Source organism: Miscanthus floridulus, chromosome 2 (genome assembly GCF_019320115.1).
Source record: "Miscanthus floridulus cultivar M001 chromosome 2, ASM1932011v1, whole genome shotgun sequence".
In the NCBI taxonomy this organism is placed as follows: domain Eukaryota; kingdom Viridiplantae; phylum Streptophyta; class Magnoliopsida; order Poales; family Poaceae; genus Miscanthus; species Miscanthus floridulus.
In genome coordinates, this window is record NC_089581.1 from 133,033,874 (window position 1) to 133,105,962 (window position 72,089).

The 72,089-nt window shown below is 45.4% G+C and overlaps 3 protein-coding genes and 1 pseudogene across 3 annotated transcripts; all 4 read right to left on the reverse strand.

Moving 5' to 3' along the window:
- Positions 1-6,913: 6,913 nt before the first annotated feature.
- Positions 6,914-8,687, reverse strand: LOC136537087 (uncharacterized). The gene is made up of 4 exons (XM_066529173.1): positions 8,573-8,687; positions 8,403-8,471; positions 7,216-8,318; positions 6,914-7,129 (listed from the first exon to the last, which is right to left on the reverse strand). Exons 1-4 carry the CDS (start codon positions 8,685-8,687, stop codon positions 6,914-6,916), a joined length of 1,503 nt encoding a protein of 500 aa, XP_066385270.1.
- A 2,913-nt stretch (positions 8,688-11,600) lies between these two features.
- LOC136539729 (SPX domain-containing protein 5-like) lies at positions 11,601-12,776 on the reverse strand. The gene has a single exon (XM_066531703.1). It carries the CDS (start codon positions 12,657-12,659, stop codon positions 11,829-11,831), a length of 831 nt encoding a protein of 276 aa, XP_066387800.1. The 5' UTR covers positions 12,660-12,776; the 3' UTR covers positions 11,601-11,828.
- Positions 12,777-20,594: 7,818 nt separating this feature from the next.
- On the reverse strand, positions 20,595-25,248 carry LOC136539730 (probable nucleoredoxin 1-1; annotated as a pseudogene).
- Positions 25,249-26,323: 1,075 nt separating this feature from the next.
- LOC136530384 (probable nucleoredoxin 1-1) lies at positions 26,324-30,178 on the reverse strand. The gene is given in 5 exon segments (XM_066523128.1): positions 26,324-26,611; positions 26,613-27,224; positions 27,680-28,168; positions 28,259-28,744; positions 29,799-30,178. Coding segments are annotated over 5 exon segments (1,737 nt in total). The 5' UTR covers positions 29,895-30,178; the 3' UTR covers positions 26,324-26,557.
- Between the last annotated feature and the right edge of the window lie 41,911 nt (positions 30,179-72,089).

Sequence of the window (72,089 nt, forward strand, 5' to 3'; positions counted from 1 at the left end):
ACAAAAGAAATATGCAAGCATCATCACCATCCTTCACAACATGGAGAACTTGAGCACCATGACCTTGGGCATTGTAATTGGCAAGCTAGTGGCATTTGAAATGTCACGTAAGATGGGTCAAGAAGAAGACACTTCATCGAGCAAAGGCAAAGCTCTCGCATGTAGCGAGAAAAAGAAAATGAAGGGCAAGCAAGTTGAGACAAGCTCAAGCTCAAGCTCCTCAAGTGAAGATGAAGAAGAAGATGACGATGATGATGATGATGATGAAGATCCAAGTGATGATGATCAATCTTCCTCCTTCACCTCTGACCTTGATGAAGAATCAATCAAACTTATCAACAAGGTGGAGAAGATGATCCAAAGGCTAAATGTCAAGGGTGTGCCCATCCAAATCCAAGATTTCATTTTCACAAATCAAAGAAATGAGCAAAGAAAGAGAGGATGCTATGGATGCGGCGAGTTGGGGCACTTTGTGGAAGTTTGTCTAAACAAGCCCACACCCAAGACAAAGAAGAAGGCATGCAAGAATCAAGCTCTCACATCAATAAGGTCATGGGATGATTCTTCAAGTGAAGAAGAACCCCATCACAAGAGGCGAGGCCGCAAGCACTCATCATCAAGCTCTTCTCGTGTGTGCCTTATGGCACGAGGTAACAAAAGCTCTTCCTCTAGTGAGAGTGATAGTGATGATGATATGCCTTCTTATCATGAACTTGTGCAAGAAAATCTTAATTATGCTAAAGCTTGCACTAGTCAACAAAAGAAGCTCAAAAGTTTAAAAGAAAAGCTAGATAGTTCACGAAAAGCATACAAAATCTTGCTTGAATAATATGAGAACTTTGCTAATCTCAATGTTGAACTATCTACTAAAATTGAGAAACTTGAGGCTAGTGCAACAACAAATGCATTCACAATCAATGATGAGCAACTTGTAAAGAAAAATGAAAAATTAAAAGAAAAGTTAGCTAGCTCACAAGAAGCATATAATAGTTTGCTTGCTAAAATGGAAACCATGTGCAAACATTGTGATGAGCTAACTAATAAAGTTGCTAATCTTGAAGCCGTTAACACAACCCCCACCAAGGCATCTAAAAAAAAGTTCTATCTTTAACATGTCCAAAAAGGATGCCTCTACTTCTTGTAATAATTTATGTTTAGACTCACCTTTGTGCAACCAAGTTTGTATTGAGAAAGTTGTTGTAGATACATGCACACAAGAGGTTGCAAAGGAGAATGAGCAACTCAAGCAAGAAGTAGCTCGCCTCACCAAGGACTTGACTCAAGTTAAAGGCAAGGTGAAGCAAACCCAACTTCATCAAGATAACACCATCAAGGGAGTGAAGAAGCTTGATGAAGGACAAACCATGGTTTGTTACGTGTGCCACAAGGAAGGTCACAAGTCCTATGAGTGCAAGGTGAAGAATGGGGGAGGAGCAAAGAAGAAGGAGAAAAAGCAAACAAGCAAGCTCTCCAACACCTACACCAACAAGGTGGACAAGAAGAAAAATGACAAGGTGGTAGCCATCAAGGTGAACAAGCAAGCCAACAATGGGGTCAAACGCTTTTGGGTGCCAAAGGAAATTATTTCCAACATGAAGAGCACCAAGAAGGTTTAGATCCCGAAAGGAAAGTGAGAAGTCCGATGGACTTCGGGGAATTTGGAGACTTGGCAAAGTGTGGGTGCATTTCATGGGGTGCATCATGATGGACAAAATCATTGCCAAGTGGGTTAGTGAATACTATGGACCCAAATTCCCCTTCCCATGTTAGGTAATTAGATGTTATTACTTTTTAATTGGTACATCTTTCAATTGGTATTTCTTACAAATTGATATCTTAAGCATCTAGTTACTCTTCATGCCTAGGTTTGCATTTGCATGCTTATATCTTTTGTCATGCATACACTAGGTATATCTTATGGTAGGCTTGCTCGGTCTCTTTTTAAACCCTTGGAGCAAACCTACATGGTTCAAAATTGTTTAGGAGCACAGCACATAGCTTGTCTTACTATTGTTCATCTAATATGTGACAAAGTCCAAATCGTAGATAATCTCTCCCGAATATCTATTTTGAAATTGATTCTCACATTCATGAGATGTCATCTTTCAAGTGGTATTTTTTATTCTAAAATCAATGTGCATGATTTCTACAAAGTATTCTACACTTGTGTGCACAAATTTAGGGGGAGGATTACTCTACAAGTTGGATGCCTTGAGACTAACACCTTTTCAAGCTTATCATGTGTGTAGTAGTCTCATTGCAAGGAAAATGGAGTCCCTGGAGCTAAGCATCATACTTCAAATATCCACCACCTATTGCAAGTGGTAGAAATCAATTTGGTTTCCACATGTGGTATTTCTAAACCAATATCATCATGTTGATTTCATTTTGACATTTATATGCTTTCTCCATGCATTATATAGATTAAATTCCCTTGTGCAATAATGTGCCAATTATGCATATACTTTGCTTTCTATCATATGTATGCATATATTTAGGGGGAGCTTAATCTATATAATGTGAGAGTCAAATTTTGTGACCTATTCCATTCTACATTCAAAGGATCACAAAGTTTGACCCTTCCTTGTGCCACTAATGTCTTCCTTTTCGGTGTTTGATTCCAAAGGGGGAGAATTTAGAGGACCAAAGACAAGCATTAATATAAGGTGTAATGGTCCAAAAAAGAGAGGATAGTGGATTATGGATTGCCTATGTAATGGGAATATTTGTAGGAAGCAAGGCTTAAATCCATAATGCCACATGGGGACATTTGCAAGGGCAAGATAAGTTTTAAGTAGTATCATTTAGTTTTACAAAGAAGCATCTTTCAGCATCACATAACCTTGCCCCTTGCATTGCATCCTAGCAAGTAGGTAGTTTTCTAATTTCAAAATTTTTATTATTTGCTTGCTTTGGTCGTGTTGTCATCAATCACCAAAAAGGGGGAGATTGTAAGAAAAATGGACCCTAGGCCCATTTACTTTGGATTTTGGTGTTTGATGACCACACAACCATATTGGACTAATGAATTTGCAAGTGTTTGTTTTGTAGTCCAATAGGGTGTAAGACGTGACTTGGACGAAGGCGATGTGATGATCCGATGATCAACACCTTAAGCAAGATCTTAGGAGCACAAGAAAAGACCCAAGATATCAAGCAAAGTCCAAGCATGAAGATAGGAACCAAGCTGTACGCAAGATCGCGAAGAAACGAGCTCGCAGAGGCGACCGGACGCTGGAAGCACGACCGGACGCTGGACCAGTGGCTCGGCAGATAGGCGATCGGACGCTGGACCAGACGCTGGCGGCAACCGACCGGACGTAGGGCATCAGCGTCCGATCGAGTACAGAGAGGTTCCAGAACGGCAAAACTGCGACCGGACGCGTCCGGTGGTAGGTGACTGGACGCTGGCAGCGTCCGATCAGTGGTTCGCGGTTCAACGGTCGGGACGACCGGACGCGTCCGGTCAGGACGACTTCAGCGTCCGGTCAGTAGCAGAAAAGCGGGATTTCGTCCCCCAACGGCTACTTTCTTCATGGGGCTTATAAATAGACCCCCCAACCGGTCATTTGAAAAGTGTGGAGCTGAGGAAACATACCAAGGGTGTTGATACACCATTTTAGTGATCTCCACTTGCATAGAGCTTAGTGATTCATTAGGTGATTAGCATAGGTGCTTTACGAAGTGTTTAGGTTGATTAGACCACCGCTCATGCGCTTGCTCTAGGTTTAGGCCTAGTGTTTAGTGAGGTTTGCATACCTCTTACCACTTGGTGCTTGCGAGCACCATTGTTGTACATCGGAGGGGCTTGAAGTCTTGCGAGATCACACCAACCGCGTTTGTGGTGTGGCCGCCACCGTGTACCAGAGGGAACAAGGCCCGCGGCGTTTCGGCCGAAAGCTTGATAGTGAAGACGGCGGGGAGCATCCGGGAGAGGCTTGCCGGAAGGCACGTCGGAGACCCACTTGCGCGTGGGGAAGGCCCGAGGCTATCCACAGAGTTACCCGACCGGGAGCTTGGCCCTTGCGAGGGATTTCTTGCGAGGGGCTCCAACGAGGACTAGGGGAAAGTTTGCGCGCTTCTCGATACCTCAGTAAAAATACCGGAGTCGTCGATGGGAGTTTGCATATCTCTACCTTGCTCTTTAGCTTCCGCATTTACATTGATTACTTTACTACGTTAGCGGAAGAGATAGCAACACACTAGCAAAACCATAGCTGCACATCTAGATAGTTTATCAATTGCATAGGTTTTGCTAGGGTTAGAAAAAGAGGCTTTAGTTTTGAAGTAGAATTTTTAAGTTGCCTAATTCAACCCCCTCTTTGGCGTCACGGTCCTCTTCAGGTCCAATGTTCTTCCTCTCTTGGATTCGCTATTATTCTTCTAGAGTCTTCTTGTATCTGAATTATCTAAATTTAACAATTCTCGAACAATTTTTATGTTTTTTTTTTGTATTGTGGATTGTTAAAATAAGCAAAAACAATATTTATACATAAAACACCCATAAAAGGGTATTTCAACGGGATATTGGCTCTTTCTCTTGTTCTTGATGGTATTATATTGGAACGACAAAGACACAAGCTTGAGCAAGCAAGCAACTTTTAACAATTTGGGGACATGAGATTCTAACAATCTTGCAATCCATCAAAATACCTATTGGATATTTGGGAAAATTGATTATCTTTACCATGAAACTACCCCACACCCAAGCCAAACCTACGTTCTAGTGATAAGGGCAAGCAAGACTAGAAATCATCTAATTGGGGATGGTAGCGGGTGGAGTAAATACCTGCCCTCACCAAATTGTTAATGGGTAACACCCGTACCCACACCTGCGGGCATTTGTAATTAACTTGGATTACCTTCAAAATAGATCGAATCCCTTGCACTTCAAGCACCAACCAATGAATCAATGTATATGCACCCACATCTATGGGTAGAATTTTATAGCCGTATCAACACTGCAGGTGGAATTTTATACGCACACCAACACCGTATGTTAGATATAATAACTACCATGGGTAGAATTGCCATCCCTACATCTAGTCCGTTCACGCCGTGGGTGACGGCACACACTCTCTCTCTCTCTCTCTCTCTAATCAATGTCATGTTTTGTTTCTCTTCCATTTCTAAATAAAATGTATTGGGGGAGCTGCATCGATCTCTCCCTCTATTTGGGGATCACCAATTAATGGGATGGGAAAGGAAAGCTGCTGGAGCTAATTTTTCGAGCCAACTCCACCAATATGGCAGTTGGATTGGGGATAAGGGAGCTGCTGGAGCTGCTCTAAAAGCTAAGCTATCTGCCCCGCAATTGTCAGGTGGCAGGTTAGTGCAGTGGAGCGAGATCAATTGGCCGCATATGCTCTACGTAATTCGCTGCTTTACAAAAAAGGAACACAGGATAAGATGGGCTGATCACTCGTAGTTATAACTAATCAATCAGGAGACGCCACTGTCTTTCTTACATTATCCATCTGTGCCAACAAGAAAAATAAGGGTTGTCGCCTCGGCATAAACATAAGCATATGCTCTTGCAGTGCCTGCTGTCTTTGTTGGCGAATAGCTTGACCATGCTTTTGCTTTTAACATAACACCTTGCTTGTTCATCTGGTGAAGCTAATAATGAGAGGAGATCTCTAAAGCGCTTCTGGTTTGGTGAGAACGTGCTTACTAGTTGCAGATAGACTACATATATACTCCCTCCGTACTCGGTTTAGATGTCGTTCTGGGCGACGCTGCTGATTTCACAAAGGTTGTCGTTGAGCCCGTAAACAGCTTTGAATGGACACGTTTGCCCCTGGCTCTTCGTTGCGCACGCTCAGCCCACCTCCGCTCGACATGGAATTAATCGCAGCGCCTCGTATGCGCATGCTCGCCGCCCGCTACGCTCTTCGCTCGAGGCACACTAATCACGCAACGCTCCCATCCTCTCCCCAAGCACCGTACCACTCGCCTCCAATCCACAGGAACCGCAGCACGCTCACGTCCCTTCCTTGCCGCCCATGGAGTCCGTCGAGGGCCTGGCAGCCGTGGAGGCGCTGGAGTCCGTCGAGGGCCTGACTTCCATGGAGGCGCTGGAGTCTGTCGAGGCGCTCGACTCCGACGTCGCGCCGCTGAACTCCGACGTCGCGGCGCTGGACTCCGATGTCGCGCCGCTCGACTCCGACGTCGCACCGCTGGACTCCATCGTCGCGCCGCTCGACTCCGACGTCGCGCCGCTGGACTCCATCGTCGCGGCGCTGGACTCCGACGTCGCACCGCTGGACTCCATCGTCGCGCCGCTCGACTCCGACGTCGCGCCGCTGGACTCCATCGTCGCGGCGCTCGACTCCGACGTCGCGCCGCTGGACTCCATCGTCGCGCCGCTGGACTCCATCGTCGCGGCGCTCAACTCCGACGTCGCGCCGCTCGACTCCGACGTCGCGCCGCTGGTCTCCACTGTCGCGCCGCTGGACTACGTGGATGGCCTGGACTCTGTCGTCGAGTCTCTGTGTCCTCGCTGCGGCACGGTCCACGCTGGCGGCGTCTTCGGAGAAGCTTGCTTCCAAGCTCGCCGGGAGGCTCGCAGGTGTGCCCGTTGTGGCCTTTTACATGAAGACTATGATTTTCCAGCAAGGTTGTTCCATGCCATGGAAAAGTTTGATTGTGAGATCTACATCCCTGATGTGGACAAACTTCAAATGAATGGTAACACCATCATTCTGCCTGAGGAAGTTGGAAAGAAGTTGGAGGAGATCCTCGATGCAAAGAGGTTGGAAGATGCAAAGACTTAGCAAGATGCAAAATAACAGTAAGGTACATGTTCAATCCAGTCGACCTACTGTAACTTGCTAAACTAAATAATAACAGTAAGGTACAAGTGCTTCGGCTAGCATGCTGCAAAGACTAACATATGCTTGCATCTCTTCTTCTAATTTGCTGCAGGAAGGCTAGCAAGTGCTTCGGCTAGCAAGGAACCTTCACAAGAAATTTGCAATGGCAGCCGATCTTCTCTCTCTAGTCTTTCTTTCTGCATGTGAGGAATCTTGATTTTGTTGCAACCTTTAATCTTCATTGTTTCCTTCAAAACACTCTGTAGTGTTACGAAAATCCTATTTGCTTTCCGTGGAGAGTACTGTAAGAATGCCTACAAATATGTGTTGAAGAAATCAATCAATTAGTTGCTTAAGAAACAATGAATTATTTTGTTGTATGAAACAATTGATCAATTACCTGTTGGACTGCTGGAACAAGATCGTTTATTGTTTTTGCATCCATCTTGTATTGAATAGCTTGAATAGCTCGAAAAAGCCCCAAGTCTAGAATGTTGAAATCCGGAGAATTGGGTGGTTGACAAATGAGACGAATGTCAAATCCTTCTTGCTTAGCGGCCTCACAAAAAATAGGATCATCCACTTTTAAATGGGAGGGTGCATTATCTTGTTGTATGAAAATTGGCTTGTTCACATCTTCTCTTGGCCATTTGGCTCGAATGGCAGGCAACACTTGGTTTATCATGAAATCTCTAATCACCTCTCTTGTGATTGAAGTAATTGGCTTGATTACTTGTTCTCCACGAAGACGATTTTCACTTCTTCTAATGGCTTGTCCATAAGTGATAAGTGGAAAACAACCTATTTTTCCATCAAAAACACACTCTCCATTCCTAAACCTTGGCCGAGCACAAACACACAAGAACATGAGCCTAGGGATGTAATTCTTGTTTTTACAAGTGTGATGGGGGTCATCTTCCTCGGGTAGCAAGTAATATTTCTCGGATTTTTGAGAGAGGTAGAACCATTTTTCATCAATGAACACAAAGTCAAAAAAATCCTTAAATCTTGGATCATTAACCAAACCTTGCTCAATCATGTCAACACACCACTTCAACCTAGTCTTCTTGTTAGCATCTGTGAGATATGGTTTGATGCTACTAGAGTGACGCCTAAGCAAACCCCTTTTCAAATATCTTTGTATCCTAGCTTTGCTAACACCAAGTTTACTAGACACATCTTCTATGGTCATTCTTTGCTTGAGAGGAATGTTGCGCAATTGTTCCAAATCAAGAGGGACTAACTTGCGGCCACATCTACCCTTCTTTTTACTTGCAACCACTACCGGAATGTTATGAGCAAGTTGGTGTTTACCTCGCTGCCATAAGCGCTGAACTGACCGAATGTGCACTCCAAATTGCGCAGCGACAATTCTTGTATCATTCCTACCTAGTGTCCCATTCTTGCTTCTAGTCAACAATGCTTGATAAATTTGTTTTCTGACGTCTTCTGGCACTTCTTTTTTTCCTCGATGGTTTGCTTCAACTGGAGGAGCATGTTCTACTACAAGGAAAAATAAATATTGTTCTTGTTAGCCACGGTTTTGTACATAATCAAAAAATGAAAGTATAAAGTGAGAAAAATTACCAGAGAGGTTTTGTAAATAATCAAAATCAATTGCACCAAATTCATCTAGTGGCAAGTTCAAATCAAATCCTGTAGAAAAAGAAAAGAACAAATTGAAAAAGGAAACTAATTTGGCACGTTGAGATATCATAAAAAGGAAATAGCGAAATGAGTAACAAAAGAAACATTACCGTTGTTGTTGGGATCCTCCAGTGTTGGCACGTTGAGATCGAATGGGAGGTTGCCGTCGTCATCTTCTTCTAAACGCACGTTGAGATCAAAGGCAGGGAATTGATCACCAGCCATTGTGCCGTAGTAGATGTAGAAGGAGAAAACGCTAAGCCATTGTGCGGTAGATGTACTAGTAGGCAAGCAAGGCAAGGGGATAGAAGCAAGAAGCAAGCAACGCAGCCATTAAATAGATGAACCAGTTGAACCGTCGGACCTGCTCATCGTGCTAGCGCAGTGGAAAAACGAGCGCCAGAACGAAAAAAACGAGCGCCAGAATGCAAAAAATGAGCGCCAGAACGCAAAAAACAAGCGAATGCAACGAGATTACGAGAATGCACAGCGCCGTGCAGCTTCCGCGCGCGTCAAGCCAAATTCACGAGCGCGGCGGCCAAATTCGCGAGCACGGGCGGCAGGCCAAGCGGCAAGCGCGAGCGCCACGCACGAACAGTGCCATGCAAAATTACCCATGCAAATGTCCACAAGCAAAAAAATAGTGCCCGGCTAGGTATCGAACCCGGGACCTCACGACTGGTAGCTTATTCCTCGCTGCTCTAGCCGTTAGAGCCTTGGTTGTTTACTCGATACAGATGCACCCGCAACTCTATTTATTAGGGGCAGACATGGAAAAACACCCCCTAATTAATCACTCCTTGGTATGCACAATCCTGTCCAAAACGACATCTAATACGAGTATGGAGGGAGTATTGTTTAAGGTGACTTGTGTGACCATGCATGGGACAAGCACAAAGATCTGCAAGATATTATTCTCAGTTCAAGTAGGATTTCAGATGTTAAATATGTTTTCGATCGAGGATCTAGCATCCGGATTACATATGTATTGCTAGAATTATAATCCTCAATTTTTGTCTTATTTCTAATGTGGGCTGCTTACTCTCCAAGAGTATGTACATAGTCCACCCTCAAATGTTTAGCAATATAAATAATGCATTACACTAAGAACTGTATTTAATTACTCTCTATGTGGTATCTCACGACTTGAGATTTTTATCTTAGGATACAAACCCTACTCATAGTCTATCCCCCGCATGCCCGGCCTTCATCAGGAGATCAATCTCTCCATCCGTCCATCATCTTCGATCACATGGGTTCATGCCGCAAAGCATGCATGTTGATCCACCACCCAATTCAAGACAGTGTTTTTATTGTTAGTTGATGGGTTTTTTTTGTTTTACTCTTTCTATGTCATTATTAGTTGCTTCAGGAGCGACTGATCAGTGAGAGGAGGCTGCAGAGAGGCATCATAGATCAGGAACTGGAAGGCGGCGATGGAGATGTTGCCGGGTTCGTTCGTTCCTCTCCTGTTGACGACCGACAACAGGCACTGTCTGCATTTGGTTACACCACCAAGCAAGCAGTCCTTTTCTTGGAGTAGTGCAGCATTCAAACCCACATGCTCTACCTCTACCTGCCTTTTTCCACAGCGTGATCGTGATCCTATCATAAGGTCCCGAGCTAGCTCTGCATTCATCGGTTCAGTTTCGGCATTTCGCGAGGAATATCCATCCAGTGCCCATTATTATTATTAATTAGAGCAGCAACCATGCCCATCCCGTGCCGCGTGCGCCATCTCACCGTCACCGTCTCTGTCTCTGTCTCTGTCTCTGTCTCTCTATCCAATTAAGTCTGTTGTTAGGCACCTTTCTGAAAGAATATTCTTCTTGTCATCTTCCATACGAGGGAGAAAGCCAGGAAGACGAGGGGAAGGAACTGCAACTGCTGATTACGACGACTCTGGTCTCGTCTCGAGATCTGGCAGGCATCTTGTTGAGAGTCCACCAGCAGTCCAGCATTTCTTCTTGTTCAAACAGCCCACTACGGCACAACTACCTACCACCACCACGTACACGTACGGTGTATTCTGTGGATGGAGCGGCCGGATCCTACTCTTATTAGTCTTTTTGTTTTGTTTGTTTGGTTTTTCGTCGCCACTGTTAATACATGGCACCACCACAGTGTCGATTTTTGAAGACAGACGCCTGGATGAACAGAGACCGGCACTCACAGGAAATACAATTCTCTCTTAGTCATTAATCTGTCGATATTCCACCAACATAAACGGTTGTGTTAAAAGGACCGCCTCACGTAACAAATTGACGGACGGGCGGCGTAAACAGACCGCTTCTAATAGCCGCACTAGGAGAACGACAGTGAAGTTTATTTGTTTATTTATTTACTCCAACCGCCGTAGGATTCTCCTCCATGCTTTGCTCCCTAGCTAGGCTCAAGTTGACCTGGATATCTGATTGTAGTTTTGCTATTAGCTCTTTCTTAAGCCTGTCTGTCATTACTTTTATTTTTCCAACAACAGAAATCCATGAGATGTGTTGCTCAAGTCATGTCAAGGCAATATATATGTTTCTGTATATCACAAAGCTGCTGTCTAGCTTTGTTGCCTCAAGGACAGACACAATCACACAAGCTTGTTATTACTCACAAATTGTTGTATTTCTTCCCTTCTTTTTCTTACTGAAAGTAACCGAATCAATATATTTCAACTAGTTGAGAACAGCCGAGATGCCATTAGGTGACTGCTAATGGAAGAAAATGGAAATAATCATAGAGGATTTGAGCGGGCGCTGGTCTTAATTTGCCGGTAAAATTACACTGCAAGAACAACGCCTTTTGCTCTTCCTTGTTACAGTATAAGTAGTACATTATTTACTCCTACAGTCCTAGTACTAGTTACTCCGTAGTATTTAGGTAAAAGATGGCAAAATAAGAGCGGAAAGGACACCTCATCAAATCAAAAGAAACAAAAAGGGTACAGATACTACAGACTGAGAGCCTGTTTGGCACGGCTCCTCCTGAGCGGCTCCTCCGGAGGAGCCGGAGCCGTTTTGGAGGAGCCACAAATTGTGGCTCCTCCAAAACAGCTCCGGCTCCTCTGTTTTTTACTGAAAAACGGCTCCTCCAAGAAAACGTTTGGCAGGGCTCCTCTGGAGGAGCCGGAGCCGGAGCCGGAGAGGAGCCCTGCCAAACGGGTCCTGATAATTACACATCAGCCTAGAGCATTGCCACTGCGGCATTAATTTCGATCGTGACAGAAAAGAAAGGCATTAATCTAATTTACACCACATCGATCAGTAATTAATATTATTAGCGTGGTGCGTTCTTGTATAGTGTAGTACTGTAGTGCCATGGATGGACCATGGTGGTGGCCATGGCGAGGACCGACCGACAGCAGGTAGTCCTCAGTCACTGCGTGGTGATGAGGGGCGACGGCGACGGCGACGGCGTCGGCGTCGGCGTGTTACTGACGGACACGGACTGGACGAGCCAGTCTGACTCCAGCAGCGGCTGCATGGGCGGCAGCGAGAAGTGTCCGACGGTGGAGCTCCCGCTGCGCACCTCCTGCATGGTGAGCAGCGCGGCGACGGTGTTGCGGAAGATGCTCTGCTCGGCGACGGCGACCGCGTGCCGGCACTCGTGGAGGAGGCGGTCCCTGCTGGCGGCGGCGGGCGGGAAGGGGAAGACGACGGCCTCCATCATGGCCTCGCAGTCCCTGACGAGCTCGGAGATGAGGTCGGTGGTGAAGAAGGGCTGGCGCAGCACGCCCGCGATGACGGGGAGGCGGAGCCCAAACACGCCGCCCGTGCGCTTGTCGAACTTCTTGAGGATCTTGGCGAGCCCCGTGTAGTTGACGCTGCTGTAGTTGAGCAGCAGCACCATCTCGCCGTGGAAGTCCACCACCTCGCGCTGGATGCGCGCCATGGTATCGGGCGCGGAGGCCGATCCCTCGGCCGCCGCCCGGTGGATGCGCTCCTGGAGCTCCCTCTGCCGGATGACGTACTCCTCCTCCCGCTCCAGGAAGAAGGCGTTGAACTTGTCGATCTCGGCGTCCAGGAGCGTCAGGAAGTCGGCCTCCGCTGCCCGGGATGACGATGGCGCCGCTGCCGCCGCCGGCGGGGAGGAGAAGGAGGAGACGGCGTTGACGCGGCGCTTGAGCTCCTTGTAGTTGAGGAAGTGGCTCCGCCACTCCGGCAGGCTCTCCTCGATCTGCTTCTTGAGCCGCTTGCCGAACTTCATCGGTCGCCCGGTCTTGCAAGAACTTGTTTGATCGAGATCGGAGTAGATCAATTTGATCTCTCTCTCTCCCTCTCTCTGTGTAATGGAATGAGAATGAGAGGAGGGTGAATCACTAGCGACGGCGAGCTTAATATAGGGAGGGGAGGTGGGTGTTGGTTAGAGCAGCAGGGGAGGGGAAGGCGAGAAGCGAATATGTGGGAGCATATGCGATGCGTTGCGTGTAATAATAATGAGAGGATCCAATCACACTTTCGACTTTCGAGTTCTGCTCGTCAGCTGGGGACACCAACGGGCTTGGGATATATTATATTAAAGACATTAACCAATTCAAATAAAGATGTGTATCATATCTCTTTGCTCCAATGGAAGGGCACCAACTCAGGATGCATAATACAACTACTGTTAATCTCCTCAAACATCTACAAAGTGCACACCAGTATTTTCAATCCTCTCTAGATGGCAACGGGTACCCGCGACCTGTTTACCCGCGGGTAAAAATCCTATTAGGGTACGGGTTTGGGGGATTTTGTCCCCCACGGGTACGTTACTGGGTGATTACCTCACCCATCGGGTGAAGCGGGTATGGGTGCGTTCTTGTATATCCCAAACCCGTTATCCGATAGGTCCCCGTTTGAGTATGACACATAGGTCCATCCAGTCATTAAACAGTATATAGAGAAGAAAACCCTAGCGTTCCAATTAATCCTCCTCATTCAGCAGCGCCGCAACCCAGGCGTCTCCGTGTCTGTTCGCATCCGCTTCCTGCGCCGCATACTTGCATGATCATTCTGAATTTTTGATGGTGTTAGCTTTGTGAATTGTGATCTTGTGTTATTGTTAAATGGGGATGGGTCACCCGATGGGTACCCGTTACCCACGCGGGTGATGGATCTGGGTAAATTTGAGACCCGTCACAGGTGACGGGTACGGGTGACGGGTTGTTTGAACCCTGGTGGGGACGGGCGTGTTCTTCTGCCCCCACCGGGTTTCTCACCCGTTGCCATCCCTCTCTCTATCGATTTCACCGGTGCATTTAATTAATTTGCACTATTAGTTGTACCATGCTCTCTCTTTCATTCTCCCCTCATTTTTCTAAGGACAATTTTCCAACCAAATGGAAGTGTTGTTGTTTAGGGCCTCTTTGGAACATAGAGCGTCTAAAACACAAGAATAGAAAAGGCATAAGATTGAAGTTACGTGTCACTTGTAATCCTTCAGAAATTGTAAATGTAGAAAAGCTTATAATGGAGCATTTGATACAACACATGAGAAATACAGGAACTAAGAGAGAGAGAGAGAGAAAGGAAATTAAAGTTCTCAAGAGATTGTACCCTCTGTTAGATTTTCTCTAAAATTCCTATGGATTGAGTTTTGTAGGATTTCAAGATGGTCAATCTTTTGTTGCAAAGGGCCACAGAAAAATCTCCTATGTATAGGTTTACAATCCTAGAAAATTCCTTCATATATCATATGTTCGAAAGGGGGCTTAGACGTCTTTATGAAAACCGGCTAGAATTTTTATGCTCCGAAGAGAGAGAGAGAGAGATGGACCAAAATTTAGAGAAAAGAATTTTTTGCTCTTTAATATAGGTATATTTAGAATAAAGCTCAATTATCATGAGCTACAGGCAACAATATTTGAAATATCAAGAGGTATGTACCGTGTGTGCTTAATCAATCAAATGCTTTACAAAACGTGTATGCACAAAATCTTTTAACGCTACAAATTTAATTTAATGAAAGAGTGTGCAGAGTTGAAAAACGCAGAGGGCGCTCCAATGTGCGAGCGCGAGTGACAGAGGTTTGCAGCTCCCAAGCCTGATTCCGTGCTTGAGGCTGTACCAAATGGCTGCTTCCTTTGCCGACCTTTGTGTTTGTTTACTGTTGCGTTTGTGGAGAAAACGATAGAAAAAGTTTATATTCCAAGGGATCTCCTCGGAGTTATATACTTGTAAGATGCTTTCTTATGTAAGCAAAGGGCACACGCTTGAGGTGTCCATTACTCTGTCACTTCTCTTCGGTGAAAATGGAAACAGATCATGACGAAATATTCGAATTCGTTTGCCACTGATAATTTACTCCATCCGTTCACTATTTTTGTCATTTCCGGATTCAACTTTTTCTCAATTTACCTGTCATTCTAAAGCTCCAAAGAATCATTAAATTACTAAATTGCACTACTATGAAAAATATTCAACGAGACTCTGTTCATCTAGAGCATCGGTTGCATCGAGAAAAGTCACTGGAAAGAAAATGATGGAAGAATCTGGATAGAATATTATGTATTTTTTATTTTAGTTGTTTTCATGTGTAATTGGGGGATGTACCGTGCCAATTCTTAATATAATCCCTTTCCCTTCGCTAAAAAAAAGATCTCAAATGAAAAAAAAATTGACTCCAAAGTTTTATATCTTTGTTGAGCACTACAACTTTGATATATGGCCTATCTTCATCCGAGATTTTTTGCAAATTTTGATCTCAAAATCTGAGAACTTAAAACAAATAAATATTTTAGACTCTAAAGAGTTTTAAATAAAAAAACTTGTTAACTACAAAGTTGTAGATAGCTTCGATCAGTACAACTTCAGTATTCACCATACCAACATTCAAGGTGGTTTCAAACTCTAATTGGTTTTCAAAATATGAGAACAATACATATTTAGGACTCTAAATGACTCCAAATAAAAAACTTGTCAACTACAAAGTTGTAGAGCGTATTAACAACTATAACTCTATTATAGACCATGTCAAGATCCAAGGTCATTTGAAAATTTTAAATTTTAAATTTCAAAATCTAATAAGAACTTAAAATGAACCTTTTGGACTTTAAAGGTTTCAAATAAAATACTTGTCAATTGCAATGCTGTAGATCACGTCGAACTCTATAACTTTGGTACAAAGTTTGCCTTTACCCAACTTCATATGAAAAGGTTATAAATTATTTTTTATGTAACTATTTCTAGAGACATGCCTCAAGAGTGTCACCCCCTATAGTTTGATTTGTAGAGGTGACATTTTTAGAAAGCCCGTCTTTGAAAATGACCATTTACAGAAGGGGGTCTTCTTAGAACGTCCACCTCTAAATCGATTAATTAGCAGAGATACGCGTTTACCTCAGGCCGGCCTCCCCATATTTAGAAGCGGTGTCAAAAAAAATGCTTGTTTCTGATAATTAAAGAACTTGCCTTTAAAATTATTTTTGTAGTAGTGTCATTCGCAATCAATTACATCTATCCCCGCATCCAAATGCATCAGCAAATGTGGATTCAGATGCAATCCATCAAGGATTTGATGTTCTACATGATGATTGCATAGTCTATCTCTTGAATGTTCCTTATTATGTGTAAAGTTAGCTAGAGACAAATATTATGACACAGAGGAGCAATTTTTTGTCTAGAAACCTCAACACCCCCCACCCCCAACACAAAAGAAGGGACAACGGAATATAAAACTAAGTGCAGCTAGTAGGAAAACTGGCTATCTCAAAGCCTATCTTTTCAGGGCGACATACTGGCTCCGATTTTGAACTCTATTACAACGCTCGGATGAAGAAAAAGAGAATAGATTTGCAAGGCCTGTTGGTTACTAGAATCAAGAGCCATGCAGTTCTTCGCATCAAATGGATGGTCGTTTAGTTATCGTCTTGGACTTTAGTTGTGAACCTTTAATGAGTTTATTTCTTGGTGTGTGTGTTTTTGTTTTAAGTTTAATCTGATGCTTCTTTCTTAAAAGAAGTTGAAGCCGGGTTCCCCGCCCCTATAGTAGTTAGCTATTAATACCTTATCCGCTTTCTTCTCTCACAATCTTGGTTCTTGTGCATAAGTTGGATGTAAGCTTACAACCCACTTACTTTCTCTGTCCTCTTTTCTTTTCTTCACCTCAGCATTGAGCCCACCTACAACCTATTATTATACTTGCTCTTAGGCAGGTCGTCTCTAGAAACGAAGTCAATGTATAGAGGTAGCTATAGGTCCCTAGTGTACTGTAGGAATCACTGCTACAGACTATGTAGAAAAGAGACATCTTCAAAAATTAATTTTTATTAGTGTCATGTCTTTGTTAGTAAAGATATTAGTTGAAAAATTGCCGGTTGTTCTTTATTTTTGATAAATGAATGATACAAGAGAGAACTTTCACAGTGTTTCAAAGGAATACACTTGGGTGCACTTTAGTGATCTTCTAGAGTTCTTGAGGAGAAAGTCTTAGTTTGGCTCTTATTCCCCTCTTAAAATATTCTCTACCATGTAAAGTAGCCATTGAAACATCAGGCGGCTATTGTGGACTCTGGTTTAGCTACAGAGATCATTCCTAGGCATATCTGCTAAGACCACATTTCTGTGATTCATCATCGCAACTTCCCCCTAACTTTTGGAATATTTAATTTTCCACGAGCACTAAAAAAGGGTAAAAAGTTCTATACTCTCTATTCTCTCAGTTTTTTATTTGATCTTGTCCTATCTATTACATGGATGCATGTCCATTTCAGGCTAGTTTTTTAAAATTTTCTCCCTCGGTCTTTACACTCGTCATCTTCATGGGCACTATGTATATATTCAACTCCATGGACATTCTAATTTCTATGAGATTCAAAGAGCCGTCAGTCTCATATAATTTATTGAACACAACATGTCCTTGGCAGTTTATTCCAAGGCATATGCGGAAAACTGGTTCAGTTGTTTTATAATCTATCTAATAGTATATATGTTTACTGTCAATATTTTATTACCACGAGATGAAGCTAAGCAAAAATGATGTTCCACGCCTGCTAACACACGTACTGGCCGCCACACGTCTCCGCTCCATCAGAAGCTCCGAAGAATCTTTCATGATGATAGCCTAGTCTTCATGCAAATGCTTCACTTGTATAGCAATTTGGTTACCAAGAAGCTCTAATAATTGAGGGAAGAGGATTATTGTACGTATTTGAGGTAATTAATTAGCTATAAATTGACGCGAGAACCGAGAAGAAAACTCCAGCATGAGTATCTTTTAGGGCGTCTGCAATGGTGTTAGCTACATAGCTAGCTGACGTGGAGGTGAGAGACAAGAGAAATGACTATTTTATATCTTCTTGTTCTAGTGGACCCACATGCTCCTCTCATATGTTCTTGGGCTACGTGAAATAGATAGACTATTTGCTCGTCGCTAGTGACAACTCTCTCTCCTACTTTTTCCTTGACACGTCACATCTAGCTAGCTAAATAGCTAGCCATTGCGGACGCCCTTAGTCGTACCTTTGGAGTCTCCTCCACGCCAGGCCATCGATTGGTATCTCCTTCGGTGATGGAAAGCTTGTTTCGGACACAGCAGAAGGCTTCATGTCGGTTTTATTGTAGCATTTGTCACCTTGTAGTGCAAGTTGAGAAGATGAAAAACGGTACGAAGTTTCAATAGGAGAGATCAGAAAAAAAAAAAGAGGTGTTAGAAATTATGAGGACAATATTTGGAATATGACATGGATATGAATAATGTTGATTTGGGACTTTAAATGAATGCTTAATATTGGTTTAAGATATATATGATATGACTTGAAGATGGCTCGATAGGGTGAAGATAGCAAGGAAAGGATTTTGAGGGACTAAGCAAAGGTGAAGGGTAAGCGACGGCTTAGGTGCCTATGGACCGTGGCTAAGATGAAGAAGAGAGTATTTACGTTGAGTCGAAGTACTAATCGACCTATGAGGAGTCATATTTTGTGAAGGATTAAGTGGAAGTAACTTGAAGTCATGAATGGAACTTACATGTGTTGAAATAGTTCAAATCACATGCTCAAGGTGGACTTGCTGAAGAAGAATGAGACAAATATGGTTGCAATCCATATGAAGATACATTATGAAGAAATGGCATACGAAGATTCATGCAAACTCAAGAGGTTAAAATGTGTTTTTATCTTTAAATTGTGAGTATAGATATGTCATACTATCAAGAGGGATGTAACATTAAGTGTGTGAACAAGTCTCGATAGCTCAATTTAACCAAACCCTAGTGCTAACTTGAGAGAAACACTTGTAACAACACCTGCATAAGGTGGTGGTCTTGGAGCTTGTTTTAAATTTAATTGATAGCCCTTTAAACAAGCATTATGTAGAGTTTTAGATCATCAAAATCGAAGTTCGGAAGTGAGAAATTATGACTATTTTAGCTGAGTTGTGCCGGAAATTTTAGGTGTGTCCAAAAATTTCGGTCAACATCTAAAATCCGCCTAGGAGGGGGGTTCCAATCCGAGGGACCCTATTTGGATTTAATTTTTCAACTGGAGTTTCTGATCCCTGGTCGAAATTTCCAATGCTTGGTGCGTGTTCAGCTGTGTAGTGCTATACTAACCCTAAAAAATCCTATTCGGACTAGAATTTCCGGTCTTGTGCAGAAAAGTGATATAAAAGTCAGATTTGGGGGGTCTGAGTATATGTACTTCTTCACCCCCTTCTCTAGTGGCTGTTGTTCACGAATAACAACACAAAGAACACACCTTTAGAGACTAAAGAAGTCTCCCATCTTCCTCTTTGTGAGGATTGATTGTTTCTTGTGAGGTCTACAGAGATGGGTTGAGACATACAGTGAGAGAAAGAAAAAGAGTGCAATGCCATCCCTGAGCACTTTGAAATTTCGTTAAGCATTCGTAAAGGATTTGTTATTCTTGGAGGTGAAGTCTCCTAGACGGCCAGGAGTACGTTGCACGGCAAGCTCCTATGCTTGTGGCAAGCCGCAAGAAGTTTGTGAAGGCCGTGTTGCCTCTGCAAGGGAAGAGATCAATATAATGAAGTGAAGGAAGTGGTTGAAAGAGACCCAGCTCCCTTGGGAACTCCTCGATGGAGACATAGGATTCACATAGGTGAATCTGAACATGTATTGGATCTTTGAGATTTATTAGAATTTCTGCATATGAGCTTAGGAGAACTAGGCCATATAAATTCTAACAATTTTCCTAGTTTGCAATTAAAAGCATATGCAATTCTCTGACTTTCCAAGTTGACAAACTCACAGTAATAACACCTCATCGTTGGAGTAGTTTGTCTTCGTTCCTGATAACTCTTCATAACAGAACAACATGAATTTGAAATGAATCAGTCTATCTAGCAACTGGATGTTTTGGCCACTCCTAGCATTTGATTTTTGCTCGATGCATTTACAATGTCTTTTAACTATATTTACAATGATTTATTCGTTGTAATTTATTGGACAGAGTAATGTAATTTAGGGATAACATAACTTTTATTTTTATGGATTGCAGATCTCAGAGAAATATATGCCTAAATTATTTAGAAAAAATTACAGATTATTTCTATGGATGCAGATATCATAGAAATATATGCAAATTATTCACAAATGTCACAAATTGTCCCCGCGCACAGCCACCGCGACCTGGGAGCCCCCGCCGTCGCCTGGCGAGGACGAACCCTCCATCCCTGTTGCCCACCGAGCACTCCAGCGCCGACGCCCTATGCCGCCGGAGCTGCGCAGCACCATCCCGCGGCTCCGCCGGCAACAACCAGGCGCCCTACTAGCTAGCCACGCCGCCGGAGCTGCTGCCCCACAGGCCTGTGACGCCGCCTCGGACCTCGCCGCGCGCCACCACCGTCGGACCTGAACCTTCCCTCTCCCGCTGTCCCGGCAGATCCACACCGAGCGCCGCCGATGCCGTTGCCTCAGCCAAGCGCCGCCATCCGTTGCCTTGTGCTCCCTCCGTCTCCAGGAAATCACGTGTTGACAGCAGCTAAAACAACCGAGTGCCATATAACAATTGTCCTTGAAATTGATCATTTCCTGTTCATCAAACTTCGAGAAGATGATGGTATATACAATACAGTTATACACTAAGACAAACTTAACATGCAATCTCCATTCCAACCAAAACCATCGTGTATATATGACAATTGACAATATATATCTTGTCCCACCACACAGCATCCAGGTAAAAAGTTCTAAACTGGAAACAACTCTAGGCCTTTCTGCACACACCTCCCTCGCACACATACGCAGCCGCCGGGAGTTGCTGCATACCCGCCTTGCCTTCCTCCTCCTCCTTCTCGAGCGCGCACTTAGGGTGAAGATCGAAGTCGCACCGGTCGCACCTGTATGACCACGAGCTGCCCAGCCCTTCGCACTCGTCGCAGTTGTAGGTGACGGCAGCGTCACGCCGCGTGAGGACAAGCTCGTGCAACTCATGCAGCTCGTGCCTCACCTTCCCGGGCCACGCCCTGGCCTCCTCGTCCAGCTTCCTCCCCAGCTCCTCGAGCACCTGCTCGGTGAACGGGAACGCGTCGGCGCCGTGCGCCACGATGTGGGACTTGGCGTCCGTGGTGAGCGTCACGCCGGAAGGGCCGACGGCGACGAGCGAAGGGATCCCGCGGATTCTGAACTTCTTCATCAGTGGCTGCTTCCGTTCGTCCTCCCAGGGAAGAGCGAGCCATGGCATGGCAGAGAAGTACTCGTCGTAGGCGCTCTGGTCCTTGTCGACGGAGACGAAGATGATCTCGAAGTCGCCGCCGCTTCTCTCCTTGATCTTGCCGTACTCCTTGACCAGCGTAGGCAGGAAAGCTCGGCATGGCGCGCACCATTTCGCTGAGAAGTAGAGGATGACGGTCGTGCCGACGAGATCTGACACAGGAACCTGACACGCAATACAATACAAGCACAAGTACCATCTTAATTTTAGTCAAAAATATCACAGAATTAGATAGGCTAAACCCATCAAAAGTGCATTAAAAACAAATACCTTTGCTCCATCTTTTCCGACAACATAGTCCAAATCACCACTGACGAGAAGAGACTCCAAGGTCTGCGTGGCTGCTTTGGCCTTGGACCTACCGATCAAAACTTCCATCTTCTCACCACTGAAGGGGAACCCTTCCCAATGCGTCCACTCCATGCTCTTCAACCACATCCGCGATGTTGTTGTTCAGCGTTTTGCCGTCAGGCCCAACCAGGACAAGCGTGGGAAGCGCCCTGAGGTCAAAGTACCGGACCAGCTTCTCGCACATGCTGTCGCCACGAGGAATCGCAAAGCCAAGGCATGCTTGCAAAGCTCTCCTGAAACACCGACTCGTCGCATCTGAAGTAGACAGCCACAACCTCGAATTTCTCCCCTGCTTGCCTCAGTTTCTCGTAGACCTCAGCGAGCTCGCGGTGAACTCACCCATCGGCCTCGCCATGAAGTACAGGGCAACGTGCTTCCCCTCGAGCTCAGAAATGGGCACCCTGTCGCCTCTGCTCGAGATCAGGTAGTCACGAGTGGGCGTGCCAAGAATGCTGTGGATCGTTTGGCTATCCTTGTCTGCCTTCTCCTGCTCCTTCAGCTCACTGACCCTCTCCGGCGTGAACGGGAAGGCCCCTGCACCGTACTCGCTGATGAATTTGACGCCCTCTTTCGTGTAGATTTCGCCTGTTTCTGCGCCGAGGATGACGAGGTTCGGAATGCCGTTCACCTTGTACCGGCTCATGAGACGCTTGACGCATTCGGAGTCGGAGAACGGGACCGCCAGCCATGGCATCTTTGCGAAGTATGCGTCGAATGACTCCTCGTCCCTGTCGCGCGAAACAAAGACGACCTCGAGACTACTCATGCCCTGCTGCTTCAGCTCCAGCAGTTCTTGGTATGTGTCAACGAGCTTGGGTGTGAAGAGCCTACACGGTGCGCACCATGAGGCAGAGAAGTAGAGGGCCACGGTGTTTGCCTCGATGCTGCAAATCTTCACCTGCACGATGATCAAAGGAAATAAGGTGCGGCCGAAGGTTATTGTACCAGAAATACTACAGTGCGGGCGTCCGACCGTCCGAACGCCGCGTTTTATGAGCCTGTGCACTACCAGCCCAATAACCCTTTACCTTCGTTTTTTCACCGTTTCTCAAAATAAAATAAAACAAAAGATAGCGACATTCTCAATTAACACGGCTGTCGCAACATTCTCTACCACTCGCCTGCCGCTCGCCTTCTCCAATGACGACCACCTCCACTTCCTCCACCCCGGGGCCCTCGTTCGCCTCCGTGGCGCCATACTGCGCCGCTAGAGTTGCGTCTACCGCCCGCCCCTACCCTCATCGCTGAAGCCGGCGCCAGCGTCCTCCTCATCACCTCCTCTTGTGGCTGGAGACCGTGAGGGCGTCACGGCCGTGCCATGCTTCACGCTCGCATCGAGGCTTCGCGCGCCCTGGTGCCCCCAGCATAAGAAGCTCGCGACAGCCAAGCCCATGGTGCTCCTCGCTCAGCCACCTCCCAGACCCGATCTGCCCATCAAGGCGGTTATCGAGTTCCTCAATACGCCTGACATGGTAGCCGCCTCCCACTAGTGTCACGCCTGATATGTTTCAAGTGTTTCATATGTTTCAGAGGTATGTTGCAAGTGTTTCATATGATGCTGCAAAAGTAGATCGGGATGTTGCATGTGTTGCAAAGTGTTCCAAGGCATGTTGCAAGTTTTTCGGAGACATGTTGCAAGCATTTGTTCAAAGTGTTTCATCTGTTTTAGACGTATGTTGCAAGCGTTTTTGATCTAGATGTTGCATATGTTTCGTATATATGTTGCAAGAGTATGTTTGAAATATTTTAGCCGTTTCAGTCTTATGTTGCAATAAGTCTTTTCATGTTGCAAGTTATAAATGTTTTATCTGGATGTTGCATATGTTTCACACATATTGCAAGTGTATGTTCCAAATATTTTATCTGCTTCAGACGTATGTTATATTCAAGTGTTTTCATGTTGCAAGTGTTTCGTGTTTCATAGGTCTGTTCAGAGAGTCATTGGGGCACGGCCCAGGCGCCGTGGGAAGGGGCGCGGCGAGCCGGGGGCCGACAGATGGGGCGCGCGATGCGCCTGAGGTCCCGCGGATGGGGCGTGCTCGTCCTCATCCCGGCTCTCGGGTCCCGCTTGCACGGAGAGAGAGAAGGGGGTCAGGGGGAAGGAGCGATGGGCGTGGGGTTGGGCGAGGCGGACGGGGGTGGTGTACGCGTGTGGGGCGGGATGAGGTAGACGGGGAAAGACTGCAGAGATACAGTGGGACGTGGGAGTGCGGCGCGTTTCTAATGGACCGTTCTGCTAGGCCAATCGGTGCCTTCCGACAGAATCCTATCCCATCAAACATTCGGGCGTCAGCAATTCGACTACCCCATGGTATTCTGGTTGATGAAAAGAAGTCCATCTTGATCATAATATTCATGAACATGCAACTTTTTTCCTTTCTTCTGTCATTATTGTTTAATTACATATGCATGAACTTTAAACACTACCTACGTGTCCTTTTCCATACACAAACTTGTTGCACAATTTGCGTAAAAGGGATAGTCGCAAAAAAATGCATAAAGGGATAGATATATTGCAGACTTGTATTCTTGCAAACTTAAACTAAACCTAATTATGCAATTGCAGACTTGTATTCTTGCAGTTAGGTAGCAGCCAGGTGCGTACGTGGACATTCAGTAGGCAATTTGGTTTGCACTTACACTAAACCTAATTAGTATTTTAATCTTTAGTTTTATTGTGTTTGTGATTTTTGAACAGGGAGGTCTATTTGCTTCTAAAGTCTTCTATTCTAGTAGAATTAGAAAATATGATTCCAGTCATGAAAAGCGCAGACTCGGAAGGGTCCCCTTGATAGATTTGTTGTCAAAGAATGTCAAACTTGTATGGAAAACCAAACTCTTTAGCCTTGATGCAGACGAAATCGATGGCAATCATGGTGATGATGATGACACAAGCATTGTTGAGGTTCACACTTTGGAGATTGATGAAGTTAGGGACAACGACAATCATGTGACAGTTGCATCAGCTGCAGGGCGAAACTTTTCCACTACCAAAATAGGTGGGCTTCTCCTAGTAGTTTTTAAGTAGTAATAAAACACTATTACTAGTCATATCATATGGGAATCTCACTAGGAAGGCATTTAGTAAGGAAAAATTTATACTAACTTTTGAATGCTAAAACACTAGGAGAAGCTCACCGAGAAGTCTAAAATTCTGGTTGTGTTCCAAACTGAAGTTGTGTTCAAGTCCTATCCTATACGTGTAGCACTATGACACAAGAAAGACTCAATGGATTGGCGACTATTGACACTTGAAAAATGATGCTTTGGTGAAGATTAAGTATGAAGATACAATTGAAGATTTTATTTTAAAGAATACCAGAAGAATGGTGCTTTTTACTAGAAGCTAGTCAATGAGATTTCGGTAAGATTCACCTATTACTCCTTTAGCATGAATGCCTTTTGTAGTCCTTTAGCGTGAATGCCTATTGTCTAAAATAGGTCACATGTTATATTTCGCACTATGGCCCAAAATTCTCGGCTACGGACCTGCGATTACCTCGTACAGTAGGAGGTAAATCACTATGGCCCAAAACTCTCAGCCTTCGATTTTTAAAAGCATGAATGAAACAACTAAATAATTGAATTAGTTCAGGGAAAAATAAACAGGAAAGAGTCCTTTCCGGATATTTTTGCTGACCTGCTCGCCGGAGCTGCGGACGAGGAAGTCCCGATCACCGGTGCCGAGGATGGCCCCGATGCCACCAGCGCGCCTGGTGATCGCCCGCTCCGCCATACGCCGCGCGTATAGCTCGATCGATCAATGCAACTCGTGTGCTAGGCTGCTAGCTATACTAGGCTAAGCTAGGGGTTGGGACTTGGTAGTGGGGAGAGGAGGGCCAATCGGCGGCGGCAGCAAGTTTGTATACGACCAAAGTGATGCCAGCGTGCCGCGGCGGTCTCCGCCCAGTGACTTGGCGGGCTGGTAGCTGACAATTTGCCGGCCATTCCAAAGACTAGCTAACATACAGAGAGAGACACACACACAAAAAAGAAGAAGAAGATGAAGCCGGCCACACGATTCCTCCAAGGCCAAGGGCTGGATGTTTCGATTATTGGTGTAGGTCGTCCATCAGTCTTGTCGTGGCATGCATCTTGGAAACATGGAAATTGGTCTGAGTACGAAGACAAGCAATCTCAACTGTAGAGAAAATAAGAGTGAAGCTATATATATGGCTCCGCAGCAACTCAGAGAAGAAGATTTTCACTAGATTTAGCACCGGTCAGTAATCCCTATTCTTTCCGCTAAACCAAGGCGGTTCCTGGATTGCAGTTTGATCTGTGGGCTGCAACGCACACACATTACAGACCCAGTCTGGGCCACTCACTCTATTGTTATTGGGCCTAGTGCGAGTACTGTGGACTGTGGAGTGGTAACAAACATGCCATCCACCCATATCTGACGGTGATCCAGCTTCCCGCACAGCCAACAGGCATAGTTTTGCAGGATCTAGTTAGGAGCAGCAACTAGTCACAAATCGCAACAGAAGTGCAGTGCAGTTTTTTATATCCCTGCCATGCCAAAGAACCAAACAATACCGCGTTTCAAGTTGTTCCCCCAAATTTTTACGTTGGCACAATGGCTCACAGCTTCGACAAACAACCGATCATCATGCATGTCACTTGATGTGGATCTAGAATCTGAACCAGGCAAGGATGCAAGCAAAAGACCTTCACAGAACAAGTCAAACAATGCAATGAAATATTAACGCCACCAAACTACTCACCTCGTCCCTGACCATCCTTCGTCAGAACAAAAAGATACCATGTGCATCCAAAACAAAACAATATCTAACATGCAAGATTGCAGAAACATAAGGCAAAAAATAAAAATTTGCCACCAACATCACATGCATAGAAGCAGAAATACCAAGCAGCAAAACCATTACTTTGATATGACACAATACTCACATAGTTCTGCATACATATATGCTCCTAAGAGTTCAGGGTGCAACTACTATTTATTATTAACACACAAACATCAACAGCCCAAAAACCTCAGCTCCAAGCACAACCATCTCACGATTATTGTCACCCCCTCACAGGCTCACAACATTCAGAAAGCACCGGAAACTGGCAAAGGCAACTCAGTACAACAACTCTAGGCCTTCCTGCACACGCCTCCCTCGCACACATGCCCAGCAGGGGCTTCATCAAGTGGACTTGCCTTCCTCCTCTTCGCCCTTCTTTTCCTCCCCCAACGCGCACTTGGGGTGCAGATCAAAGTCACACTCATCGCACCTGTAGGACCATGTGCTGCCCATCTCTTCACACCCATCGCAGCCGTACGTACCGCGGCGCAGTAGGACAAGTTCGTGCTCGTCATGCAGCGCATGCTTCAGCTTCTGAGGCCACCCCTTTGCCATCTCGTCCAGCTTCTTCTGCAGCTCCTCGAGTCTCTCCTCGGTGAATGGGAAAGCGTCAGCACCGTGGATCATTAGCTGGGCCTTTGCGTCCCTGCTGACTGTCTGCCCCGTAGGACCGATGGCGACAAGTGAAGGGATCCCACGGATCTTGAAGGTCTTCTTCAGGGATGCCTTCCTTTCATCTTCCAAGGGTACAGCAAGCCATGGCATTTGAGAGAAAAAATCATCGAATGAGCTCTGATCCCTGTCACTGGAGATGAAGACGATCTCAAAATCACTGTTCTTCGCTTTGATATTGTTGTATTCCTTGACAAGTGTGGGCAGGAAGGCACGGCATGGTCCACACCATTTTGCTGAGAAGTAAAGAAGGACAGTCTTCCCAACAAGTTCTGATACAGGAACCTGAGATATACATTAAGTACACTTCAATTTTCTCATGATAATCAGACTTATATAATTAAAACCATCAAAAGTGCATAAAATATGTATGATATACAGTCTTTACTAAAGCAGACAGTAAAATAAAAGGACAACGTTAAACAATATATCCTTTACCAATTGGCAGAACTCTGTTTACTTGATAAATATCTCTTTATCATCTATCACTTCCTAAAGTTAGCATAAGGACCATTATTCAAGGTCATAGTGGTTAATTTTAAACTAGGATATTGTTTAAACAAAAGAGTTCTTTATCCATGATCAAACATAAATAACACCACAGCCATCTTAAAATAAAATTACTACTTTTTTAGATAAAGGAAAATAAACTTTACTACTTAATGGAGTGATTAACTTGTCTTTTGCAATGACAAAAGAGGAATTTAATATAAAAGAAGTCAAGCAACAGTAGTGCATACCTTTGCACCATCTTTCCCAATGACAAAGTCCAATTCACCACTGATAAGAAGGGACTCCAAGGTCTGTGATGCAGCTTTAGCCTTTGCCTTCTCAGCAAGAATTTCCAGCTTCTCAGCACTAAAGGGGAAGCCCTCCCATGCCTCAAAACCATGCTCATCAATTATGTCCGCAACATTGCTGTTCAGTGTCTTCCCGTCAGGGCCAATCAGAACTAGTGTAGGAAGAGACCTAAGCTCAAAGTAACGAACCAGCTTCTCACACTTCTGGTCACCTTGAGGAATTGCAAGCCAAGGCATCTTTGCAAAACTCTCATTAAATGCTGACTCTTCACTGTCCAAGGATACAGCTACAACTTCAAATTTCTCCCCCACTTCTTTGAGTTTCTCATAGATCTTAGCAAGCAAATTAGTGAATTCAATGACTGGTCCATAGCCATCCACCACAAAGCACAGACCAACATACTTCCCCTCAAGCTCAGAGATGGGTACCTGGGTATAGATAACAACAATAAAAACAAGTAAGTATTTGCAAGACAATGAATCAATCGAAGGTCATGAGAAGTTGCATCGAGCACTTACCTTATCTCCCTTGTTTGAAATGAGATAGTCTCGAGTAGGTGTGCCAAGCACGCTTTGAATAGTCTGATTCTCCTTTTCTGCCTTTTCCTGTTCCTTCAGTTCATTGATCCTATCTGGTGTGAAAGGGTAAGCCTCCACGCCATACTCACTCACAAATTCAACACCATCTTCAGTGTAAACTTCACCGGTTTTTGCATCAAGGATGACAAGGTGTGGGATACCAGAGACCTTGAACCGGCCATCAAGGGCCGCACGGCCTTCGGTGTCAGAAAAAGGGACGGCCAACCATGGCATCTTTGCAAAGTATTCATTGAATGCTTCCTCATTCTGATCAGCCGAAGCAAAGACGACCTCGAAGCTCTTGCCCTGTGAGGCCAGTTCTTTGTACACTTCAATAAGCTTGGGCGTGAACCTCCTGCATGGCGGGCACCATGAGGCCGAGAAGTAGATGGCCACAGGGCTCGCCTCGATGCTGCTGATCTTCACCTGCAGGATAACAAATAAAGAAGGCACAGAGATGTTCAGCAACCAAACTCTGGTTGAGAAGAGCAAGATGGCTGCAATCATTCACCGTCACCAAATGTAAATTTGCTTTTCTAATGTTTATAAGAAAAGATTCAAACTTAAGCTTTCTAATAAAGCTGGGCTGGGCCTTTGATCTAAAAAAATTGTTTATAAGAAAAATGTCATGCATGTTTCAGAACTACTACCTTTCAGATGTCTGAACTTGCTAAAGGTAACTTTTTCTGCCAGTTAAACCTGTATATGCGGTTATGGAATCAAACTAGGCAACTACGCTTTCGGAATTAATAATGATCCAGAGTTCCAAACAATATCCCCCACCCTACCTCCCTCGCTTCCCACCCCACAAATATTGCAGTACAGATGGTGGTAACACTCCAGGTTATTCCAGAATTCAAGTATCCCACCCCTAGATAATAAGAAGTTCAAAAAGAAAACACAAAGTAGCGGGTACTCATAAACTAGTTTTGCACCCTTGATGAAAATTTGGAAACTCAGTAAAAGAACGATTTGAAGTAAACCAGAAGTAAACATATGGAGTGAATTTGTTGGGTGAACGTTGGCGGTACTGCGGCTGCTTCAACTTTATATATCTAGATCACGGGATTCACGGCTCGCCCCACGTGCAAGGCGATTAAAAACTGATAATCGCGCTCACCGCGACCCTGCCAATTGGTACCCACTACCCAAAGATATTAGATACTCCCTAAAGTAGTACTAGGCCTACACAGTAAAGTCGAAGAAGCTAAAGTAGTAAACCCCCTCCCTTGCTCATCATCTACCACCTAATACTGTAGCCGGTAACCGAGCCACAAAACCCCCAATCCATATCCGCGTATTCCATAATCGGATCGTCTACCGTTTCAAAAAAAAAAAACAAATCGGATCGTGTATCTAATCGAAAGCCACACGACAAGAAAAAACGCAATCGGGCCAGCAGCGCGAGATGTCGAACCTGCGCATCTATGTACCCCGCCTCGAGACAAATTAAAGACGAGTGGAGCGGAGGCTGACTGACCTGCTCGCCGGAGTTGCGGACGAGGAAGTCCCGTTCGGCGGTGGCGAGGATGTCCCCGATGCCGCCGCCGGCTGCTGCGGGCGCCGCCTCCGCCATCCGCTATCCGCTAGAGCGGGGGAGAGAAGAGAAAGCAAGCAGAGCAGGCGAGAGCGGACGGTGGTGGTTGTGGTGTGACGGTTTATGGACGGGAACGGGACCGGCTCTGGGGCTCTGGGGCTCTGGCTGCCTTCCTCCGCCGGCGCCCCGCCCCCGTCGGTTTATATAGGCGCGCACGCGGAACGGGATGCGGGGCCTGGTCTCTCCCGGTCTTCAGGGAGGGAGGCGGCCCCGCCGCTTGGCCGGCTACTTTGCTTTGCTTCCTTCGCTTGCAAGATTGTGGTGCTACTGCTACCACCGTCCACCGCACATGCAAATGCCACATTGTCGTGTGTCGTGTGTGACCGTGGCCTGTACTGCAAGTGAAGGTGCTGCGAAACTTCACAACTGGGAAATTCCGCGTGCTCCGAGCCAACTATAATTCTATTCTACTTGGAATCATAAATAATAATTACTTTATATACTCCATCCATTTTAAATTATAGAATATTTTTCTAGATATATAGCTCGTCAAACTACTCTCTTTTTTTTTATGTGCGCGTTGAGAATTGATTCTATGCTAATTCTGTGAAGTAGGGCAGCAAAGTGGTGGACCGGCATTCGATAAGCACCGAGGAGGGAAGAGGAGCTAGGGTGCTTCATGGCGCAATTTGATCAGTCATCCTGTGGGGCAGTAGGAGTAAGAAGGATGACAAAACCGTTGCATCCAATCTAATTTGTGACGTTCATCAATTGAAGATAGAAAAGACAAGGAAAACGTATATATCCAAAGGATATCATCTCCCTTTAAGTTAAACTTTAGTACATAATTGGAAAATTTAAGTGGCTCGTCGATCTAATGCGCCCAATCATGCCGAAATGGGAAGGGAATCCTATTTTAGATGTTCACAATTTTAATTCGTGGACTCTAATTTCTTTCATTCATGTATGTAACAGTATAATGCCTAATGGATTTGTGGCAATTTAAATTTCATCTCAGGTTGATTATATTTTATACTCTCGGAGAGAATGCCTAAGGCCTGGTTTAGTTGGCGAATTTTTTTAGAAAATGGTATTGTAGCACTTTCATTGTTATTTATCAATTAGTGTCCAATCATAGTCTAATTAGGCTTAAAAGATTTGTCTCGTGAATTTCGTCTAAATTGTGTAATTAGTTTTATTTTTTATTTATATTTAATGCTTCATGCATGCGTCCAAAGATTCGATGTGACGGAGAATCTTGAAATTTTTTGTAAAATGAAGTGGAACTAAACGGTACCTAAGTAAAATGTGAACTAGTTCCATTAAAAATGTTGTTTTTTATCATATATATACATAAGCTTTGTCATGCATACACATTACACACCACACGCTATTATATGAATACCGTACAGAGCTGAAATCAGGAAACAAGGGCCTTGTTTAGTTGGTGAAATTTTTGGCGAAATAGTACTGTAGCACTTTTGTTGTTATTTGGCAATTAGTGTCCAATCATAGTCTAATTAGGCTTAAAAGATTCGTCTCGTGAATTTCGTCTAAACTGTGTAATTAGTTTTATTTTTTATTTATATTTAATGCTTCATACATACGTCTAAAAATTCGATGTGACGGAAAATCTTGAATTTTTTTGCAAAATGGAAGGGAACTAAACACTACCAAGGTGTATCCGTTGATCACATGGATTGGCTTCATCATATTATATATCTCCGTCTTTCGACTTGTTCGCTGGTTGGTTTCTGGATTGATAAGCCCGACTGATACTGGTTTATTGTGAGAAGAAAATACTATTGGCTAGCTGATAAGCCCTGGCTGAAACCAACAAGCGAACATATTATTTGTCATGTCTTCTCAAGTGATCCGTGTCTTCCCAAGTGATCCGTAGATAGTCTGTTTTCTATTCTCCTCTACAAGGAAATAAGGCCCCGTTTGGATGGTATGGTTCTGGAGGAATTTAGATGGTTTGGATGAATTCTGAAGGAATTTGTGAGAGAAAAATACCGTTTCAGATGAAAAAAGAAGCGGTTCAGGTCGGGTTTAAGAACAGGAGAGGAAATCACGTTTCATAAGTAGTGCTGATAGATGCAGGTATGTAGCCAGAAACATTTTTGGCATTTCGTATCCAATTGAAACCCCAACTGCTGATAATGTTTGTTTTTGGCTAAACACTAGGATCGAGTACAATTTATATGGCTCCGTTCGGCTTGCTGAAATTTGGCTGAAACTGGTTAAAAAATAATGTTCTGACTGAATTGTTGTGAGAGAAAAATATTGTTTTGGCTAGAAAAACAAGCTGAACAAGTCGGTTTCTGGATAAGCCGAACGGGGCGTATCGCCGTGACACCCCTAAGCGCTCAGGCCTTGTTTAGTTCCAAAAAGTTTTCCTAAAAAGTGCTACAGTAGCTATCACATCGAATCTTGCGATACGTGCATGGAGCATTAAATGTAGATGAAAAAAACTAATTACACAGTTTGATTGGAAATCGCGAGACGAACATTTTGAGCCTAATTAGTCCATGATTGAATACTAATTATCAAATAAAAATAAAAATGCTACCGTAACCGAAATCTTAAATTTCATCCAACTAAACAATGCCTCAATGTGTGGTGGCAGTCACCAAGTAATAAGTGGTCACTATTAGTTGCTTCTGGTCCGTGAAGACGCTCGTTGTCGTTGATCGTGATCGGCGTCAAGTCAAAGTCTTCGCTTACAACTACTTTAGCCCTTGTTTAGCGGTAGGAATTTGTATTTTGGGCTACTGTAGCACGTTCGTTTTTATTTGGTAAATAGTGTTCAAATATGGACTAATTAGACTCAAAACGTTCGTCTCGTAATTTCCCACCAAACTGTGCAATTAGTTTTTCTTTTCGTCTACATTTAATGCTCCATGCACGGGCCGCAAACATTCGATGTGACAGGTACTGTAGCAACTTTTTGGAATTTGAGTTCCAACTAAACAAGAGCTTAGTGTCGTAAATAACATACAAATAAACGCTCAGTGGCGACTCCGTCCCGCTGTTCCTAAATAAATAGATTTTTTTAGTCAAATTTTTAAACTTTAACTGAATTTCTAGAAGAAAAAAACATTAAGACTTAGGGTATTAAATTAGTATCATTAGATTTATCATACAATATTTTCATAAGGTGTTCATTTTATAACATAGATGTTGTTACTCTTTTCTATAAAGTTATTAAGACTGTGCCCGTGCATTGCTTGCAACGAAAAATCACGACATTGTCTTTCCAATTATGGTCTAATTTTTTTTTTCCGTCCTCAATCAGTCAATCACGGCATTGCCTTCTATATTAATTCTTTTTCCTCCTCAAGCACGGCATTGCCTTCAATTCTGGGTTTCTTTCCTTTAATTGCGCCGGTAGAGAAGCGATTATATGGGAAGTTTTTTGTGCTGCCGGGGTGGACCTGTGTTGAGGGGTGTTTGGTCCTGCTGGGTAGACGTTGACAATCCATATGTTTTAGTTGTAGAGATAGAGATTAGTCTGGCATGAATTCTAAAAATTAATTTATTTAAGAACAGATGGATGTAACACCCCTGGTGTTATTCTTGCCTAATTGCACTTGCATTTCATATTCATGAGCATCATTCATCAATTCATGAGCATATGTCACTTGAAACATGGGAAACATGATTTGAAACAAATGTATCATTTCAAGTGTTTTCATAATTTCAGTACCTTTAGTGCTTGCTTATTGTATGACCAATGTGTGGTATAGCTAAATCTATTGTTAAACACCTTAGCTATGCTTAGAAAGTCATTAGGAGCAATGTTCATGTAGATCATTTTGCCCAATTAGGATTTCAAATCATGGTTTGACTTGTTTTGACCCTAGGACTTTTTGGTTTGACTGTTTAAAAAGTACCACTTAGAATGTTTGCATGCCAGAGCAACCTAAAGCAAAGTTGTAGGGAATTGAATTCTAAGCAATTTTCATTTTTGGTACATTTTCAAAAGAGGTCATTTTCTTGCTCAAAATAATGTTTGAATGGTGGCATTTAAAAATTTCTTGAAAATAAATTGAAAATCTTCATTTCCTTTTTCCTGGGCCGCCGCCTCGCTTTCGGCCCAGCCGCACAGGCGGCCCGGCCTGCCTCCGCGCCCGTCGCCGCTCACCCGCGCCTGCCTCGGCCCAGCTGGCTCGCCGCGGCCCAGTTCTCCGCGCGCTGCCTTCTCTCCCCCGCGCGCCGCGCGTCCCGGCCATGGCAGAGCTTGCCCGCCGCGTGGCCGCTCTGCTCTGGCGTCGCCCGCCGCGCGGCAGCCGTGGCCTGGCACTGTGCCCACGCGCCCGCCTTCACCTGCCCGTGCCCGCGCGCTTGTTCACTCGCGCCCGCACTTCCTTCCCTTCTCCTCCGCAGCCGCGAGCTCCGAGCCCCGCCGTCACCGTGCTCGAGCTCCGCCGTCGTCCACCTCAAGCACCACCGCACCTTTCTCCAATTCCTCGTGCCCCGAGCTCCGCCTCGCCTTCCTCGAAGTGGTGCTCGAACTTGCTCCGCCTTCCGAGCACAGGTCGGACCTCCCCGCGCCTCGCCACCGGCGTCCATGGCACCGCCATGCACGGCCGCCGTGGAGCGCCCTTTTCCTTCCCTCTCCAGCCTCGCATAGCGACCTTGCCGAGCTCGCTTTCTCCTCGCGCGTCTCCTGCGCTCGCTCTCTGGCGTTGCCGTGGCCGGAGACGGCCGCTGGCCGCTGGCCGAGCCGCGCCGCCGCGCCAGCGCGCGCCCCGGCATGGCGCCTCGCCTCGGCTGGCCAAGCCGGCCAGGCAAAGCGGCCGTGGGCCGAGCCCCGAGCCAGGCCGACTCCCCCTCCCTCGCGCTTGGGCCGCGCAGGCCGAAAGTGGCCGTGGGCCGTCGGGTCCCTTCGAGCCGGCCCAGCATCACTTAAGCGAATTGATTTCCATTTATTCATTTTTATTTGAAAACAGAAATGGTTTGCAAAATATTTGGATACTCAAAGTTGCTCCAAATTTGTTGAAACAAATTTTTCTAGGTTCCTTATTACCAGATCTACTAAGGAAAATTATTGCATGTCATTTTTGGGATACTTTTCTATAGGATTTTATTTAATCTTGAATATTGCTGATAACTTGAAAAATGGGTATAGAAATATATAGGCTTCAGAAAAATATGATTTCAAGTTTGTTCATCTTCTTATGTCATGTACTTCCTAGGAAAAATATATTTCATGCATGTTCTGTGGAAAAATTTTGAGGTGTAGTTCAAGTACTTTTAATGGCTGATTTTTGTTATTTTTGCTAGGGCACAAATTTTGTATAAAACATGCATGTGATAATTTTTGTACAGCCATTATATGCTATGAAGAACCTAGGAAAAATATTATTTCTGTTGTTTGACACTTTTCATAGTACAAAGTAATTTCATGCTCATTTTCATGCTATAGCTTGTCATTTTTGTGTAGGATAGTTCACTTATCCAAATGCCATGAAATTTTTATGGTAGTCTGTTTAGAGTAGTATTATGCTACTGTAATTTTCTCAGATTTTTAGGAGCATCAGAAATATATGTTGCTATTCAAACCTATTATTAATTAGGGTTTAAGCAAGTGTCGCTTTAAGTGTGATTAAGAAATTAGTAAAGCTTTGGTGTATCTTTGAAGCATTTCATAAGATAGGTTAACTTAACATATTAGTAGTAGAAGAGAATGCAGTAGATGACATGTGCTTGTATTATAGTTTCGTGGATGATGTTGACTACCTTGCATTTAAACATATCCATTGCATTCATCTCCTTCGATGCACCGTTTGCATAATCACTTACGCGCATTGCATCATACAGGATCGCAAACCGAGAACCCAGTCGTCATAACCGAGGAGCCCGAGGAGCAGCTCGAGGCGCAGCAGCAGGAAGTGCCAGAAGCCGACGAGGAGGACGTTGAGGAACTTCCGGAGTGCCCCGATCACCGTCCGAGCTCCTTCGAGAGAGGCAAGCCCCGGAGCATTTTCTCCCGGTTTGCAATTAATTAATTAAATGTTTTACTTTAAATTGATGCATTACGTTCAGGAGTTGTTTGCAACCGTTGCTGCATTATACCTTGTTTACCTTTGTTATACTATATCCTTGTTACCCTGGTATCCGCAGTCGAGTCAATGCTTAGCTGGCTTAGACCGGTAGAAGTCGGGTGATTTCCTGTCACCTGCGAGCTATAGGTGGTTACCTGGATCTGCTTGGATGACTATGAAGTCATGGTATAACTAAGGGTTAAATGAAGTTGAGACCGGACGGAGACTTGCAGAGTTTTGAACTGTAGTGTTTCCGTCTGTGTCGATTAAGGACCGACCGTTGTTGGGCCTCGAGTCATGTTGAACGCATGCCTTACATTTAGCTGGCCGGATAAAGTACCTTCCGACCGCGAAGCTGGGAGATTTTTCGGGCCGAGTAGATTGCCCGCAGCGCACTGTGCCGAAGCAGGTGTGGTAGGAAACGGGGGCGGGATGATAAGACCAAAGTGCAGTCGGTCGGCCCCCGGGTACATGTGGTTCCTGGCAAACTCGAGATACCTGGAAAGTTGGCTCGGTGATCAATATCTCACTTTAGCGGGTGAGTGAGGTTTGTGTAAGGAATAAATCACCAGCTGGTTAGGAATCGGTTCGAATCGCCATCGCTCCTGGATAGTGAGCACTTGACTTGAGTGACTTCATCGTAGTAAATGTTATGGAACACTTGGACAGTTATAATGAATATGACGGTATGGAAGTTACTTAATGATCATTGGTTATCATTATCTGCTTAATCACATGTTTACTCTAGTATAGGTGCAAATCTAGTGGACAGGTTAATAATAATTAACTTGGCAATAATGCTTTTAGAAAGGTTCTTGAAATGCTAAAAATGCTTCTTTTGCAAATGAGTCAGCTACCCTACTATAAAGCCCTTCATAATCCTTGGTGTCATTTATTTTCGGTTATGTCGGGTAAGTCTGGCTGAGTACCTTCTCGTACTCAGGGTTTTATTCCCACTTGTTGCAGATGGGCAGATGTACTATGGCTACTGTATCAACTGCCTGTATCCTGCGATGGGTGATGCTTAGGACCATGGGCATGGTCATTCCTTACGTCTCATCTGATGCTTTTGTTGGAGATGATCATTCGCTGGCACTATATTTGAACTCCGTGTGAGTGTGTGTGGTTTTAAACAAATGACTTCCGCTACTTTTTATTTGAACTTGTTTTGTAATAACTATGTTTAAACTCTGATGTATCTGTATGCAAACTTTTATGTAATATGTGATTGGTGACCGCTAAACTTATTACGATCATGGCTGGGACATGAGTTGGTTTGAAATCCTTCGTGATTTCACGGACTACCGGGTTATACGGGCTTAAGTTTGCTAAAGCGTCTGCGCTGGCGGATGATTTTCTTACTTAATTTCGTATAATTGGTCGGTTCTGTTACAGCTGGCATCAGAGCATGGTTTAGCGTGTTACTGTTTACAAGTGTATTTAAAACAAAAAGGCATTTGAAAAACGTGATTTTAAAACTATAAAGTGTGCCAGTGATCATACCCTTTATGCCCAGTTAAGGACTGTAGGTGGCTTAATTAAGTACTGACTGGGGTTCTTGCATCATATTTCTCTTTCGTCGCTCATACGGCGTGCTATTGTATGAGTACCACTTGTTTGAGTGGTAATGAATGGATCATTTGCCTCTGCGCCTCGGTAAGTGTGAGTTGTGAGAGCATGATCGGATACACCGCCGATCTAGGGTGAATGCTTATTTGATGCTGGAGTAATTACATGTTCTACGCATGTTTTACAAAGGTATCTCATGTATGGGTCTTCCGTCTGTTGAGGCGATGCCGTCAATAGGACGATGGTTCGGGTAGTTACTACCGTTGTACACGTATCTGGGGATTCGTGTAGATCGTGTAGATAAAATTTTACTGCTTTATGCATTCATTGGGAATTGGGCTGAAATGAATCTTCTGCAGGTACATAACAGCGCTATCGTGTAGAACGTATTAGCTACGTTTTGAGAGATCGTTGTATGCCACCGACTTAGTCGTTAGAAATTAATTATTTCCTAAGTTTGTGAGAACGTACGACCCGTACATACATCATGTTACTTGTGCATTTCATTCATCTCATGCATTCCTCCCCTTATAAATTGATTATCTCATTTTGATAAAAGTTGTATCACCTAAAATATGTTTCCCCGGAGTAATAAGAGAACTTTTGCTACAGATGGCCCGCACGAAGCAGACCGCCCGTAAGTCCACCGGAGGAAGAGCACCCCGACGTCCGTTGGCCCTAAGGGAGCACCGCACCACGGACACCTTCTTGAGCGAGTTTGGCATGCCAACTTTGCTTTGGAGAGTGCTCCATGATGTGGGGTACCCAGAGGGTCAAGAGCCGGTGTACTCTTGGAATGAGAGCCAGTTAGCAGATGATGGACTTGCAGTGGTGGAGATCACGGTTCCTGCTCTCGGTGATGCTCCAGATTGGGATGGTTGGCATTTGGAGTTTGAGGGTCGCACTCCCGCTGAGGGTGCAGAGGGAGCAGCCTTCCGTGTCATCAGGGACATTATGAGCAGATTTCCTAGTGAGCTTGCAGCAGCTCTAGCTGGTACTTTTCCTAGGGATGATCCTCGTGATGCCATTTGGGTTCAGCCTCAAGGAAGCGCATTAGTCAGAGGTCCAGCGGAGGGACAGGCTAGCGACAACCAGGCAATGAGTGCTATGTTCGCCGCCATCAGAGCGTATGAGGGTCTCGAGAGTACCTACTGGACTTTGACTGGCTTGCGTAGTGAGGATAAGCTCAAAGGGAAGAAGCAGAAGAAGAGACAGGCACGAGCTATAGCTAGCTTGCAGGAGCAGTTGGCTGATATGAACTTACAGCGAGATCAGGCGGTTGAGAGAGGTGATAGAGCTATGCAGCGAGTGCATACGTTGACTCAAGCCAACAACAATGCAGACCGCATGATTGGACAGTTGGTCCAGGAAAGGAATGAAGCCTGGAACGCAAGAAACCTTCTGTTGCAGAGAGTCGATGAGCTAGAGGAATACAACGGCAACCTGCACGAGGAGTTTCACGCGCTCTACAATGGGGTTGGCCCTTATGCTCCAGCAAACGCCGCTGGCATGGACATCGATGACGACAACCAGAACGAGCCTGTAGTTTCACCTGGAGGCGATGGTGACGTCTCCGATCCCGACGATGGCCCCGAGGAGTAGGCTAGTTGCTTTGCGCTAGTATCTGGGTCTTGTCGCGATGACCTTTCTTTTGTTGGCATGTAATCTATCGTATGTTGCTTCGAACGTATGAGAATTGGCATGTGTTTGGAACTTGATTTTCGAATGCGATATCTGAACGCATAAAAAGTCCAGTGTATGTATGCTGGCAATGTGATTGTATGGACGCGATGTTTGCCGTTTAAGTAATACGATTAAGTGCTGTTGTTTTAATTGGAATTGCGATTGTTGTGCCTCTGTTTTATTGTATGAATTTATTCTCTCCAGTAAATTCAGTACGGCATAATTTTTCCTTCACTCGCAATTATTACAGCTCCACTCAATCATTACTTGTTGCTGAAATATGCAGATGACAAACACTCGCCGAACCACGTATGAAGCCGCTGAGCCCGGTGCTAACGGTTCAGGGACTGGTGGTGGTGGAGGAAATCATGGCAACAACAATGAGCCTCCCCATGAACCGCATTTGCCACCTCCTCCCCCGTTTACCCCCGAGATGTTTCTCGCACAGCTGCTCGGGAGTCAGCGCAACACGGAACAATCCCAGAAGAACATGGAAGATTTTCTGCGCACCATAGCCAACAACGTGCAACGTGGTAACAATCAAGGTGGTGGCATGGGAGTAAACCAATATAGCAGCTTCAAAGATTTCATGGACACCAGGCCACCCGTATTCAAGGAAGCCACAGAGCCACTCGACGCTGAGGAATGGATCAACACGATGGAAGATAAATTCCGTGTGTTGAGGATGACTGAGGTTCTGAAAACGGAGTATGCTGCACTTCAATTGCAGGGACCGGCGGGAATGTGGTGGAAGCACCATCGCACCACCTTCCCTCCAAATGCTCAGATTTCTTGGAGAGAGTTTGCTGAGGCCTTCCGTGGAGTCTATATTCCACCCGGGCTGACAGAGATGAAGTTGGGAGAGTTTCTGGCATTGAACCAGGGTACCAAAACCGTGACGCAATACCTACATGCCTTCAACAACTTGTGTCGCTATGCTCCCGACATGGTTGACACAGATGCCAAAAGGATAGCCAGTTTTAAGAGGGGTCTCAATCCAAAAATGATGAAGCATGTTGGTACCAACAACCGCGTCAAATTCAACGACTTCATCAGTGACTGTCTGAAGCAGGAGAAGAATAACAACGCCAGCACCGCAGCCAAGACACGCAAGAGAGCCTTCGAAGGTGGGCCGTCTCAAGCTAGAACACCGATGGGAGGTCGTCCTCCTTATCGCCCATCGGCACCTGGCGCTAGATTCAGGCCACCTCAGCCAAGAAGCCAAAATTTCCGTGGACCTCAAAAGCCGTACAAGATGGCAGTACAGCCCAACAAAGCAGCCGCAACTGCGGTACAAGGCAGTTCCAAGGGAGCTGTGGGATCTGCCGGGACAGTGAGAGGACCCTGCTATAACTGTGATCAACCCGGTCATTTCTCGAGGTTTTGTCCATACCCGCCCAAGAAGAAGCAGCAGACTTATAATGCTAGAGTGCACAGTACAACAGTGGATGAAATTCCAGAGGGAGAGCCCGTCACTGCTGGTAAGTTTACTGTCAATGAAAACCCTGCAGTTGTTCTATTTGATTCTGGATCATCGCATTCTTTTATGAGTCAAGCATTTGCACAGAAACATGAACAACCATGCACAGAATTGGGTTATGGTTATCGTATAAGTTCAGCAGGGGCTGATGTTTTGACCAACCGGATGGTTCGAGGGGCAACCCTCGAATTAGGTAGCAGGAAGTTCCGAGTGAACTTGATAGTTATGCCTGGGTTAGTCTTGGATGTCATTATAGGGATGAATTGGATGAAGGATTGGGGAGCAGTCATAGATACTGGAGGTCGAGTACTTACCCTTAAGGATCCCCTAGGTGAGGGTACTTTCCAAGTACCATTGCCTAAAAGAACAGACCTTATAAGTGTTACATGCGCTACGGCAGTCATTCCTATTCATCAGATTCCGGTAGTGTGTGAATTCCCGGACGTATTCCCGGATGAGCTACCTGGTCTTCCGCCAGATAGGGAGATTGAGTTTGGAATTGAGCTAGTCCCCGGAACAGCTCCAATTTCAAGAAGACCCTATCGGATGCCTCCAGATGAGTTAGCTGAGCTAAAGAAGCAATTAGAAGATTTGTCGAAAAAGGGGTTTATTCGGCCAAGCAAGTCTGAATGGGGATGTCCAGCTTTGTTTGTGAAGAAAAAGAAAGAGGGCACGTTGAGAATGTGCGTAGATTATAGGCCACTCAATGCTGTGACCGTCAAGAATAAGTATCCCTTGCCACATATTGATGTTCTGTTTGACCAATTATCCAAGGCCAAGGTGTTCTCAAAAATAGATTTGAGATCCGGTTATCATCAGATTAAGATTAGGCCACAGGATATACCAAAAACTGCCTTTTCCACCAGATACGGGTTGTATGAGTATCTTGTCATGTCTTTTGGCTTGACAAATGCTCCCGCATATTTTATGTTCTTGATGAATACAGTTTTCATGCCGGAATTGGATAAGTTTGTGGTAGTATTCATCGATGACATTCTGGTGTACTCCGAGAATGAGAAAGATCATGAAGAGCACCTGAGAACTGTCTTGACCAGACTTAGAGATCATCAATTGTATGCTAAGTTTAGCAAATGCGAATTCTGGTTGAAGGAAGTTCCTTTCCTTGGTCACATTCTGTCAGAGAATGGAGTTTCAGTCGATCCAAGTAAGGTGCAAGAAGTTATGAATTGGAAAGCACCGACCTCAGTTCCTGAGATTAGAAGTTTCTTAGGACTAGCGGGTTATTACCGCCGCTTTATACCAGATTTCTCAAAGATCGCCAAACCGATGACGAGTCTCCTACAAAAGGATCACAAGTTTGTGTGGACAGAGGAGTGTGAAGCAGCTTTCCACACTTTGCGGAAACTGTTGACCACTGCTCCTGTTCTAGCACAACCAGATATTGAGAAACCCTTTGATGTGTTTTGCGACGCATCAAAGACTGGATTGGGTTGTGTTCTTATGCAAGAAAGGAGAGTCATAGCTTATGCATCACGTCAATTGAGAAAGCACGAGGTCAACTATCCAACACACGATCTTGAACTTGCTGCAGTTGTGCACGCCCTAAAAATTTGGAGACATTACCTACTTGGTAACGTGTGCAATATTTTCACGGATCACAAGAGTCTTAAGTATATCTTTACCCAACCAGAGCTAAACATGAGACAGCGTAGATGGTTGGAATTGATCAAAGATTACAACTTGAATGTGCAATATCATCCTGGTAAAGCCAATGTTGTGGCAGATGCTTTGAGCAGGAAGTCACATTACTTGACTGTGCAGCCATTACTTGAAGATGGATTCGATCTAATGCATCCTGCTGTGTTAAATAGTATTCAGATTAGTTGCTCGTTGGAGAGTAAGATAATAGAAGGACAGAAAACTGACAAGGGGATATTCCACATCAAAGAGAAAATAAAAGAAAAGCCGTCTCAACACTTTAAAGTGGATGAACAGGGCGTGTTGTGGTTTGACAACCGTCTTGTGGTTCCCAAGGATCGAGAGCTTAGGAATAAACTCATGGATGAAGCTCACCTGTCTAAGCTATCTATCCATCCTGGAAGTAGTAAGATGTATCAAGAACTAAGATCTCGCTATTGGTGGACCAAAATGAAGAAAGAAATTACAGCATATGTTGCCAGATGTGACACATGTTGTCGAGTGAAAGCCATTCACATGAAACCTGCCGGTATGTTGCAACCCTTATCAGTCCCTAGTTGGAAGTGGGACGATATCAGTATGGATTTTATCACGGGTTTGCCCACTACTCAAAAAGGACATGATTCGATTTGGGTAATTGTGGATCGTCTTACCAAGACCGCTCATTTCCTACCTGTCAAAACCACTTATCGACCACCTCAATATGCCGAAAAGTACGTCGCAGAAATTGTGAGGTTGCATGGTATACCAAAGACCATAATATCTGATAGAGGCTCACAGTTCACGGCTCATTTTTGGGAACATTTACACAAAGGCTTAGGAACTAGTTTAATTCGCAGTACCGCTTATCATCCTCAGACAGATGGTCAGACTGAACGGGTAAATGCTGTTTTGGAGGATATGTTGAGAGCCTGTGTATTGTCTTCCAAGGGATCATGGGAGTCATGGTTACCGTTAGCTGAGTTTTCTTATAATAATAGCTATCAAGAAAGCATCAAGATGGCCCCATTCGAAGCTTTATATGGTAGAAAATGTAGAACACCATTGAATTGGGTCGAACCTGGAGATCGAAGGTATTATGGCATTGATTTTGTAGAAGAAGCCGAGAAGAGAGTTCAGATTATTCAGCAGAATATGAAAGCTGCCCAATCACGTCAGAAAAGCTATGCGGACAAAAGAAGGAGACCCCTTGTGTTTGAAGTTGGTGATTATGTTTATCTGAAAGTCACACCAATGAAGAAGAAAAGGTTTGGAATCCGCAGAAAGCTTGCCGCAAGATTCGTAGGACCATACAAGATCTTGGAACAAAGAGGTCCGGTAGCCTACAAGTTAGAGTTACCTGAGACAATGAGTACAGTTTTCCCAGTTTTCCATGTATCACATCTCAAGAAATGTTTGCGTGTTCCGGAGGAAAGAATAGAACCTCGAGGTATCCAACTCAAATCAGATTTGGTGTATCGTGAACAACCAGTCCGAGTGTTAGACACTAAGGAACGTGCTACTCGGAATAGTGTGGTGAAAACATACAAGATACAATGGGATCATCATGATGAGGGAGATGCAACTTGGGAAACAGGAGAGTATCTACAAAAAGCTTATGAAGAATTTTATAACAAATGGTTCGTAACCCAAATCTCGGGACGAGATTTTTATAAGGGGGGAGGGCTGTAACACCCCTGGTGTTATTCTTGCCTAATTGCACTTGCATTTCATATTCATGAGCATCATTCATCAATTCATGAGCATATGTCACTTGAAACATGGGAAACATGATTTGAAACAAATGTATCATTTCAAGTGTTTTCATAATTTCAGTACCTTTAGTGCTTGCTTATTGTATGACCAATGTGTGGTATAGCTAAATCTATTGTTAAACACCTTAGCTATGCTTAGAAAGTCATTAGGAGCAATGTTCATGTAGATCATTTTGCCCAATTAGGATTTCAAATCATGGTTTGACTTGTTTTGACCCTAGGACTTTTTGGTTTGACTGTTTAAAAAGTACCACTTAGAATGTTTGCATGCCAGAGCAACCTAAAGCAAAGTTGTAGGGAATTGAATTCTAAGCAATTTTCATTTTTGGTACATTTTCAAAAGAGGTCATTTTCTTGCTCAAAATAATGTTTGAATGGTGGCATTTAAAAATTTCTTGAAAATAAATTGAAAATCTTCATTTCCTTTTTCCTGGGCCGCCGCCTCGCTTTCGGCCCAGCCGCACAGGCGGCCCGGCCTGCCTCCGCGCCCGTCGCCGCTCACCCGCGCCTGCCTCGGCCCAGCTGGCTCGCCGCGGCCCAGTTCTCCGCGCGCTGCCTTCTCTCCCCCGCGCGCCGCGCGTCCCGGCCATGGCAGAGCTTGCCCGCCGCGTGGCCGCTCTGCTCTGGCGTCGCCCGCCGCGCGGCAGCCGTGGCCTGGCACTGTGCCCACGCGCCCGCCTTCACCTGCCCGTGCCCGCGCGCTTGTTCACTCGCGCCCGCACTTCCTTCCCTTCTCCTCCGCAGCCGCGAGCTCCGAGCCCCGCCGTCACCGTGCTCGAGCTCCGCCGTCGTCCACCTCAAGCACCACCGCACCTTTCTCCAATTCCTCGTGCCCCGAGCTCCGCCTCGCCTTCCTCGAAGTGGTGCTCGAACTTGCTCCGCCTTCCGAGCACAGGTCGGACCTCCCCGCGCCTCGCCACCGGCGTCCATGGCACCGCCATGCACGGCCGCCGTGGAGCGCCCTTTTCCTTCCCTCTCCAGCCTCGCATAGCGACCTTGCCGAGCTCGCTTTCTCCTCGCGCGTCTCCTGCGCTCGCTCTCTGGCGTTGCCGTGGCCGGAGACGGCCGCTGGCCGCTGGCCGAGCCGCGCCGCCGCGCCAGCGCGCGCCCCGGCATGGCGCCTCGCCTCGGCTGGCCAAGCCGGCCAGGCAAAGCGGCCGTGGGCCGAGCCCCGAGCCAGGCCGACTCCCCCTCCCTCGCGCTTGGGCCGCGCAGGCCGAAAGTGGCCGTGGGCCGTCGGGTCCCTTCGAGCCGGCCCAGCATCACTTAAGCGAATTGATTTCCATTTATTCATTTTTATTTGAAAACAGAAATGGTTTGCAAAATATTTGGATACTCAAAGTTGCTCCAAATTTGTTGAAACAAATTTTTCTAGGTTCCTTATTACCAGATCTACTAAGGAAAATTATTGCATGTCATTTTTGGGATACTTTTCTATAGGATTTTATTTAATCTTGAATATTGCTGATAACTTGAAAAATGGGTATAGAAATATATAGGCTTCAGAAAAATATGATTTCAAGTTTGTTCATCTTCTTATGTCATGTACTTCCTAGGAAAAATATATTTCATGCATGTTCTGTGGAAAAATTTTGAGGTGTAGTTCAAGTACTTTTAATGGCTGATTTTTGTTATTTTTGCTAGGGCACAAATTTTGTATAAAACATGCATGTGATAATTTTTGTACAGCCATTATATGCTATGAAGAACCTAGGAAAAATATTATTTCTGTTGTTTGACACTTTTCATAGTACAAAGTAATTTCATGCTCATTTTCATGCTATAGCTTGTCATTTTTGTGTAGGATAGTTCACTTATCCAAATGCCATGAAATTTTTATGGTAGTCTGTTTAGAGTAGTATTATGCTACTGTAATTTTCTCAGATTTTTAGGAGCATCAGAAATATATGTTGCTATTCAAACCTATTATTAATTAGGGTTTAAGCAAGTGTCGCTTTAAGTGTGATTAAGAAATTAGTAAAGCTTTGGTGTATCTTTGAAGCATTTCATAAGATAGGTTAACTTAACATATTAGTAGTAGAAGAGAATGCAGTAGATGACATGTGCTTGTATTATAGTTTCGTGGATGATGTTGACTACCTTGCATTTAAACATATCCATTGCATTCATCTCCTTCGATGCACCGTTTGCATAATCACTTACGCGCATTGCATCATACAGGATCGCAAACCGAGAACCCAGTCGTCATAACCGAGGAGCCCGAGGAGCAGCTCGAGGCGCAGCAGCAGGAAGTGCCAGAAGCCGACGAGGAGGACGTTGAGGAACTTCCGGAGTGCCCCGATCACCGTCCGAGCTCCTTCGAGAGAGGCAAGCCCCGGAGCATTTTCTCCCGGTTTGCAATTAATTAATTAAATGTTTTACTTTAAATTGATGCATTACGTTCAGGAGTTGTTTGCAACCGTTGCTGCATTATACCTTGTTTACCTTTGTTATACTATATCCTTGTTACCCTGGTATCCGCAGTCGAGTCAATGCTTAGCTGGCTTAGACCGGTAGAAGTCGGGTGATTTCCTGTCACCTGCGAGCTATAGGTGGTTACCTGGATCTGCTTGGATGACTATGAAGTCATGGTATAACTAAGGGTTAAATGAAGTTGAGACCGGACGGAGACTTGCAGAGTTTTGAACTGTAGTGTTTCCGTCTGTGTCGATTAAGGACCGACCGTTGTTGGGCCTCGAGTCATGTTGAACGCATGCCTTACATTTAGCTGGCCGGATAAAGTACCTTCCGACCGCGAAGCTGGGAGATTTTTCGGGCCGAGTAGATTGCCCGCAGCGCACTGTGCCGAAGCAGGTGTGGTAGGAAACGGGGGCGGGATGATAAGACCAAAGTGCAGTCGGTCGGCCCCCGGGTACATGTGGTTCCTGGCAAACTCGAGATACCTGGAAAGTTGGCTCGGTGATCAATATCTCACTTTAGCGGGTGAGTGAGGTTTGTGTAAGGAATAAATCACCAGCTGGTTAGGAATCGGTTCGAATCGCCATCGCTCCTGGATAGTGAGCACTTGACTTGAGTGACTTCATCGTAGTAAATGTTATGGAACACTTGGACAGTTATAATGAATATGACGGTATGGAAGTTACTTAATGATCATTGGTTATCATTATCTGCTTAATCACATGTTTACTCTAGTATAGGTGCAAATCTAGTGGACAGGTTAATAATAATTAACTTGGCAATAATGCTTTTAGAAAGGTTCTTGAAATGCTAAAAATGCTTCTTTTGCAAATGAGTCAGCTACCCTACTATAAAGCCCTTCATAATCCTTGGTGTCATTTATTTTCGGTTATGTCGGGTAAGTCTGGCTGAGTACCTTCTCGTACTCAGGGTTTTATTCCCACTTGTTGCAGATGGGCAGATGTACTATGGCTACTGTATCAACTGCCTGTATCCTGCGATGGGTGATGCTTAGGACCATGGGCATGGTCATTCCTTACGTCTCATCTGATGCTTTTGTTGGAGATGATCATTCGCTGGCACTATATTTGAACTCCGTGTGAGTGTGTGTGGTTTTAAACAAATGACTTCCGCTACTTTTTATTTGAACTTGTTTTGTAATAACTATGTTTAAACTCTGATGTATCTGTATGCAAACTTTTATGTAATATGTGATTGGTGACCGCTAAACTTATTACGATCATGGCTGGGACATGAGTTGGTTTGAAATCCTTCGTGATTTCACGGACTACCGGGTTATACGGGCTTAAGTTTGCTAAAGCGTCTGCGCTGGCGGATGATTTTCTTACTTAATTTCGTATAATTGGTCGGTTCTGTTACAATGGAGCACTATAATAATAAAATAAACACATACAGTACTATACTATATACTAGTATATGCTGGACCATTTTCTTGGCTTTCACACATTGCCGTCCTTGTCATAATGTCATAATATATTATAACCTTAACCAGAACAACTCGTGAAGCAAGCCAAAAACAACTTCTAGTTGGAAACAAGAGATGTGCGTCCCTTTGTTACCGACATGTCTGTCCTATATATAGATGGCCAACGGACCCGGCACGGCATGGGCCCGTGCCAAGCACGACACGAAGGGGGTCGGCCGGCATGGCACGTCGGGCCACCGGGCTGTGCTAAAGTCGTGCTGTGTGCCAGGCCGCCAGCCCAGGCACAGCCCCTCGGGTCAATTTTTGGGCCGGGCTGGTCCGATCTAGCAGGCCGGGTCAGCCCAAGGCCCACGCTAGAAAGGAGGGAGGATTTGAGGTGCGGGGTAGCACTGCCATCGCGTCGCGGAGGAGCCGAGGAGTCGAGGCATGAGGGAGCGTCGCTGCCGCGTCGCAAGGGAGTGGGAGGGAGCTGCCGAGGCCTCGACGCCTAGTCGAGTTGTTGTCGTGGCCAAGCGCCGCCGCTTCCATGCGCCGCTGCCCGCCATCCACGGGGCGGGGAGCACAAACAAGGGAGTGAGGAGCGGAGCCGCGGAGCCCTCGGCCTCAGAGGAGCAGAGGCGAAGGTGCGAAGTAGAGCGAGGAACCGCCCGCGCGAAGGAGCTTGGGGAGTCAGGGCAGAGTTCGGGGCACCGGGCACACAACAAAAGGGAAGAATGCTCTGCGACTCCGCATGACGGGAGGAGTGAGTACGGCCTGCGGCGCGACCGCGCGGGCGGTGGGCACGCAACTCTCGAGTCGCGACTCGCGTTCGCGAGTGCGGCGCGAGGAGGGAAGTCTGGGAGAGTGCGACACGAGGGTGGGGAGGGAAGGGAATGAAATTTAGGGTTAGGGGGATGAGGGCGTAGAGGGCTTTTACTAGGCCGTCATCGGCCCGCATCGGGCCTACTGGTATATGTCGGGCCGTGCCGTGCCAGCCCGCGTGCCTAGGGTGCGGCCTAGGCACGGCCCTATGCATCGGGTCGTGTCGTGTTTGGGTGAAGCTAAAAAACCGTGCTTCGGGCTATGCCGTCGGGCTGCGGGCTACATATATAGTCGTACGTGGTTCTCCCCTTGCCAGTTGTCACGCAACTGTTCCTTCCTATGAACAGGATCCCCTCATCATCGTATCTAGCTGCGGGTCTATTCGACTGGTATTATCAGCCGACTGAAGCTGTTTTATTGTAATAGCTGATAAGCCGGCTGATGAACATGCCTCTGTTTGCGAGGATTCTAAGCACTTCAGTCCCTTGGCACTGTATCCGAAGAAGTCCAAGCTGGCGAAATAGTTTTTTTTTATCTCGGTACTTTCCAGTTTATTTTAGAAGTGATGTACAAAGATTAATTACTCGGAAGTTAACTTAAGATTCGTTTTGGGTGGAGAATTACTAAACGGGACTTAAATTAACTACAGAAAAGTGCTGAGTGGCATCATGGCCAGTCGCTCTATGTCTGTTCGCTTGATAAGTCATGGTTTAAAGTACTATTGACTGATTTATTACGAGAGAAAAATATTATTTGTTGATTGAAAAAATAAGGCTTTTAAGCAACTGTCCCCGTCTTGACAATGGCCACTGTCACGTCTTGCTTATCCGTCTGGGTAATTTTTTTTATGGAAAGAACCGTCAAGACAATGACCACTGTCACGTCTTGTATGCTGTCACGTCTTGGCTTATCCATCAATCACTTATTAAGGATTAATTAGATATATATATAGTGGAAAAAGGTCTAAAGCGCCACACATTTTATTCATTTTGTGAGTGGAGGGGTAAAGTGCCATGACATTGTAACTTTTTGGCGCTAACACAACCGCTGGCTGATGCTGCTCCTATTGCAAACTAAAAGGAATTATAAATACTTATTACTTTATTAGGCATCATTATTAGTAATTCTTGTGTATATTGGTTAAATTTGAGAGTTATTGACTGACTCTATCACAAGTCGGATTTACAAACTTATTATAAAAAACCAAAAGTATTTTTGAGGTAAGAAACTCGATTCCAGCTCTTCCCAATTCGATTCAATTCCTTCTACATGATCTCGGGTTTAGACTAACGGGGTGTTTGGATCCGGCTACTAAAATTTAGAAGGTGTGTCGGGAGGATGTTGCATAGGGTGTTCGGATACTAATAAAAAAACAAATTAAATAATCCGTCAGTACTCCACGAGACGAAATTTTTAAGCCTAACTAATTCTTCATTAGCACATGTTTAATGTAGCAAAACATTATCAAATCATTGACTAATTAGGTTTAAAAGATTCGTTTCGTAAATTAGTCGCAAACTATATAATTAGTTTTGTGATTAGTCTATATTTAATACTCAATGCATATGTCCAAATATTTGATGGGACAACGACTAAATTAAATTTAGGAGAGGCAACCAAACACACACTAAATATAATTATGACCACTTATGCATGTCCGAGTCATCACCGCGTGCGGGCGACGTGAGTGGTCGGCGGCATTGTCGATTGTCACGTGGCCTCTCCTAAGCACAAGCAGAAATTAATAAAGAAAGAAACGTAGGACTAACTAGTCAATGCCAAAACAAACCTTGTTGAAACAATGGCGAAAATCCTGATATAAGGGCAGTCTCAATTTTGCATTGATGATGGTTTCTATCCTTATTAAATGACTTGCCACGTAGGCAAAATGCTGACATGGCAACGTAATTAATGAAGAAAGAGAGCAAAAATCATAGAAATGGTTTCTTCACGAAGAAACCAGGTCTACTCTTGACCCAATGCACCAAGAAACCATGAAATCGCCATTGGGGAGAAACCACCAGTTTCTAGAGAGCCCGTGTCGCACTCCCATGGGAGGAAAAGATAGAGTTGGGAGAGAGAAAGAGAAAATAGTTATTACTCATAGAAACTATGGGTTGAAAAGCAGTACTTTTTTGGTGCGATATCCTATATTATAGAAACTACTAGTTTTTCATTGGGACTGCCCTAAACTTGCTCTATGATCCGGATCTTTCCAACTTTCCAAGCACGGTCGATTTACGCAAGTGGCAAATTTGAGAATATAAAGACAATGCTCGACTGTATGAACTTGGTTTAGAAATTAAGGACTTGGTACATTATTGGTAGTCACAAATAAATGGTCGGCCACATATGGTGAGGGTGTTTTATTAGGACATTATGGTGAGGGTGTTGATTTGCCCTCGAGGCATGATATAAGGTATCTTAAAAATTCTAGAACAAACTATGAGGTTTTAACTCTGAGAGATTTTGTGCTTATCATACTTTGAGCATGGTGATACATATTAATGACCAGGACTAAATTAGAGGACATTCGATAGAGATACACTAGCATCGCGGATGCATAGATTTCTATCATGGAAGTGTGTGTATGATCAAAATTGATACTTATAATTTAGAACAAGATTTGAATACTTTGATACCAATATATTTAAGGATGGAGGATTGGAGTAGCTCGTTTTTAGTCATATTGTTGGTTTATTAGGAAATATGATGCTCCCTCCATCTTTAAATACAGTGCATTATGATATTTATTAAATTTTGTACTGCGATATAAGGCATTCTATATGGTGCTTATGCTCAGATTTGGTAGAGTTTATTAGAAATGAAACTGTAATTTAAGGAGAAAACTTTAATTAGGTTAATCTATAGTTATACATGTGTCATTTGGATATTCCCTAAATTGTCTTATAATAAAATTTAGTCAGATAAAACTACACGCAGAAGTATTTCTAAATTGTTTATTTAAAAAAACGTGCGTTAGTCATACATGTAGAATTGTATTTGAAAAAATACTCACAGAATCTCACAAATTGAAGGATTTTCGTAACATGTTGTACAAAGAATTAGTTGATTGATAAAGGTAGGTCGTACAGAATCAAATGCGTCCGATATGAGCATACAGTAAGTATAGTAGTTTGCTGGTGTACAAAAGGGTACTCCGACACTCCGTACATGATGAAAGCGCCGACACGTTCGTTGGTTCATCGTTGATCGTCATCATCTTATAAGGGGGTGTTTGGTTCTTCGATCGTTCCTAAAATTCATGTCACATTGAATATTTAGATACTGATTAGAATGACTAAGCATGAGCTAATTATAAAACTAATTACATAGATAGGGCTAATTCACGAGACGAATCTATTAAACCTAATTAATTCATCATTAGCATATGTTCACTGGAGCATCATATTATCAAATCGTAGACTAATTAGGCTTAATAGATTCGTCTCGCAAATTAGCCTCCATCTATATAATTGGTTTTATAATTAATCTATATTTAATACTCTTTATTAGTATCTAAATATTTGATGTGATAGAAATTTTAGGAATGACTAAATAACAAACGGGGCCTAAGACAAGTCTTCTCTTGCAGCTTTATCACAAAGAAACAAATCGTTCGTGCCAAAATAAAACGCGCAGCTGGCACCGACGTGTTCCCCACTCACTAAGGCGGACGGTACCAGCATGCAGTCCTGTGATCGTTTTGTCATGAATAATCAATATTGACTCTGCGGTCTTCGTGCCAAGCACATCACTGCAGGCCCGCAGCAGCGCATGTGAACGCTCACGGCTCAACTTGCAACGCGGCGCGGGTCGTGGACCGTCCACCGGCCGCAAGGCTGTCCACCAAGCTACTAAGACCGGCCCAATGTCGCTCTGTTTTCTACGCATGCACGTCCGCGTGGGGCCACGTCTCGATCTGCGCCCACTCTCGTTTCCCGTGCCTACCGCTCGTGCCCCTTCGCTCCCGCATGCATGCATGTGAGCCCAGCAGCTACAAGCAAGTGGCTATGCAGGTGGGTCCTACTACAACATTCAAACACCAGATCTATTTTTATAATATCGAGATAAAAACGTTGCAACATATGTCTAAAACAGATGAAATATTTAGGACATACAGTTGAAACACCATTGCAACATCCCGATCTACTTTTGAAACCTCTAGAAAAAGCACTTACAACATACTAAAAGGTTCTAATGGCTAGAGGGGGTGAATAGCCTATTAAAAATTTCTACAACAACACTTAACAAACCGGTTAGATAATTATAAGGCGAAGCAAGTGTTACGCTAGCTATCAGGTACCATAAGAAGGGGTCCCCTAAGTAAAAACCGAAAAAATCGCTTAAACCCCGTCAGAATCAAAGCCGAGACACGACTATTGGTTAACCTCCAGCCTTGTCCGAGGCCACCGACTCTCCACCTTGCTCGAGGCCTCGCACGAAAGGCCTCGGACGGACTACCGGATCTCCGCCTCGCTCGAGGCCTCGCACGAGGGGCCTCGGACGATATACCAATTTTCCGCCTCGCTCGAGGCCTCGCACGAAAGGCCTTGGCCGGGGAACCGATTCTCCATCTCGTCCGAGGCCCCGCGCGTATAGCCTCGGACGAGATGCCGATTCTCCGTCTCGCTCGAAGCCGGCTCGGCAATAACCCCGTCGCCTCTGCCTCGACCGATCTCCACAACAGAGCGTCACGTCTAATTAATGCGACCAACCACTCCCGCAACATTAGACGGACGACGGCTCGACACAGTAGAGCAGCCGACGAGACAGGAAGTCGCATCAGCACCATACCGTCCAGGACAGGACAGGGCAGGGGTTACCGGCCGCTGTGCTCAGTACTGTGCCCACGACCGGCGCCCGTACTGCCCTGTGCTACCTAACCCCTGCTCTAGGAACAACACGACATGCGGAGTCAAGTCCGGATTACTATAGCCTCGGAATTAGTGTACAGGACCAACTGCTCCCCCCACGCCTCGGCAATCTACTTCAGGGTCTCAGCAACCTTGGGTTTCGCGCCCGCCGAGCCCCCCCACAACGGCTTGGCCTCGGCACCAGCTGAGCCTCGGCTCTTCACGTGGTCAACACACAGCGACCAGCACGTCGCCCGCCAAGCCCCGCGTCAAGCTATCACTAGAGCTCCCACGTCGTATAGGATCGGATGTGACCGGCGTGTTGCTCCAGCACTTCAAGGGCAGGACCACTCCATCAACCATGCCGCCACAGTAACAGGCTACAGGGCTCGGACATGCCGCCTCTGTTCGCACGACACCACGTAGCTAACACATGTATCACCTCTGTCCCCCTTCAACTATAAAAGGGAGGGACCGGGACTGTTTCTAGGGAGAGACCCCTGAGCGCACGAGATAGACGAACACGTATAGGAAAAGGACAGACTGACTCTCACGCTGGCACACACTCAGGCATAAACAAGTTCACGAGGTAGACGAACACACGCTCGACACCCTGTAATGCGCACGCTTCCCCACTGCCTGAGATCAACATAACAAGCAATCCACGCCGCTCCACGCAGAGACCTGGGATTAGCTCCCTCTCTCACCCTGCTTATAACCCCCTACTACGAGCATTTCGGTGCAAGGAATACAAGATCGATCTCTCAGACTGGACATAGGGCACCTATCGCCCGAACTAGTATAAACCTTGTGTCTCTTTGCATCACCATCCGGAATTAGGGACACACAGTACATTTTTACTAGTTGGTTGAGGGCCCTCCAGGCCAAAACACCGACAGTTGGCATGCCCGGTAGGGGCACTACTGCGTGTCATCTTCGTCATCCCGACAAGTTCCGGATGACAGACCCTGTGCGACCACTGCGTCTTGGCACGATAATCTAGTTCGGGAGCCTAGAGTTCATGTCTCTAGGACATGAGTACGATATGGTATTCCTCTCACCCAGAGCCCCGCTGACCATCGACGACGTCACGCCCCAGTAGCCCAGGCGCAGATGGCGCCTGGGCGGCCGCTCTTGTCGCGCTCGCCAAGCACGGCACATGCAGGACCACCCAACACCACGCAAGCTCGGGGCGACGCACCGCGCTCCACCGGTATCCCACGCCCAGCTGTTGGCACAAGGTCCCTGGTTGGGGACCTGTCTAGCCTGAGCTTGGATAAGGGAAAGACGCCGATGGCGTGCGGCGATGCCCCATCATCAAGCTCTGCCCCGCCACCTCCTGAGGAGTCGACTTCGGTGGAGCGAAGCTTGGCGATGGCACCATCCCCGTACCCCTTCGGGTTGAGAAATGCCGCCACCACCTATGCTTCCGCCTAAGCTTTTGCTCATGTAGAGCCCTCAGGACGCCACCAATGCTTTGCCCTCGACTTCGACACCACGACTTCGCCTCACACCCACGCTGACTCCTCGGAGGAGGACGAGGCATGGGCCAGAGCAGACTTCTCTGGACTTCGTGACCCTAAAGCCATGCGCCGCTTCCTGGTCATGAGCGACTACTGCTTCAGCTACTCCGACTCTGACGACGAAGGCACTTATGATCCCACTCATGAGTGCTTCCACATCGGACTCGAGATGCCAAGCACAGGCGATGAGGACGAGGGGGTAGGCAACCGTTCCCCGCTTCGCCCGGGGGCAGGCGACGCCACACCTCTGTAACACCTCGGTGTTAAGCATTGCATTAACATTTTGCAAATCATGAGCATAATCATTATTATGCATTCATAAGCATGACATGAAATATAGAATTGAAACATACTAATGAAACATGTATGTTGCATAGTTTTGTTTTAATAGATTGGATGCTATGTTTGTTTTGCCATGTGTGTACCTTGGTTGATCACTTAGACCACTTAGAAGTAATTAGAATGCAATTTGGAGCAAAATGTATACTCAAAGTTTTCTCAAATTTTGCTTTTAAAAATAATCTTCTAAAATAGGGTTTTTGATTTAAATTAACTTTAAATATATAGTTCAAAATCTAATTGGATTTTGGCCTTACTCTTTTTAGCAAAGTTGTAGAGCTTGAAAAATGGAGCAACTTTTGTTTTTACACCAAATCTTGAAAATGCTTTTAAGTTGCTCAAAATAATGAATTTGGGGCTGTTTGAATTTAAATTTAAAAAAAAGAGAAGGGAGCCCGGCTTAGCGGGCCGCGCCCTCGCTTCTCTGCCCATGGCCGAAGCCAGCCCGGCCTGCCTCCGCGCCCGCCGCTCGCTCACCCGCGCCAACTCGCGTGCCCGCACCGACCGCGCACAGAGGACGGCCGCCGCGTGGTCGCCGCTCGCTGGCGACGGCGTACGGGTGGCACCCCAGTGGGCCCCGCCACTCCACGCGCTCACCTTCACCTGCCCGACCGCGCCGTGCTCCCCACTCACCTCTCCACTTCGCCAGCCGCAGCACAGCAGTAGCAGTTCCCGCGCACATAGGCAAGCTCTGCCACCACGCGCGCCTCACTGGAGTTGGCCATACCGGCCACCACCGCTCACCGCCAGCCGCTACACCTCAACCTCAGCACCTCCTCCACCTCGCGCATCTCGCGCTCGCCTTGGTAAGCTATGGGAAGCCTCCCTTCCCTAGGAATCCCTCGTCGGAGTAACGGCCGAGCTCACCAGAGAGCTCCGCTCTGTGGACTCCCCCTCTCCGCTCCATCTCTCGCCCTCCCTTCACATGCACGAGCACCGCCCAAGCTCGGTGGAGCTCCCACGCCACCTCTCGGCCGGAGATGGCCGACCGACGGTGAGCCGTGCCACCGCGTCGCCATGGCCACCAGCTAGCTCGCTCTCGAGCTCCTCCGGCCCTGTCGCTTGCACTGTCATGTCCGCCCTGGCACGGTGGTCACGTTGGTGGTGACCTCGTCGCCGGCCACCTCGCCGACGGCGAGCTCACGCCGGTCAGCGCCGCCTCCCCTGCCGTAGTGGCTGGCAGGTGGGGCCGGCTAAACCGCGGGGCCCACGCGTCAGCTCCTCGGCGCGAACCTGGGGTGCACCCCAGCGTTTTAAGGCCCGCTGGTCTTTTCAGAAATAAAAGAAATAATTTCTAGATTTTGTTCAAATGCTTTGGAAATTCATAAATTGAGAAATATTAGTCCAAATTTGATGAAACAAATTTCTATATGCTTCTTATTCTTAGATCTACAGTAGAAAAATATTGCATGTGGTTTTTGTGATACTTTTGTATAGGGTTTTATTTAATTCTTGTATTTCCTGTTATCTTAGAAAATGTCTAGTAAATAGAATAATTATCAGAAAAATATGGTTCTAGTTTTGTTAATCTCCTTTGGTGATGTACTTTGTAGGAAAAATATATGTCATGCATGTTCTGTAGAGAAATATTGATGTGTAGTTCAAGTGCCTTTAATTGATGATTTTTTGTTATTTTGATAGAGAGCAAAAATTGTATAAAACATGTGTATGATAATTTTTGTGCAGTGATTGTTTACTGTGTAGAACATAGGAAAAATATTAAATCTGTTGTTTGATACTTTTCATAATACAAAGTATTTTCATGCTCATATTTATGCCATAGCTTGTCATTTTTGTGTAGGCTATTTTACTTATCCAAATGCCATGAAAATTTTATGGTAGTCTACTTAGAGTAGTACTATGCTACTGTAATTTTCTTAAGATTTTTCTGTGCTACCAAAATAGGTGTTGCTATTCAAACCTAGTTTCAATTAGGGCTTAATTAACCTTTTTAATGCATGTTTAGTTAATAATGTTTGCTTTGGTGTATCTTTGAAGCATCTTAGCTTGCTATGGTGACTTAGCATGTTAGTACAGTGGTTGTAGTAGTAGTATAGTAGTACATGTTCTTAGATGATGTTGGCTACCTTGTAGAGGAGCTTTACTTCTACTATGACCAATAAAGTTAAACATGTTCATCTACATTCTATGCATCATGATTATTACATGTCATCTCTCTGATGCACCTATGCATGAGCACTTATACATCTGCATCATACAGGATCACAGGAGAAGTTGCTAGTAGTAGTTTAGGAAGAGCAGACCGGAATAGATCCATAAGAAATCCAGGCACAGGAGGTGCCAGAGGAAGAGGAGCAAGGAGAGGACTTGCCTGAGTACGTGGATCATCAACCTAGTTCGTTCGAACGAGGAAAGCCCCAGAGCATTCTAAGTCTCCTACTTTATAAAAGCAATTCTTTCTATATATGAGTTTATATATTATTGCATTAAGTTGTAGGAGTTGACCTGAAACCGTTGATGCATTTATTACTATCCTTACCTACCTTATTACCTTTTTACCCTATTAGGTCGGGATCGAATAACTACTTAGCCTTGCTTAGACCGGTAGCGATCGGTGATTTCCGGTGACCTACATTTATAGGTGGTTACTAGAAGAATTTAGCTATGGAAAAAATGATATCCTGGAATTAACCATGTGTGATGGATAATTGGAGACCGGACGGAAAAGTTGGAGGCAATCAGACAGGGTTCTGGGGTGCTATTAGTTTTCGTCTGTGTCGATTAAGGATCGATCGTTGCCTCGTCCCTCTTGTCATGTTGAACGTATGCCTCACATTTAGCTGGCCGAATAAAGTACCTTTTGACCGCGAAGCTAGTGACACTATTCGAGCCGAGATAAACTTCGGATTGACAGACTGGTGTTGAAGGGGGTATGACGGGGATGTGAAGAGTGAGCCCAAGGTGCGTCCTGGCTATCGGGCGGTCCCTAGGTAGTGCGGTCCATGACTGTTATCCCACGGACTACTTGGAAAGTGTCATTAGTGATCTGTAGCTCACTTGATCGGTGAGTGTGGTTTGTGTGAGGAATAAATCACCAGCTGGTTAGGAATCGATTCGAATCGCCATCGCTCCTGGATAGTGAGCACTTGACTCGAGCTACTAGCATCGTAGTAATTATGATGGAACACTGATGGTTATCTGGATGGTATGGGATATGCTAAATCTAAGTTGGTAACTGGATGTTATTGGTTAATCAAGTGATTGCTATAGTATAGGTGCTTACCTAGATGGATAGGTCATAATAAAGATGATGCAAAGTACTTAAAATGGTTTCTTCATGATAGCTTATGCTTTTCGCAAACGAGTCCAGCTAGCCCACTAAAGAAAGCCTTGCATAATCCTTGGTGTCGCTTTATTTTGGTTTAAGACGGGTAAGTCTAGCTGAGTACCTTCTCGTACTCAGGGCGTTGTTCCCATTGTTGTTGTAGATGGTCAAATGTACTACGGTTATTGCATTAACTGCCTGTACCCGGTGATGGGCGACAACTAGGACCAAGGGCAATGGTCACTCCATATCTCTCATCTGATGCTTTTGTTGGAGATGACTACCTACTGGCACTGTATCTGAACCAAAAGTGTGTGTGTGGCTTTAAAACTATTTGCTTCTGCTATTTCAGTTTGAACTTGGGTTGTAATAACTTTATGTTCTAAACTCCGATGTATCCAACTGTCATTGTGAACTTTATGTAACATGGGACGGTGATTGCTAAACTTGTACGATCTTGGTTTGTATGTTGATTGGTTTGAAATCCTTTGTGGTTTCATGGACTACCGGGTTATACGGGCTTAAGTTTGCTAAATTATCTGCTTCGGCAGAAGATTTTCTTACTTAATCTTGTATAATTGGTCGGTTCTATTACAGCTGGCATCAGAGCAAGGTTTAGCAGGTTACTATTCCCATGAGTATTTAAAACCAAAATTGTGTTTAAACTGAGTTTTAAAACTTAATAGTGTGCCAGTGGTCATATCCTGTATGCCCAGTTAAGGACTCTAGGTGGCTTATTTAAGTACTGACTTGGGGGTCTTTGCATCATATTTCTATTTCATTGCTCATACGGCATGCTATTGTATGAGTGCCATTCACTTGAGTGGTAATGTATGGATCCATTGCCTCTATGCCTCGGTAAGTGAGAGTTGTGAGAGCATGATCGGATACACTGCTGATCTAGGGAAGTGCTTATATGATGCCAGATTATTTACATGCCATACGCGTGTTTGTATGAAGGTATCCAATGTGTGGGGAATTCTGTCCTGTGGTGACGATGTCGTCGATAGGACGATGGTTCGGGTAGTTGCTACCGTTGTATGTGTATCTGGGGATGCAGTGTAGAGCGAGTAGATTACTTTACTGCTTTCATGCATATTTTTCATACTATCAGGGTTTGGGCTGAAGTGGATCTTTTGTAGGTACATAACAGCGCTATCAGTGTAGTACGTATTAGCTACGTTTATGAGAGACCGTTGTATGCCACCGTCTATGCGCTAGCAATTGTTATTTTTCCTAAGTTTGTGAGAACGTACGGAACGTGCATGCATCATGTTGTTACATATCATTCATGGCATTGTTCCTCCCCTTATAAGTTGATTATCTCATTTTGATAAAAATGACAACTTAACCTTGTTCTCACGTGAGTAATAAAACAAAATTTGCTACAGATGGCACGCACAAAGCAGACCGCTCGCAAGTCCACCGGAGGCAGAGCTCCCCGCCATCAGCTTGCTCCACGTACCCGTCAGCACCACATGTTTCTTGGAGAGTTTGGGATGCCTACACTCTTGTGGAGAGTGCTCAGCTATGTAGGCTATCCTGATGGAATGGAGCCCCGCTATTTCTAGACAAATGAGCAGTTGGGGGAAGGTCTCTTGGTTACTATGGAGGCCGTTGTTTGTCCCCGAGGTGATGGTTCTGAGTGGACTGGTTGGCGTTATGAGTCAACTAGGCAGGACCGCTGAAGAAGCAGCTGATAGGGCAGCCTTTGGGATACTGAGGGATATCATGGATCGTTTTCCTCAGGAGTTGGCAGCCGCTATAGTTGGAGTCTTTCCGAGGGGCAACCCCTCCACTGACTCATGGCAGCAAGCAAGAGGAAGATCTCTGGAGATTGGTGCAGCAGAAGGACAGAACAGTGATAACCCTGCTATGAGCGCCATGTTCGCAGTGATGAAGGCTTTCGATGGAGTAGAAGGTAGCCTGAGACGTGTGTCTGGTGCTCTTGGTCAGGCCCGCGATGACCGACGTCAGCTTAGAGGGATCACGACGCTGAGATTGAGAGGCTCAATGCAGAGATGGCTCAGTTGACTCGTCAGAGGGATCAGGCGACCCAGAGGACTAGAGTCTATGAGGGAGACGTACGTGCACTAAGAGAGCAGGTTGAGCGTCTGACCACCACCAATAGGAATGCTAAGCGCATGTTGATCCATGTGCTCCACCAGAGGAATGAAGCCTGGTCTACAGAAGATGTTCTGAGAGCTCGACAGGTTGAGCTAGAGCAGCAGCTGGCCAATGCAGAAGAGTACAACGACAACCTACATGAGGAGGTTCATCAGCTGAATAACCAGCTCCACCCTTACTGTTCCTCCTAGAGCAGCAGAGATGGATCTAGATGAGGACGAGGATCCTCGAAGAGCCTGAGGCACCAGCTGATGATGACAACGATGATGTGGATGGTGACAATGTCGACATCTCCTGACTTAGACAGCGACCACGATGAGTAGGCTAGTAGTTGTTGCGCTAGCTACTAGGGTTTCGTTTGCGATGACCTTTTGCATGGTTGGCATGTCTGGCATGTAATAATGAGTAGAAAGACTAAGACCTTGATGTAATGTTGGAAAACTTGGATGTGTTTGTGGCGATATCTGAACGTCAAAAGTCTAGTGTATGTATGCTGGCAATTTGGTTGTAATGGACGTGATGTGTGCACTTAAGTAATCTAATTAGTGATGTTGTGTTAATTGGAATGACTTATTGTGCCCCTGTTTTATTGTATGAATTTATTCTCTCTAGTGAATTCAGTACGACATAATTTTTCATTCACCTGCAATTTCTACAACATCGCCTAATAATTACTGTTGCTGAAATATGCAGATGCCGAACACTCGCTGTACCGTGTATGATGCTACTGAGGCAGGTGGCAGTGCCCCTGGGAATGAGAACCGTGATCCACCACCACCTCCTCCTCCACCGTACACCGCGGAACAGTTCTTCGCATAGTTCCTTGGAAGTCAACGCAACATGGAGGGCATGCAGCAGAACATGGAAGCTGCATTGTGCCACATTGCTGACAACACCCGCCGTGGGTTAAACCCAGGTGGACATGAAGCGAATCAGTATAGCAGTTTCAAGGACTTTATGGACACCAGACCACCAATTTTCAAAGAAGCGGTAGAGCCATTGGATGCAGAAGAGTGGATAAACACCATGGAAGATAAGTTTCGTGTTCTAAGGATGACAGAAGTGTTGAAGACTGAGTATGTAGCTCATCAGCTACAAGGCCCTACAGGAATGTGGTGGAAGCACCACCGCACCACTTTTCCCCCAATGCCCACATTACTTGGAGGGAATTCACTGAGGCTTTTCGTGGAGTTTACATTCCACCTGGTTTGACAGAAATGAAGTTTGGAGAATTTCTAGCACTGAATCAAGGCACCAAGACTATGACACAGTATCTACATGCATTCAACAATCTAAGTCGCTATGCCTCTGACATGGTGAATACCGATGCCAAAAAGATCGCTAGTTTCAAGAGAGGTCTGAATCCCAAGATGATGAAGCACGTGGGTACCAACACGAGAACTGGTTTCAATGACTTTGTTAGTGACTGCTTAAAGCAAGAAAAGAACAACAATGTATATGCTACATCCAAGACTCGCAAGAGGGCTTTTGAGTCAGGTCCGTCCCAGCCAAGGGCCCCGATGGCAAATCGTTCTACGTATCGTCCGCCTGCCCCTGGTGCAAGGTTCAGGCCACCCCAGCGGAGGAATCAGAATGCCCTAGCAACCTCAGAGGAATCAGAAGCCATTCAAGATGGCGGTGCCACAAGCCAAGACCAGACAAGGCAGTTCATCTGGAGCTGCTACTCAAGTAAGAGGACCGTGTTTCAACTGCAATCAACCTAGGCACTTTGCGAAGTTTTGCCCATATCCCAAGAAGCAGCAGAATCAGTACCAAGCTCGTGTGCACCACACCACCATTGATGACATCTCGGAAGGAGAGCCCATGATAGCCGGTATGTTTTCTATCAACAATCATCCTACAGTCGTTTTGTTTGATTCTGGATCATCTCATTCATTCATAAGTCAAGCATTTGCAAGAAAGTATGAGCAAAAGATAGTTGAATTGGAATGTGCTTATTGGATAAGTTTAGCTAGGGCTGATCTGTTAACTAATCAGATAATCTAGGGGGTAACCCTGAGTATAGCAGACAGGCAGTATAAGCTTAACTTGATAGTTATGCCAGGGCTAGTTCTGGATGTGATTATGGGAATGAACTGGATGAATAAGATGGGAGTAGTAATTGATGTTGGAGGAAGAAGCATTTCTCTCAAGGAACCTGTTGGAGAAGGTACATTTCAAGTAACCTTACCTCAGAGAATAGATCTGGCCAGTACAACTTGTGCAGTCCAAACTACTCTTCTAGCCAAGATTCCAGTAGTGTGCGAGTTTTCGGACGTGTTTCCAGATGAGTTACCCGGTCTTCCACCGGACAGAGATGTTGAGTTTGCCATTGAGTTAATCCCTGGAACACCACCGATCTCAAGGAGGCCTTATCGGATGCCTCCAAATGAATTAGCCGAGTTGAAGAAACAACTCCAAGATCTGTTGACTAAGGGTTTAATTCGTCCAAGTTCATCGGAATGGGGATGTCCCGCACTGTTCGTGAAGAAGAAGAAGGATAACTCCTTACGGATGTGCGTGGACTACCAGCCACTGAATGCGGTGACAATTAAAAACAAGTATCCTCTACCTTGGATTGATATCTTGTTTGATCAATTGTCAAAAGCCAAGGTGTTCTCCAAGATAGATTTGAGATCAGGGTACCATCAGATCAAGATTAGACCACAAGATATACCCAAGACCGCGTTCTCCACCAGATATGGTTTGTACGAGTATCTTGTCATGTCCTTTGGTTTGACAAATGCTCCTGCATACTTTATGTATCTGATGAATTCGGTCTTTATGCCGGAGTTGGATAAGTTCATGATTGTGTTCATTGATGACATTCTAGTATACTCAGAGAACGAACAGGATCATGCAGAGCATCTAAGAATTGTCTTGACTAGACTCAGAGATCACCAGCTGTATGCTAAGTTTAGTAATGTGAGTTCTGGCTGAAGACAGTTCCTTTTCTTGGTCATGTGTTATCTGAGAATGGAATCTCAGTGGATCCTAGTAAGGTACAAGAGGTTATGGACTTAGAAGGCACCAAGCACAGTTCATGAGGTTCAGAGTTTTCTTGGATTAGCCGGTTACTATCATCGTTTTATACTGGACTTCTCGAAGATTGCCAAGCCAATGACAAGTTTGCTATAGAAGGAGCATAAGTTCATTTGGACAAAGGAGTGTGAGGCAGCTTTCTGCACCTTGTGGAATTTGCTAACCACTGCTCCTGTTCTGGCGCAACCGGATATAGAGAAGCCATTTGAATGTGTTTGCGATGCATCAAAGAATGGTTTAGGATGTGTTCTGATGCAAGATGGAAGGGTCATTGCTTATGCCTCACGTCAGTTGAGGAAGCATGAGGTTAACTATCCTACGCATGATTTAGAGCTTGCGGCCGTTGTGCATGCTCTAAAGATTTGGAGACACTACTTGCTTGGGAATGTGTGCAATATCTTTACAGATCATAAGAGTCTCAAGTACATATTTACTCAGTCTGAGTTGAATATGCGATAGAGAAGATGGTTAGAGCTGATAAAGGATTATAATCTGAATGTGCACTATCATCTAGGGAAAGGCAAATGTAGTAGCAGATGCCTTAAGTAGGAAGTCACATTCTCTTGCTGTGCAACCGTTGTTTGAAGATGGGTTCAATTTGTTGCATCCTGCTGTGTTGCATAATATCCAGGTTAGTTGTACCTTGGAGAGCAAGATCATTGAGGGTCAAAAAACAGATAAGGGAATATTCCATATCAAGGAGAAAATGAAGAAAGAACCGACCAAGCACTTTAGAGTGGATGAACAAGGAGTGTTATGGTTTAAGGACCGTCTGGTTGTACCTAAAGATCGAGAGCTCAAGAACAAATTGATGGATGAAGCTCATCACTCTAAGTTGTCTATCCATCCTGGAAGTAGCAAAATGTACCAAGAATTGAGACCTCATTATTGGTGGACTGAAGATGAAGAAGGAAGATTGCAGCGTATGTTGCTTGTTGCGACATGTGTTGTAGAGTGAAAGCTCTTCACATGAGACCCGCAGGAATGTTGCAACCTTTGTCAGTACCAGATTGGAAATGGGATGATATAAGTATGGATTTTATCACTGGTCTTCCCACCACACCAAAGGGGAATGATTCAATTTGGGTGATTGTAGATCGCCTTACCAAATCAGCTCACTTTTTACCAGTCAAGAATGCTTTTTGACCCCCTCAATATGCTGAGAAGTACATTGTAGAGATTGTCCGATTACATGGTATACCAAAGACTATCGTGTCTGACCGTGGGTCACCGTTTATCACTCATTTTTTGGAGCATCTTCATAAAGGTTTGGGTACTAGCTTGGTCTGTAGTATAGCTTACCACCCACAGACGGATGGGCAGACAGAGTGAGTTAATGCTGTTCTTGAAGATATGCTTAGAGCTTGTGTGTTATCGTCTAGGGGTTCATGGGAATCATGGTTACCTTTGGCAGAGTTTGCTTACAACAACAGTTACCAAGAGAGTATCAAGATGGCTCCATTTGAAGCATTGTATGGTAGGAAATGTAAGACATCGTTGAATTGGGTTGAGCTTGGAGAGAGAAGGTTTTACGGAATCGATTTTGTTGATGAGGCTGAGAAAAAGGTCCATATTATCCAACAAAACATGAAAGCGGCATAGTCACGTCAGAAGAGTTATGCTGATAAGAGAAGGAGACCGCTTGAGTTTGAGGTAGGTGACTACGTTTATCTGAAGGTTACTCCAATGAAGAAAGTACAACGGTTTGGAGTAAAGAGAAAGCTCGCTCCTAGATTTGTCAGACCATATAAAATACTAGAAAAGAAGGGTCCAGTGGCTTACAAGTTACAGTTACCAGAAGGGATGGGTTCGATCTTTCTAGTCTTCCATGTATCACAGTTGAAGAAGTGCTTGTGTGTTTCGGAAGAGAGAATAGAACCTCAGGGCATTCGAATCAAATCAGACTTGGAATACTATGAGCAACCGGTTTGAGTTTTGTACACTAAGGACCAAGTCACTCATAATAAAGTGGTGAGAACATATAGGATACAGTGGAGTCATCACGATGATGGTGATGCGACGTGGGAAACATGAGAATATCTGCAAAACACTTATAAGGATTTTTATAACAAATGGTTCGTAACTCAAAATCTCAGGACGAGATTCTTATAAGGGGGAGGGCTGTAACACCTCGGTGTTAAGCATGCATTAACATTTTGCAAATCATGAGCATAATCATTATTATGCATTCATAAGCATGACATGAAATATAGAATTGAAACATACTAATGAAACATGTATGTTGCATAGTTTTGTTTTAATAGATTGGATGCTATGTTTGTTTTGCCATGTGTGTACCTTGGTTGATCACTTAGACCACTTAGAAGTAACTAGGAATGCAATTTGGAGCAAAGTGTATACTCAAAGTTTTCTAAAATTTTGCTTTTAAAAATAATCTTCTAAATAGGGTTTTTGATTTAAATTAACTTTAAATATATAGTTCAAAATCTAATTGGATTTTCTGCCTTATTCTTTTTGGTAAAGTTGTAGAGCTTGAAAAATGGAGCAACTTTTGTTTTTACACCAAATCTTGAAAATGCTTTTAAGTTGCTCAAAATGATGAATTTGGGGCTGTTTGAATTTAAATTTAAAAAAAGAGAAGGGAGCCCGGCTTAAGCGGGCCACGCCCTCGCTTCTCAGCCCGGCCTGCCTTCGCACCCGTTGCTCGCTCGCCCGCGCTAACTCGCGTTGCCCACACCGACCGCGCACAGAGGACGGCCGCCACGTGGCCGCCGCTCGCCGGCGATGGCGTACGGGTGGCACCCCGGCGGGCCCCGCCACTCCACGTGCTCGCCTTCACCTGCCCAACCGCACCGCGCTCCCCACTCGCCTCTCTAGTTTGCCAGCCACAGCACAGCAGCAGCAGTTCCCGCGCATGCAGGCAAGCTCTGCCACTGCGCGCGCCTCGCTGGAGTTGGCCATACCGGCCACCACCGCTCACCGCGAGCCGCTACACCTCAACCTCAGTACCTCCTCCACCTCGCGCATCTCGCGCTCGCCTTGGTAAGCCATGGGAAGCCTCCCTTCCCTAGGAATCCCTCGTCGGAGTAACGGTCGAGCTCACCAGAGAGCTCCGCTCCATGGACTCCCCGTCTCCGCTCCATCTCTCGCCCTCCCTTCACGTGCACGAGCACCGCCCGAGCTCGGTGGAGCTCCCACACCACTTCTCTCGCCACCTCTCGGCCGGAGATGGCCGGCCGACGGTGGGCTGCACCACCACGCTGCCATGGCCACTAGCCAGCTCGCTCTTGAGCTCCTCTGGCCCTGCCGCTTGCACTGTCGTGTCCGCCCTGGCACAGTGGTCACGTTGGTGGTGACCTCGTCGCCGGCCACCTCATCGACGGCGAGCTCACGCCGGTCAGCGCCGCCTCCCCTGCCGCAGTGGCTGGCAGGTGGGGCTAGCTAAACCATGGGGGCCCGCGCGTCAGCTCCTCGGTGCGAACCTGGGTGCACCCAACGTTTTAAGGCCCGCTGGTTTTTTCAGAAATAAAAGAAATAATTTCTAGATTTTGTTCAAATGCTTTGGAAATTCATAAATTGAGAAATATTGGTCCAAATTTGATGAAACAAATTTCTATATGCTTCTTATTCTTAGATCTACAGTAGAAAAATATTGCATGTGGTTTTTGTGATACTTTTGTATAGGGTTTTATTTAATTCTTGTATTTGCTGTTATCTTAGAAAATGTCTAGTAAATAGAATAATTATCAAAAAAATATGGTTCTAGTTTTGTTAATCTCCTTTAGTGTTGTACTTTGTCGGAAAAATATATGTCATGCATGTTCTGTAGAGAAATATTGATGTGTAGTTCAAGTGCCTTTAATTGATGATTTTTTTGTTATTTTGATAGAGAGCAAAAATTTGTATAAAACATGTGTATGATAATTTTTGTGCAGTGATTGTTTACTGTGTAGAACATAGGTAAAATATTAAATCTATTATTTGATACTTTTTATAATACAAAGTATTTTCATGCTCATATTTATGCCATAGCTTGTCATTTTTGTGTAGGCTATTTTACTTATCCAAATGCCATGAAAATTTTATGGTAGTCTACTTAGAGTAGTACTATGGTACTATAATTTTCTCAGATTTTTCTGTGCTACCAAAATAGGTGTTGCTGTTCAAACCTAGTTTCAATTAGGGTTTAATTAACCTTTTTAATGCATGTTTAGTTAATAATGTTTGCTTTGGTGTATCTTTGAAGCATCTTAGCTTGCTGTGGTGACTTGGCATGTTAGTATAGTGGTTGTAGTAGTAGTATAGTAATACATATTCTTGGATGATGTTGGCTACCTTATAGAGGAGCTTTACTTCTACTATGACCAATAAAGTTAAACATGTTCATCTACATTCCATGCATCATGATCATTACATGTCATCTCTCTGATGCACCTATGCATGAGCACTTATACATCTGCATCATATAGGATCGCAGGAGGAGTTGCTAGTAGCAGTTCAGGAAGAGCAGACCGGAACAGATCCACAATAAATCCAGGCACAGGAGGTGCTAGAGGAAGAGGAGCAAGGAGAGGACTTGCCTGAGTGTGTGGATCATCAACCTAGTTCGTTCGAATAAGGCAAGCCCCGGAGCATTCTAAGTCTCCTACTTTATAAAAGCAATTCTTTCTATATATGAGTTTATATATTGTTGCATTAAGTTGTAGGAGTTGACTAAAACCATTGATGCATTTATTACTATCCTTGCCTACCTTATTACCTTTTTACTCTATTAGGTCGGGATCGAATAACTGCTTAGCCTTGCTTAGACCGGTAGCGATCGGTGATTTCTGGTCACCTACATTTATAGGTGGTTACTGGAAGAATTTAGCTATGGAAAAAATGATATCCTGGAATTAACCATTTGTGATGGATAATTGGAGACCAGACGGAAAAGTTGGAGGCAACCAGATAGGGTTATGTGGTGCTGTTAGTTTTCTATCTGTGTCGATTAAGGACCGATCGTTGCTCGTCCCTCTTGTCATGTTGAACATATGCCTCACATTTAGCTAGCCGAATAAAGTACCTTTCGACCACGAAGCTAGTGACACTATTCGAGCCGGGATAAACTCGGATTGGCAGACTGATGTTGAAGGGGGTATGACGGGGACGCGAAGAGTGAGCCCAAGGTGCGTCCTGGCTGTCGAGCGGTCCCTGGGTAGTGCGGTCCATGACTGTTATCCCATGGCTACTTGGAAAGTGTCATTAGTGATCTGTAGCTCACTTGATCGGTGAGTGTGGTTTGTATGAGGAATAAATCACCAGCTGGTTAGGAATCGATTCGAATCGCCATCGCTTCTGGATAGTGAGCACTTGACTCGAGCTACAGCATTGTAGTAATTATGATGGAACACTGATGATTATCTAGATGGTATGGGATATGCTAAATCTAAGTTGGTAACTGGATGTTATTGGTTAATCAAGTGATTGCTATAGTATAGGTGCTTACCTAGATGGATAGGTCATAATAAAGATAATGCAAAGTACTTAAAATGGTTTCTTCATGATAGCTTATGCTTTTCACAAACGAGCCAGCTAGCCCACTAAAGAAAGCCTTGCATAATCCTTGGTGTTGCTTTATTTTGGTTTAAGATGGGTAAGTCTAGCTAAGTACCTTCTCATACTCAGGGCGTTGTTCCCATTGTTGTTGCAGATGGTCAAATGTACTATGGTTATTGCATTAACTGCTTGTACCCAGTGATGGGCGACAACTAGGACCAAGGGCAATGGTCACTCCATATCTCTCATCTGATGCTTTTATTAGAGATGACTACCTACTGGCACTGTATCTGAACCAAAAGTGTGTGTGTGGCTTTAAAACTATTTGCTTCCGCTATTTTAGTTTGAACCTGGGTTGTAATAACTTGGGTGGTCAGCAGGTGACGGTGCCACGACAATGAGGGGCCTACCTGGGGCTACCATCCGCACCGAGGTGGCCGCTATGATAGTGGGGAAGACCACAGTCCTTCCCCTGAGCCGCCTGGTCCTCGAGTCTTTAGCAGAGCCATCCGCGCTGCTCATTTTCTGGCCCGGTTTCGACAACCGGCCAACCTCACAAAGTACAGCAGTGAGACCAATCCCAAACTTTGGCTGGCTGATTATCGCCTGGCTTGTTAGCTAGGTGGTGCGGACGATGACCTGCTCATCATCCGCAACCTCCCATTGTTCCTGTCGGACTCGGCGCGAGCCTGGCTTGAACACCTCCCTCCCTCGTAGATCCACGATTGGCGCGACTTGGTAAGAGTCTTTGTCGGGAACTTTCAGGGCACATACGTGTGCCCTGGGAACTCCTGGGACCTCAAAATTTGTCGCCAGGGCCCGGACGAGTCTCTCCGAGACTTCATCCGGTGCTTCTCCAAGAAATGCACTGAGTTGCCAAGCGTTGGCGACTCGGAAATTATCTTGGCTTTCCTCTCTGGCACCACCTGCCGAGACCTAATCCGAGAATTGGGACAAAACATGCCAACCTCGGCGGCCGCACTCCTCGACATCGCCACCAACTTTGCTTCGGGCGAAGAGGCCGTTGGGGCCATCTTCCCCGACAACGACGCCAAGGGGAAGCAGAGGGACGAGGCCCCCAGGGCCTCGGCTCCCCACCTCCCCAAGAAAAAGAAGAAGGGTCGCTAGAGGAAGCAGGAAGTCCTCGAGGCTGGCCTGGTCGCTGCCGCAGAGCGCAAGAATCCCCGAGGCCCTAGAGTCCCCGGGCTCTTCATCGATATGCTTAAGAAACCCTGCCTTTACCACCAGGGCCCGGTGAAGCATGCCCTCGAGGAGTGCACCTTGCTCCGGTGTTACTATGCCAAGCTCAGGCTCCCTGACGACGATGCTAGGAGGAGGGGCACCAGCGATAGGGACGATGACAAGGACGATGGATTCCCCGAGGTGCACAATGCCTTCATGATCTTCAGCGGGCCTTCAGCGTGCCTCACAGCACGCTAGCGAAAGAGGGAGCACCGGGAGGTGTTCTCGGTAAAGGTGGCCACTCCCCGGTTCCTCAACTGGTCTTGGGAGGTGATCACCTTTAACCGGGATGACCATCCCGATTATGTCCTGAACCCCGGGTAGTCCCCACTTGTCGTCGACCCCATCATCGGCAACACCCGGCTCACTAAGGTATTGATGGATGGAGGCAGCAGCCTCAACATCCTCTACGCCAACACCCTGGAGCTCCTGGAGCTCGACCAGTCACAGCTCTGGGGTGGCGCCGCGCCATTCCACGGCATTGTGCTGGGGAAACGCACGTGGCCCCTTGGGTGCATCGACCTGCCCGTCTACTTCAGTACTCCCTCCAACTACTGCAAGGAGCTCCTCACCTTTGAGGTGGTTGGGTTCAAGGGAACCTACCACGCCATCCTAGGGCGGCCATGCTACGCCAAGTTCATGGCGGTCCCCAACTACACGTACCTCAAGCTCAAGATGTCGGGCCCCAACAGTGTCATCACTATCGAGTCCATGTACGAGCATGCATATGACTACGACATCGAGTGCATCGAGTACGCCAAGGCTATCGTAGAGGCCGAGACCCTCATCGTCAACCTCGACCCACTCGGTAGCGAGGTGCCCGACTCCAAGCGTCACGCCGGGACTTTCGAGCCCGCGGAGGCCATCAAACTCATCCTGGTCGACCCCACCTGCCCCGACGATTAGGCACTGAGGATTAGTGCCACCCTTGACATCAAATAGGAAGCCGTGCCCATCGACTTTCTTCGCGTGAATGCTAATATGTTCACGTGGAGTCCCTCGGACATGCTGAGCATACCGAGGGAGGTCGCAGAGCATGCCTTGGACATCCGGGCCAGCTCCAGGCCAGTGAAGCAGCACCTACACCGATTCGACGAGGAAAAGCGCAGAGCCATCGGCGAGGAGATACAGAAGCTTTTGGCGACTGGATTCATCAAAGAAGTGTCCCATCCAGAGTGGTTAGCTAATCCTGTATTAGTTGAGAAGAAAAATGGGAAGTGGAGAATGTGTGTAGACTACACCGGTCTAAACAAAGCATGTCCAAAAGTCCCTTTCCCATTACCCTGAATCGACCAAATCATCGACTCCACTGCAGGATGTGAAACCCTATCCTTCCTTGATGCATATTCCGGTTACCATCAGATCAAGATGAAAGAGTCCGACCAGCTCGCGACTTCTTTCATCACACCATTTGGCATGTACTGCTATGTGACTATGTCGTTCAGCCTTAGAAATGTAG

What these genes read in the sequence shown, in the direction of transcription:
- LOC136537087 (XM_066529173.1), bottom strand. Translation starts at nt 8,687, where the DNA reads ATGGCTGGTGATCAATTCCCTGCCTTTGATCTCAACGTGCGTTTAGAA. An exon ending in GGAGGATCCCAACAACAACG is followed by an intron (nt 8,472 to 8,572) that starts GTAATGTTTCTT and finishes CTTTTTCTACAG; the next exon opens with GATTTGATTTGAACTTGCCA. An exon ending in TTATTTACAAAACCTCTCTG is followed by an intron (nt 8,319 to 8,402) that starts GTAATTTTTCTC and finishes TTTTCCTTGTAG; the next exon opens with TAGAACATGCTCCTCCAGTT.
- LOC136539729 (XM_066531703.1), bottom strand. Translation starts at nt 12,659, where the DNA reads ATGAAGTTCGGCAAGCGGCTCAAGAAGCAGATCGAGGAGAGCCTGCCG.